Source organism: Pinus tabuliformis, chromosome 7 (assembly GCF_031772625.1).
Source record: "Pinus tabuliformis cultivar Carrire ecotype Pingquan chromosome 7, CPIR1, whole genome shotgun sequence".
NCBI classification, from domain to species: domain Eukaryota; kingdom Viridiplantae; phylum Streptophyta; class Pinopsida; order Pinales; family Pinaceae; genus Pinus; species Pinus tabuliformis.
The window spans coordinates 2,012,474,709-2,012,546,797 of record NC_142293.1 but is presented as its reverse complement, the minus strand read 5'-3'; the positions used below and the strand labels follow the sequence as shown (position 1 = coordinate 2,012,546,797).

The window sequence follows — 72,089 nt, the reverse complement described above, 5'->3', positions numbered from 1 at the left end:
GCAGCTACATGCATGAGCAGTCTGGTTGACCAATTCCACTTGGGACCAAGGAAAATTTACTTACTACACGCATGACTTATTCTTCCCGGAATAGCAAAAGGTATCCCATTATTCAAGTAACTATTTTTAGCAGTCGGGGGTTACATGAAAAGTTGTTTTAGAAGTTTCCCACCAAGTGTTGCTTTTTCCTAGATTTGTGGCATGCGCGTCATGAGCCCAAACTTATTTATTCGACACATCAGAGCTCATTCTTTGACATTGATCTTGGAGATCTGACATCCCACAACACATCTAGGACTCTTCGACACATTTGGCTCAGTTATTCACGGGTAAGTGGCCTCAACTTGTCTTTTTCAACATTTTTGTTGCTTTTTGTGTATTCGCTTGTACGAGTGTTGTTTGCTTGGTTTCTTTGAACGCTTGTTGTCCTTTACATATATACTAGCTTGTCCTGGCTCTATTTCAGTTTTCGTTGCTATCTCACTACTATCGCATGCATGAAAATTTTTTGCACGAATGTTCGCCCAATCGGCGAATCGCTTCACCCGCATGCATGTTGATCTATTTGTTGAATCTTTCATTCATTTTTTCATGCACTGTCAATCACTCCTGCTATCATTTAGTGTTGCCATGCATTCATTGTCTTATTTGCTTTCATTTGTGTCTGGCCAACATTGGCCCGGACTCTGCCTCATTGAGATTGCTTTACACAATCTGGGGAAGGATGGTTTTGCGTTCCTCTCCAAAAATGTGAGCGGTGTCCTTTTGGTGTTCTATCTGAGGAACTTACCTTGTAAATTCCTACATGGTGTCAGAGCTATTTGAGGGCCCTGTCCGTTGGTGATCCAAATCTGAAGCCGATAGAACTGCACCCGACTGTCGTTTTCTAGATCTGCTGTTTCTGACTGCTTTCGGGCCGAGAGGACTGCTCTGTTGTGTTGGGAGCATCTGTTCTAGTGAGGAACCCCTTTTGTTTCACGCGAAAAGGTTTCCGGTAGCCCTAGCTGCGTCATTTTTAAGATCTGGAGGTATACAGTGTTTATTTGCAGTTTACTGTTATTTTCTCTCTGCTTATTTCGGTTTCGGTTTATTTAGTTTTTTTTAACCGGATCTATACCTTTCATTTCCGCGTATGCTCTTTGCCCTGCGACTCTGTGCGATCTGGGCAAATCAGAAACAGAAAGGAAGGATTTTCTCATGCGTATGCTCTTTTCCCTGCACCTTAGTGTGATCTCGGAAAATCAGAAACATTGAGAAAAATATTTAGTTTTTCGGCTAAAGCTAACTTTGAGCCGCAAGGTTCATTTTTTAAAATATTTAGTTTTTGGGTAAAGCTAACTTCGAGCCATAAGGTTCGTTTTCTTTGCATGTCCGTGTTGGGTTTTGTGTTTTTTGTTTTGAAGGGAAAAAGAGCTTTCTCAAAACAAGCACGCAACCCAAAGCACCCCCCCCCCCCTCTCTCTCTCTCTCTCTCAAATTTTTTGTATAGATCAATTGGTTCAAAGCTATTTTAAGAGAGTAGAGGTCTTGGGTTCAAGTCTCCATTTTGTGGTGGCGGACTTTTTCATTTCCGCACATTCCCGCACTTCGTCGGCAACTTCAACAACTTTTTTTCAAAAAGCCATAACTTCTTCATCCGGAAGCCGTTTTCAGAGCCGTTTTTTTTAAACCAGCCTAATTTTTCGAGATATATCCATTGGAACACTTATTTTCAGCATATTTAGCTTTAGTTTCCATTGAAATGGAAAGTCAATACCAAGTTACCCTTGACAGCACCAACTGCTTCCAATGGTTGGCTTACATTGAGGATTTACTTAGAAGTAAAGGTCTCTATAGAATAGCCTTAGGCCAAGAAAAGAAACCGAAGGATGAAGATAAGGCTGCTAAATGGGAAAATAGGCAAGATCAAGCACGTGGATTGATAGGGATGTCTATTTCTCCAGATCTTAGATTCCATATTGCAGAAATTGATTCTCCTGATGAAGCAATGAAACAAATCAATAAAGTTTTTGGGATTAAAAATGAAATTAGAGCCCATCAACTTGAAAATGAGTTGCTTACATTGGACCCTAATAATTTTTCTTGCATTGAAGATTTCTTGTCCAAGTTCAAGACCCTTAGATATCTTTTGGAAGGTGTTAAAGTTAAGAAAGAAGATAGTAACCTTATCTATTCCATTCTTACAAAGTTGGGACTAGCCTACTTTGTGTTTGTTTCCACCTTCCATTCTACAAGAGAAGCCTTCATTTCTCAAGGAACAGACTACAAGTCCCCTTCCTTTGACTCTTTTTGTGATTCTTTAATAAGAGAACAAGAAAAACTCTTACACCTTGGTCTTCTTAATCTTGGAAACTCTTCCAAGAAAGCGTTAGCGCCCAGCAGAAACCAAATTCAAACAATCCTAAGAAGTCATATCCTAAAAGGAATGGTCCTAAACCAAACAAGGGTCCTAAGCAATTTCAGCCCCAAAATGAAAAATCATTTCAACAAAATGATAAGACAAATAAAAACAATGGGAAGAAGACTGATAGACATTGCAATTTTTGTAATCGAGATGGCCACTTAGAATCAAAATGCTTTAAGAAGATGGAAGCCTTGGAAGCAGCAATGAAGAAGCATAACATCCATTTGGGGCAATCTTCAACTTCAACTTCATCCTCAGGAATGGCACTTTCTGCATGTGGTTGTCAAGCATCTCGGTCTGGCTATGCATTAAATGTATCTTCTTCTTCTCATTCTCATGAGTGGCTCATTGATTCTGGAGCTTCTTATCACATGGCCAAAAACAAAGCCATGTTTTCTTCTTTAAATGATTGTAACACCAAAAATATATATGTTGGTGATGATAGATCTCTTAATGTTGTAGGGACTGGAACTGTTCATCTAGACAATGGTCAGTTTAATGATGTATTATGTGTTCCAACCTTATCCTGCAACCTTCTATCTGTATATCAGATAACTCATTCAGGTGAAGGTAAAATCGTTGAATTTTCACCTCATGATGTTGTAATCAAGGACTTAAAAGATCCTAAACAGCTTTTGGCTACTGGCATTGCTGATGATTCTACAAGGTTGTATACGTTTCGCAACTTTGGGTCATCAAATCTTCCCTCAGTATTTGTTGCTCATAACGATGAAGTGAGCAAACTTTGGCATGAGCGATTTGGTCACTTAAACTATCGCTACCTTCAGCATCTATGTAAATAAAATATGGTGACAAGTCTTCCTCTGGTATATTGCAGAGATGGTGTTTGTTCCGGATGTGTACTCGGAAAACATCATCGGGACAGTTTTGAAAAACGTGCCTCTTGGCACGCCTCAGCCCCTTTACATCTTGTGCATAGTGATTTATGTGGTCCACTTCCTGTTGCTTCATTCTCTGGCTGCAAGTATTTCTTAACTTTCATTGATGATTTCTCCAGACGCACTTGGGTATACTTCTTAAAACTCAAGAGTGAAGTATTTAACACTTTTTTGGCCTTCAAGGCCTTTGTTGAAAAACAATCTGGACATCAAATTCTTAAGTTAAGATCTGATAATGGCGGAGAATATGTTAAAAACACATTCATCAACTATTGCACTGAGAATGGAATTCAAATGCAACATACTGTTCCATATACTCCACAACAAATTGGTGTAGCTGAAAGGAAGAATCACACCTTAAAAAAATGGCTAATTGTATGCTACAATCTAAAGGACTTGGTCTTAGTTTTTGGGCAGAAGCAATTAACTGTGCAAATTACATAATAAATCGCACTCCTACTAAGGCTTTAAAGAATATCACTCCAGAAGAAGCATGGAGCTCAATCAAACCAGATGTAAGTCACTTTCGTGTTTTTGGAAGTGAAGCGTGGGCCCATATTCCAGATGAAAAGCATAAAGCTTTAGAACCTAAGAGTGAAAAATGTACTTTTGTTGGATATTCTGAAGATGTCAAAGGCTATAAACTTATTCCATTTAAGTCCAAAAATGTTATCATTAGAAGAGATGTAAAATTTGATGAAAATATATCGGCCTGCGAGCCTAGTCCGGCGGATGTGCCACCTCTCCCTATCTCTTTTACCTTTGAAAACATTTCTTCTTCAGATGATGAAAGTGAGGATGAAAATCCTCCCCCACCATCTCAGGATCCTCCTTCAGCTCCTGAGCTTCCAAAATGGGTTCGTGCTACTTGAGATGCAGCAGGTGATCTTGCCGGTGATCCTACAGATCAGCGACGCACACGTTCTAAGTTCGAAAGAGCCTCTACTTTACTGGCTCAAGCTCCAGTAAATTATGATCCTGACACCTTTGCAGAAGCTTCAGGCCATCCAGATTGGGAAGTAGCTATGAATGAAGAATATCATTCATTGTTGGCAAATGATACATGGGATCTTGTTCCTCTACCAAAGGGACGAAAACTTGTTAGATGCAAATGGGTTTACAGAACCAAGTATGGACCAGATCGGAAAGTTGATAAACATAAATCTCGTCTTGTTGCTAAAGGGTTTTCACAGGTTGAAGGCATTGACTACACTGAAACCTTCTCCCCTGTTGCCAAAATGAACTCTATCTGCCTTGTTCTTTCCCTTGCTGCCTCTTTCAAATGGGAAGTCCATCAGATGGATGTTAAATATGCCTTCTTGCATGGGGACTTGCATGAAGAAATCTATATGGAACAACCCATTGGCTTCATACAAACAGACTCCAGCCTTGTATGTCGACTTAAGAAATCCCTTTATGGTCTCAAGCAAGCTCCTCGGGCTTGGTATGCCAAAATGGATAGCTTTCTTTTAGAATCTGGCTTTTCTAGGTGTCATTCTGACAATATTGTCTACACCAAGAAAGTGGGCAACTCTCTTATCATCCTTGTTCTTTATGTTGATGATCTTATCCTTACTGGTAGTGATCCCAACCTTATAAACCATGTGAAGTCTAGCCTTAAAAGGAAATTTGAAATGACAGACTTAGGACACTTACACTATTTTCTCGGTCTTCAAGTCTTGCAATCCAAGGAGGGTATTTCTCTTTCCCAGTCCAAGTATGCCTGTGATATTCTACGCCATTTTCACATGGAAGACTGTAAGCCAGCCCCTTCTCCCTTTCAGTATGGAGTCAAACTTTCAGTCACTTGTACTTCTCCTGAAGTTGATGCTACCTTATACCGTCAACTTGTAGGAAAACTTTTGTATCTAACCCATACTCGTCCTGACCTTTCCTTTGCTGTTGGCCTTGTTGCTCAGTTCATGCAAAACCCCCGTGAAAGTCATTGGAAAGCAGCTAAAAGAATACTTCGTTATGTTCGAGGTACAGTTCAGTTTGGGATTCATTACAGTGCCAAAGCAACTCCTCTATTGGTTGGTTTCACTGATTCCGATTGGGCTGGTGACCCTGATGATCGGAAGTCTACTGTCGGTTATGTGTTCACTCTTGGTTCAAGACCTATTACATGGGCTTGTAAGAAACAAGCTGCCATTTCTCTTTCATCAGCAGAAGCAGAGTATCGTGGTGCCGTAGAAGCTAGTAAGGAAGCCTTGTGGCTTCGTCAGATCCTGTCAGAGTTTGGCTTTCAGCAACAGCATCCAACTACACTTTGGTGTGATAATCAAAGTGCCATTCAGCTATGCAAAGATCCAGTCCAACATCAGCGCAGCAAACACATTGAACTGCACATGCACTTCATCAGAAAGCTCATTCATGACCATGTTCTTGAAGTACAATATTGTTCAACAAATGATCAAGTTGCAGACATATTTACAAAGGCTCTCATAGAGGCGAAGTTCAGTAAACTTCGATTTATGGTTGGAGTTCAGGAAGTTCTCACTAAGGGGGGATAGGCTCTAGTGCCTCCTTCCTTCTCCTATTGTGTCATATTTGTAAATCCTTCAATCCTATCCCAAGTTGTTCTTAAGGGGGGATGTTAGGATATTCTGACACATAGGAAATAGTTAAGTACAACTTGGTCTAGTGTAGAGTTAGGTAAAGTGTGTTTCTTTATCGTTGTACATTTTGTAACTTACAATCCGACGGCCACGATATGTAGTGATCCGATCGTTCATTCTCTCCTCGGTATTACCGACACTTGATCTGTGGCTTGACACCCGATTGGTCCATGAATTCTATTTAAAGCGCATGGAGGGTCATTTGTAGGGTAATCCGTGCATGAGAGAAACATATGTAAATTTTCATTCTTTTATTAATAAATTTCCTGAAGTGGCCGCGTTGGCTCAGGCCGTGGACTGTTTCCCTCTTTGAGGGTTTTAACCACGTCAAAATACTGGTGTATTGATCTGCGATCTGGTTGTGAGCGGTGTCCTTTTGGTGTTATGTCTTAGGAACTTACCCTGTAAATTCCTACAACAATAGCCTCTAGGACTATTTTGCACATTTCTGGAGAATAGTGACTGCTAGCCTAGGAAATTGCACAATTCAGTCCCTGGGCCTGTAGTCCTTTCCAGCTGGAATTGCGCATTGTCCAATCCCAGCAGCCAGCCTGGATTGCGCATTGTGCAGATCCAACAGCCAGTCCAACCTCCCAGACAACCTAGACTTCCTTTTGTCTAGTTCGGGCAGCCAGTCACCCAGCCTCCTAGAAGAAATTGTGCAATCTTTCTAATCAGTTTCTTAGGTATGTGCTGTGTCACTCCCCAGATTTTTCTTTGTTTTCACTGATAGATTTCTTGCCATGCATGTTGCTTGTCTCCAGATATTTCAGGTGTTCATCTGTCTCGATGGCTTCCAAGAGAGCAGGATCTCATGACACTGATGGAAATGCAGTTGGAGCAGCAGTTGAGAAAGTTTCCTTTAGTCTGTCGATCTATGAAGATACAAAGTTGTATCTAGACAAGGACATCAAACCAAAGTGGCAAGAAGTCAATGAAACATTTGCAGTCACTTTTGGGGCACACCTCGAAGATCGTCAGTTGTACATGAACATTCACAAGTCTGACTTGTACCGGTTGAATGTCAATATCCAATGTTCCCATGCGCGGACACGATACATTGGATTATCTCTCACACTGATCCCGAGATGATGACCTTGAGCAGTGTTAGTGGGATGAAGCTCGCAATCTTCTAGGAATAGGATTATGATGAGATGTATCAGATGTCAAAGCCCATGACTGTCTTCATTCAACTTACCCAACAGTAGTGCTAACTCTACAGACATTCTGAAGGATTGGGTAAAGGAGCCTGCTCGTTTCAGGATGACACCCAACTAGTTTAGTCCCTGGGCCTGTAGTCCTTTCCAGCTGGAATTGCGCATTGCGTAATCCCAGTAGCCAGCCTGGATTGCACATTGTGTAGATCAAATAGCCAATCCTACCTCCTAGACAACCCAGACTTCCTTTTGTGCAGTTCTGGCAGGCAGTCACCTAGCCTCCTAGAAGAAATTGCGCAATCTTGCTCATCAGTTTCCTAGGTATGTGGTGTGTCATTCCCCATAATTTTCTTTGTTTTCACTGACAGATTTCTTGCCATGCATGTTGCTTATCTCCAGATATTTCAGGTGTTCATCTGTCTCAATGGATTATAAGAAAGCAGGATCTCATGACACTGATGGAAATGCAATTGGAGCAGCAATTGAGAAAGTGTCCTCTAGTCTGTCGATATACGAAGATACAAAGTTGTATCTAGACAAGGACATCAAATTGAAGTGGCAAGAAGTCAATGAAACATTTGCAGACACTTTTGGGGAACACCTTGAAGATCGTCAGGTCTACGTGAACATTCACAAGTCTGAATTGTACTGGATTGAATGTCGATATCCAATGTTCCCATGCGCGGACATGATACATTGGATTGTCTCTCACACTGATCCCGAGACGATGACCTTGAGCAGTGTTAGTGGGACGAAGCTTGCAACCTTCTGGGAACAGGATTATGATGAGATGTATCAGATGTCAAAGCCCATGACTGTCATGGAGACTCCATTCAGCTTACCCAACAGTAGTGCTAACTCTAGAGACATTCTGAAGGATTGGGTAAAGGAGCCAGCTCGTTTCAGGATGACACCCAACCAGGTCTACAAGACAAAGATATTGAGGAAGGCATACCAATACTTGATCATATTTGCTTGTCGATTGTATGGCCAAGCAAGCACGGAAACCTTCCCACAGAGTTGGGTAGTTACACTGGATTAAGTGGCAAGAGAAGGAAAACCATGTAACTGGTTCGGCATACTGGCTCATCAGCTGAAGGAGAAAGTCGCGAAGGCTCGACAGTCACCTGGAGGTATGCATGTAGAGATCTACGTGTCCGCCTACATCCTAGATGTAGTCTGTGCCCGACATGAGTTCCCGGGCTTGGAGTGGGCATGATCACTGATGGAGACTGATTTGAACACATATTTCAAGTTGTTGTCTGAATGTAGCTTCAAAAGAGTAATCACATGGTTGTCCGATCATTTTGTCATCCCTGTGTACAAGATGATATTCAAACAAGATGCATCCTACATGTCAAAGGAAGCAATCGAGGCATTGATAAGCATTGCAGATTGGTATGCCTCACCGTTTGGCACTTTCATCTGAATGTTCAGTGCAGAGAAGCCTCTGCATGTTCTGCCAAAGTGTGCCTTGGACATACCTGTCATGCAGGAAGTAGCCTATCACATCTCGGTAGGATTGATAGCTAGATTGCATCGAAAGAAGAAGGCACCTTGGCCCACTCTTCCGTTGCAGATTGGGTTATATGAGATCTATAGTATCAGGAAAGCGGATGTTGAAGTAGAACTGATGAAGAAGTACCCGTTCGACCTCCGAAGCTACAATCCATATGACCCGCATTGCATTGTGAAGGATCACTGCACGAGAGTTCAATTCAACTAGATATACGATGTGTTTCATTGGGCCGAGGAGGACCCATGGAGATATTGCTACAGTTTCTCTAGACCCAATGAACCGGTCGGATTCACTATCAAGTGGCTAGCGAAGCAACATCATGGAGAGCACCAATAGTAGTAGCAAGGGCAGCAGAGCCAAGCATACCAGTGCGCGACAAAGGGAAGAGGAAGATTGTCGATTGCATGGAGGACGAGCAAAGCTGCAAGTTTCGAGCATATCCACTTGTAGAGAAAGCATCTATGCCTATAGAGTCAAAGAGGCAGTAGCGTGACAAGCGAATGGCGCCAAGGCAAAAGGATAAGAAGAGAATGGAAGAAGTAGAGAAGCATTTGCATGAGCTGAGAGAGCAACTCCAAAACGAACAAGAGCTGTGAAAATAGGAGAGGGAAGCACAGCAGTAGCAGATACAGCAGGGGGCACATCATGTGCAAACAAACAAAGCAACGCCCGTACAAGTATTTGATTCATCTGAATAGCTGGCATCAGGAAAACATGGTGAACCATCGCAAGGGAAAGACTTTGTTCATGAGATAGAACATGCAGTTCAACAATTGGATGCAGACATGGAGCAACAGGAGTTGGAACAGGATACTGACCTCGTGCCTCACCCCAAAGAGGTCGAATCACCCACTCCAATGCATCTAGAAGAGGAGAAAGTCTCAGATGACCAGGGAGGCATTGAGATCCTTAGTGATCAACTGGAAGAAGAGATGCACAACATCTCATTTGATGAATCCCAACATAGAGTTGTGCAGTCTCGCAGAGTGTCAACTCTGGAGGATCAAACATCTCCTATGCAAGTTGAATAATGAGTGACCGTGACTAATGTGCGTAAACATCCAGTTGCCTTAGCCGATGCAACCAGAGTGTATGCCAAAGCCACTAGCTCAAGTGTTCGCTTCCTAATAGCCGAGAATGAGTGAATGGAAAAGGAACTACAAAAGGCCAAGAAAGGAGGAGACTTGGTGACAATCTCTGCCTAAGATGAACTGAAGAAGGCAATACTAGATGAAGTATTGTCCCTTGACATAGCTATGCGAGCATTGTACTCCAAGTTTGGTACCGTGCACAAGGCAGTCGTCCATCTCAACGAATGGTAGCAATGATGTGTTAGGAGAGCACACATCTTGACAAACATACATGTTGTTGTTGATGACATGCAAACATGCACGATGAAGTACAAGGGAGCCCCACTTCACTTGCCTAAGATGATGAGGGTTAATGTGGTCGAGCTGAAAGCATGTATTCGGAGTCACATCCGGAACTATGAGGATCTCCCATAACTCATCACGAGCATACATTCTTCCCATGCACGAGTATTCAAGAGAATGGATGTTGTGATGCACACACATGCAATCCCATCACTTAGGACTCTCACCCAGGCGAAGACCAAGAAGCAGGTCCAATTAGAGCTTGACTCGTACTTCGATGAGTCGATGCGCATTGCCACTAGCCCAGACTTGCCTATCAGTGTAGACATCATGCACAAGTATGTTGTTGGTATGGCCACATTGAAGACAATGATGTTTATGCTTTTAGACGAGTTGGATAGAGGAGCCTGAGCAATGTACCCGGATGCTATGGAGGCAATGGTAAGGTTTCAGACGGATGTCACTACGGAACACATGGACACTATCAGAGACTACAGAGTTTGGCATCAATATGTTACTGTTGATCAACATGAGGATGTTGAGCAGTTGGACTTCTATAGTTGTCTAAGTCAGAGTGATGTCTAGTTTGGCTTGCTCAAGCCATTGTGTTCACATGGGTACATGTGCATTGTAATGTTGAGTCATGTCAATTGTAAGTTTAATGTAAATAGTGAATGTAACAGTGATAAAGTAGGTGAAGAGTCATGAGGGTAGTTGAACAGTCACAAAGGGGAATGTCAAGGGCCACCCCACCCTTTGCTATAAATAGTCCCTCATAACTCATTGTATAGGCTTTTGGTCAGCCAAGCTTCTGATAAGGCTATCTTGAAGAAAGCTTGGACAGTATTGTAACACGCCTTGGCTTCTCCACTGCACGGAGCTAGTACATCTCTTTGGAGGAGCAGGCAGATGTGGTTGTAACGCTTCACTGTTGGGGCTAGCAGGTTTACATGGATGTATTGTATGATTGGGACTTACACTTCTTTATATAATAAGAGCCAACACATTTTCATGCATATGTTGTTATTGTAGTTGGACTGCTCTGGTTGCTTAGCAATATATGTTGTTTAACTTACGTATTTGTGTATGAACTGCTTCGTATGCAATTATATGAATCTTGTTGCAGATGTGTTGTTGGTTTAACCATCACTTTGGATTTTCGACTGATCTGCTTTCCAGCTTGTGATGCATCTTCGCTCGTGTGTTCCCTTCTCAACTGAGTACTGCTACAGGTTTCTAAGGGGCACACTCATCTCACGCCCACATGTTAGAACCTCTCATTCACCATCCTTGACTCACTCTAGCGGTCACACCCTTGCTACTGACATAGTTATCTTACTTGCCTCTATGCGACATTGTGGTCAAGGCATTACCTTACGACCCAATGCTGGGACTCCTACTCCAAACGGTCTAAGGTATAATTGGGACTTATTACAGGGGAGATCCTCTTGACATCTTGGAGGGTCCAGCACTGTCAACAGAGTGTTGGCTGAAATGCTTTAAGACGAAGCGAGGACTTGGAATACCAGCATCGAAAGACCTGCAACTCAAACATACATGTACATATCTGAAATCTAATAGTCATGCCTAACAAACACAAGAGGCATATAACAATACATGAATCCATGGTATAGGCACAACTATCCATCAAGAAAAGGATCATGTGCATGGATCCTCGGCATGGATGCGGCCATCCGACAGAAAGGATCATATGAAATAGATCCATGGCATGGGCGCAACCACCCGCGTAGAGAGGATCAAAATGAAAAAACCCATGGTATGGTCTCATCTATTCAACTTAGCAGGATCAAAATGATACCCACAGCATGGTCGCAACCATCCGTTTAAAGAATCATGTATTTAATCATGAATGACTCATCACTCCTCGCAACCTGGACTTTTGTGATCTAAGCCCAGGGTCTTGCGCTCCAACATGACTCGATCAAAGTACAAATTCTAACATGTGAATAAACATGCTGAAGTCGAACACGTTAGAAAATCACTTGATTACCGACCAATGATGTGAACCGTTAACAAGTGCGAGAGAAACCATCCATAATGTAAATGGCTCTCAAGGTACTGTCAATACAATTCATGAAGTGTGAATAAGGAACTAAAGTCGAACACCTGTGAAATCACTCAATCGAGGGCCAATGATGAGAACCTGTCGTCGAGTGTGAAGAACTTGCCATTGAGGCATGCAAGCTCTAAGGTACTGGAAAGGAGTTTCTAGATCAACTTCCTGAATAATGAGATGAAGTCGATAGGAAGTGATCTGTCAAAGGAAGGTCATAATGAATGCTTCATCATCGACACGAAACTAGAAACGCAATGAATGAGAGTAATCCAAGATGTTGACATATGATCAGACGATGTACAAGTAGGAAGACTTCTTTTGAACATGTGGATGACATGACCCCAGATTTTGGCATCATTTGACATCATAGGATTAGAGGTCATGGTGATGTGGCCGAGATCATATGAGAGGTTTAAAATGGATAACCCAAAACCCAGGGAGGTAAGTGACAGAGTGAGGATGTCCCAGAACTCGACACGAATAGCATACAAGTGTCAATGTTCAAGAGCGACATGTTGCCTCAAGTGAAGAATACAACTGATGAAATACTTCCAATTTTTACCCCACCATTTCTGGCGAGTACCCCAGTTATTTTTACACAAGCTTGACGGGGATAACATATGCTTGTAATATAAGTCCATCCTTCGATGGATCCATCCTAGTAAGTTTTACAAGCCCTAGGAAGGAGTAGCTCTGTCTCGTCGTAATGACAAGTCCTATGTCGTTTAATCTTTTAACGAGTCCGACAAAAGTGAAACTCGATATCTTTTTCACGTTTAGAGAATTCGAAAAAGACATAGAAAATAAAACTCCAAGGGGTCCCTTTTCGTAAAGTTGTCTCTCGAACCCAAAAAAGTAGAAAACAATATTCAAGAGAACCTCCTAGCCATGTTTGACTAAGGTATTCGTTTTTCCTAAATAGTTTATCCCAACCCGAAATAGTGGTAAACGTATACTGGGTAAACAACGTTTCACAGCCTTTAACGAGTTCAAAATGACAAGAGCTCGACAATATTTTCATACTTTGAGAGTTAGAAAAGAGCTTAAAGATGACTCCCTCCTTTTATTTGCTTTAACGAGTCTAATAGGGAAAAATACTCAACAATCTTTTCATTTTTTACGAGTCATAAAAGAGCTTAAAGGTGACTCGTCCTAGAGGAATGAGTGGTATAAAAAGTAGTAATTGTTCCGGTTATGGTGGAATTGCTCAAAACAAGTAATGGTCAAGAGGCTGGCTAACAAAATCACTCATTGCTGCGATTCCTCAAGAAAGGGTAAAACAACCAAGTGAAAGCATATGATCAACCAAAGAGATGATGGTGATGGAATGAAACAACCAAGGCCACTCTTTTAGCAAAAATTAGTTGATAAAAATGGCAATCACGATATGTAAATTGGGCATGGGTTCATTTTTACACAAGCTTGAACCATGGGGAACTTTGCTTGAATTCAGTTTCATGTTTACACAAGTTTGAAATGAAAAACTATGCTTGAGTTTGGTTTCATTTTTACACAAGCTTGAAAACAAAGAAAAACTATGCTTGAGTTAAGTTTGCATGCTCCCAGCATAATGACTCAATTTGAGGTACATGCCCCCATGCTTCATTTAATTCAGCTAGGCGGATGGAATGAAGGTTCACTTTCGAGATCCAAGAAAGACTTGACTGGGATTTTACGAGATCTTAATCAAAGACTCGATTTGGAAAAGGGAGTTGTTTCATTTTTTAACGAGGTTGACACAATAAAAGAACTATCCTCAGACATCTTTTTCATTTTTTAACGACGTAGATACATGAAGAAATTATCCTCAACATTTGCTCCATTTTTTAATGAGGTTGATACAGGAAGAAACTGTCCTTGGACTCCTTGATTCATTTTTTAACGAGCTTGACACAAGACAAGGAACTATGCTCACACCCCTTGTTTCATTTTTTAACGAGCTTGACACAAGATAAGGAACTATGCTTCGACCCCATGTTTCATTTTTTAATGAGATTGAGACAAGATAAGGAACTATGCTCCGATTCGGTTGATCATGGACCATACGAGAACATAGATCCTGAGAGGTCCTCAATAGATGGGAGAACCACACTCTGGGAGGAATACATTTCAACCGGTACCAATGACAGATCGGGTTCCAATGCCCCCAATACATAATGTACTATACCATCTGTGTGATCATCAACATATGTGGAGACAGAACGGGTAGCCACATAATTGACCTGTGGCGAGGAGGGTACTGCTTGCAAACAAGAACCAATAGGGGACGATGGTTGCATAAGAGGCACTTGGTGACCAATGAACGACAATTGATCAATGGTCACTATTCTCCCTTTGTGTGGAAAACAAACCACACGAAAAAGCAAAGAAATAAGATCTCCCAAGACATAAACATAGTCACGTCAAAGGAGAAGATTGAAATCTAAGGGATATTGGACTACCATCACATCTATATAGACTGTCTTTCCTCCCAAAGTAATAGGGAACTTCAGAAGGATCCCTAAGGGCTGACTATTCCCTCCGTTGAAAGCCAACATATTCTAGGTGACAGGCACAAGTTGTGGGGAACCCAAAGCTTGCCAAGTAGTATAAGACATGATACTAACAGATGCACCTTCACCTAATATAGTGCCATGTACTACCATATTATAGGCTTGTACTGTGATCTGGAAAGACACATAAGATGGAAGCCAAAAAGCAGTCAATTGACTCCAATCAAAAGCAACAACATAACTACTTGGTGGGGGTGTCATATGATTTCCCCCATGCTCTGCAGGAATAGGAGAAGGACTCTCCTAAACAACCAGGACAGGAGGGTCACTCTTTGACTCATGAGAATCTGAGGAGACGAGAAGAACATGAGCAGTATGATCACTACTCTATTCGGGAATAGAGTGAACAACGGAAGGCAGAGTCAAGTTGACACTCTTTTCAACCAATGGCTGGTCAGGAATAAACACAAGAGAGTCATGCTCAGTAAGAGCAGGATAGGCAAGAGATGAATCCAAGTTAATCTCTTTACCAACTAGGAGAGGGTTAGAAGAAAGCCTCTGATAACTAACAGGAAGTTAGGGTTGAGGAGCTGTAAGGTTTTCCAAAATTTTCGAAGCTTTATCCATAAGGGGAGAAAGGTGAAGAAGATGCTCTCCTTCACATAACCTACAGGGGAATTTATTTTTTTCCTTGTTCTTACCATCACTAGCCGAGGTGTAGCATCAACATGATCTACAGAGGTTGATGGGGATGGTTGATTCAGATTTTGAGACCATACCTTTAAGACTCTAGGAATACCAGGATAGTCTCGAAGGAGATGGTCACCCTTACATAACCTGCAAGGGAATTTTACCTTCTGCAAAGGATTAGAAGGTTTGTTGATGAGAAGTGCATTTGGAGCAATAGCTGCACAGTTGGCCTCTTGCTTATCTGAATTCATCTTCTTTGTCTTCTTCTTCTTATTATTATTAGCTTCCTGGTTACTGGATTTCAAACTTTCACCAGGCGAAGTAGAAGAGGAGGGTGAAGAAATAGGGGAAGAAGGTGAGAGGTCAACCTTAGAATCAACTTGATGTGGTTGAAATGAAGGAGATGGCTAGGCAGGAGTTGAGACACTCCGGACCACTCGGGACACCCGGGAGTCGAAAATAACCAGACAAGTAAACCAATGGTTAACCCAGGGAGGGACAACGTTGCCATATAAGGAGTACCAGTGTTTCCGAAAGAAGAAAAAGGACCAGCATTCCCATCCAAGGGGAATCCTTGACTCATAGACTCTGGAAATGTTGCCATTGAAATCGACCCTAAAGAATCACTAAGGGAGATAATTTTAACCAGAAATATTTCGTGGGTAATTAATTTTAAGACACTGAAACAAAACTTTTCCTTTTCATATTTTAAGAGTCGAGAAAAGGGCGAAAGGTGACTCGAGTTGCTTTCGGAGTTAATGAGCTCAAAAGGACAAGTGCTTGATGATCTATTAAATTTAAAGAGTCAAAAAGACCAAAATGACTACTTAGGATAATCTAGGCAAAAGGGATTACCAGGTAACCGTGAACTACAAAATACCTCTCAGCAAACCGAGAAGCACGGGTAGGAAATCTCCTCAAATGCTGTGTTTGATGTATCACGTTTACAAGGCGACAGTCTTGGCTTCCTACAGATAAACAATTGCAAACCTAGTGCGGTATCCCTTTATATACGTGATGGTACGTGGAGCACAAGTTCGTACTAGCGCTGTCTAATGCCGAAGCGAATGATAACTGCTAGGTTTAAAGACGTTGGAACACATCTCTAGCCTAGACCTCTAAATGTGAGCGTAGTTTCAATGCTTCCTTAGGTTAATTCAATAACTTTTAACAGTTGATCTTGAATTAGGTTTCAGTTCCAAGGCCCTACCGCTGTCATCTGAAAACTCCTATATGCAGCTATATAGGAAAATAAATATTTGTCTTCGATGAAAGTTAACACTAATTGAGGGATAGAGAGCACACAATCAATGCGACAATCAAAGAATGAAATCTTTCACTAATACATGTCCTAAATGCACTTAATCTTCCTTTAACAACAAAAGAAGTTTCATTTCATTTCCAATGCTTATGATGATATAATTCTAGCTTCTCAATGACGCTACTAATGCAATATTTTCACTTAAGTAAACTAGAATAACGTTCTTCTTTTCATAAAATGCAAAATGAATCTTTCACATAAAGAATTTTTAATGAAAATTTCACAATTCTGAACAAATAAACATCAATCAAATCCAAAGTATGATAAATGAAACTAAAGGAAACTTCTTCCCTAAATTGAACAAACCAAACACATAAATGCTTCAATTGACAAACCAAGCAATGTAATCTATGTTCGGAAATAGAAAAGAGACACTCGAAATAAGAGAAGAAACGAGAATCTTTCACTCATTCAATTGAAAATGAAGCAATGAAGATGTTGCGACTGAAAGATGGCTTAAATGAAGCAGTAAATCAAAAACTTGACACAATGAGAAAACAAACAAATGAACGTTAATTGACCTAGATGACCTAGGGTCATAGAAACCATCCAAAAACTCAAAAAATCAAACAATGAAACTTCAAGCCAATCAATCAATCAAACCCAGCAAATAAAGCAGCCCAGTCACTTCTGGGCGAAAGAAGAGAGTTTGAGGGTCAAGACACACTAGCACTGGAATGGGAGAAACTCTGATTTTTTCTTAACTCAGAAATTGCCACAACTTTTTGGCTGAAACTAGCGTTGATCGGCGTGACTGTCAGGCTAAAACTAGCGCTGATCAGCATGATCGGCGCGACTGTTTGGCAGAAACTAGCATTGATCAAGGGATTGAAAGAAAAAATAAAAAAGAACTTCACACAGGGCCAAACTTAACACATCAGAGGGTGGGCTAGTGTCTGTATGCCTTCAAACAGGTCAATATAGATCCAGAAGACAATAAATAAACAAATTAGGCACACAAGTAGAAAAAACAAAGTGATGAAAAGGAGATGTATTTCCCGAGTGGAGTCGCCAATTTGTGGAGTAGGAAGAATCTCCCTACGGACAGAGACAATCCCTCTAGCCCAGGGGAGAGGGTCTAGCCACAAACAAGACAATCTAATGTACATTTCGTTAGATTAGAATCGAATAAGAGGGCCTACCTCTTATAACGCTAATCCACTCGATAGTGATCTTGCTTCCTTGCTCCAGCTTCCTTTCGTTCAAGTACCTAAAACAAACATGCAAGAAATAACAACAAACGTGATAGCATAAAATTGAATCCAATCTACTTAAAAGGTCAAGGAGTTCTAAGCTATCAAATGTAATATTACACCTGATATAGGAAATAAACCATTAGTTGTATTAAAATAAACTTCAAAGAGAAATACAACCGAAGCCTTGATGTTGGAGATCTCCTTTGCGGTATCCAAGTCTTGCTACATGCCTTTTCAACACTCTTTTCCTCCTCTAGCTTGACATGAAATGGCTTCCAAGCTCTAACTCTCTCTCCTCATGCTTTAGCTACCAAAGACTAGTCTTTTGTCATCCAAGATTAATCTTCTTCTATCAAAAGCTAAAGATTTCAGAATTTTGCAACTGGTTCTATCTCTGCACCACGTTCACTATGTGTTGTATTATCTTGTGTCTATTGTAGCCAAAAAGGGTAAGATGAAGTGGTTTATATAGGGAGAGGAGGATAATAATGAGATCCACTCAAGGGGGAAGAAGGCCTTATGTCCTTGGGAGGGTCCAATTTTAAGAGGGAAAGAATCTTATATGGATTTCTTGGCCCTTATCCAACCAAACGAACATCTAGCATATTGCCACTAGAAGTTTCTAGGCGTGAAACTCCATTTCCTTTTATAAAAAATTTCCAGAAGTAGACCAGCGTGGGTATTGGGCTAAAAATAGCATTAATCGGCGGGTCGCAGTGTAAAACTCTGCCGTCAGTGCGGGTGAGACATTGGGAAAGAGCGTTGATCTTAAAAACTAGGTTTTAAAGAGGATTCTCTGGACATGTTCTGAAGGGAGTGGGGAATACTTTCTTTGAAATTCAAGGGATGCAAGAGCATAGGTTTCATGGTGACAGTATAACACAATAGTCACTACTAGGGTTCTCCGAGATCAGGAATGGGGAGTGACAGGAGAGTGACAAATTACTGTGTAACACCTATCCATGACATACATTTCATCAAACACATCATGAACTTGTAATCTAGAGGTCATAATTACATATCTGATCATAAGGGTCTCATACTTATATGAGAATCGTCAATAAGGTTTGATGCCCTCTCATAAAAGCTACATTTTCATCTATTAGGTTATCCATTCATTAAAATGTCATCTACTAAAAAAAACATGAATAGTGCCATAACTCAAGACTGTCATAAACCATGCTTGTAACCAACATATAGCTAGATAAACAATGATAATAGAACAACCATCATAGGCACATAATAACAAGTACATTTACACATAGAATACAAGAGAAAAATAGTTCTTATTAACATATGAAAATCCAACCAAATTAGGGACTTCCAAGTACCACTCGACCATAGATTGGGCTGAACCAAATCTTTCTTTCATCCAATCCCCCCTGTGCCATATTCCAAGCATGAATGTGGTATCTCATGGAATAGACTAAGAAAACCAAACCAAGGCTTCCAGAAGCAAAACCCTTTGGAAGGCCTATAATAGCTTGGGTTGAGTTACTAGTCCTCTAGCCCTGCATGCTACAATGGTGCTATTCGCGATAGTGAAGGTTTTATCAGCCTCATCTATGTTCGCTCACTCAGAACTCTTACTAACAATGAAGCTGAGCTTTGGGCATTGAAACATGGTCTTACTATTGCACTCAAATTCAACTATCAACAACTTTTTATAGAAGGCGACTCTCTCATTATCATCTCCATACTGAAAAAAGTTCAGAATGGGAATCTGTCAAAGGCCTCCTTGAGCTGGTGGCTAGAGTCCCAACTCCACAGGATAGTTAGCCTCATTCACAAAATAAAAGCACCAATCTTCTCTCATGTTCGCTACACATGTAATAAGCTAACAAACTCACTTGGCGAACCATGATTTGGATGCTCAATGCACATCATTGATATTGAATTGGTCTCAGTTAATTCCAGATAAATTAAGAACTTCTTGTGATAATATCACCACTCAATATCTTGTCCCCACCGCGAGTGCCTATGATTGGTAATCAAATTGATTTGACCACAACAGGTGGCTTTATTCTCCACCTGGCAGGCAAGGTGTCTTATTCTTAGCACATGTATGATCCACTAAAGCTGATGATGCTGGGAATTTTCATTAGAGGGAAAGTTGCTACTTCCTTGCTTAGTTTATGACGACATTCAATCATTCCTTAGTCATTCGTCTGCAGGGTCTTTTTATGGTTTTTAAATGGTTATGCATGTGATATCCAAGCCTTATCTAGTGCCTCTGTAAGAATTTGGTACTTTCTTGCTTGGATTATAATGGAGCATGATATAGATAGGGAACCTCGACATTAGGAAATCTAGAGGTGGCCAATTACTCGGGTGTGTGACGTGATTATTCCTACACTGGTTCACATGATGATTAGTATTAAGTCTTGGCCAGTGGGTAATGTCATGGTTCATATTCTCTGCAATGTCGGTAGTCATCATAATTATGTGGTAGCCAGGGTCCTCACCCATAATTGGACTTATGTTCTTCTCTTCCACATGGAGGATTAGCTTGAGTGCCCACTGGTCATGGGGAAATTCACCTCCCAAAGACTTTCTGTGGAGGTTAATTAGTGTCGATTTAGTCCTTAGATTTGTTTTCCACGTCCAGGGAGTCCGACAACTTAGAGGTGTGTTTACGTTTGGCAGCTTTCACAGAGTTTGACTTTCTATTTGGTGCCCAGCTAGAGTAATAGTTGGTTATGGCGCCTAATGTGCAAGATAAGTTGGGTCAAAATTTCTTATGGCTACTTAGGTAGGGTGATTCTTCACTCTGAAAGGTGGTGGACACTTTAGAGTCGACTGGTAAGATGGGCCCATTCTTGTTTGGTAAGTTGGAATCTGTTGTTCGAGGAGGAGAGTACTCCATGTCTTCGAAGTTGATGGCTCGTAGTTCATCTTGTCTGGGAAGAAATGGAGGTTGGAGGTAGATCTAGGCACTTAATACTGAAGCCCATCTAGAGGGTACTCTCTTGCCTCTGTTAGAGGTATACGGTAACTGTTGCTAGTGCGTGGGTACAAGCATCCTTAAACGGCCCGTGGTCGGTTGTGTGCTCATGGTTCTTGATGGTGGTTTGTGACTTGCCTTACGTTTGTGGTCCTTGCTGGTGGTTCTTGGCTTGCTGTGTGTATGTGGTCCTCACTGGTGACTTCCTCTGGTTACACAATGCTATAAGTGTTGGCTGGTGGTTCGTGGCCCATGGTAGCTTCACTATGGCTCTAAACTCTTCTCTACTGGCCATTATGCTAGTCTGCTTTTCTTGTGTGGATAATAGTCTAGTTCTCATCATAATTATGTTATGTTAGTCACTCACACAGTCAGTTTTGTAGCCATAGGCCTAAACCATGGCTATGTAGTATCTTTTTGCCATGCTCTGGTTCTTTTGCCTATAATTTTGTGAGACAATCTCGTCAACTTTGGTGTTTGTAACCTTAATATTTTGAATTGGTGTTATTGGGTTGGCTTCCTTGTCAAGCGGCCCTCAACATCAAGAAAACATGTATGTACTCTTCTTAGATAATGAAATGCGAAGCCTTTAACACAAAAAAGCAACTTAAGTGTATTTATTGAGATCTTTTCCTATCAATTTTTTATGCAAATACTTGCCTAAATTATGGTGGGTAGTAATTGATGGTAAATATGTTATTTACTTGAATATGAACTATTTTCAAGGATTTTAATTTTTGGTGGTTTCCTATAAAGCTTACAAATGAAAAATCTAAAAGTATCTAAAAATCATGCCATAAGTATTGCAACTACATCTGAAATTTAAATCATGTCATAAGTATTGTAACTACATCTAAAAATTATGGCAAAAAAATTTGAGGCAGTTATCCACATGGTATTGTGGTGTGCAAAGGTTACAATAACAATCATTACAGAATGAGACCCGAACCAATCATATTGTAGTTAAATAATTTTAAAAATTAATAAAATTCAATCCATAATGTTAAACTATGGAAAAACTGCAAAATTTCTTGATAAAAACAAAGTAATATTAGGTCAAAGGAAAATTTGAATGTGTAATACAATGTGTGTGACAAGTATAATAATACAAATTTGAAATAAGGAAATAAATTGTAAATAAATTTTAATCTTTTCTTTCAACATACGAAATTTAAATTTAAAGACAATTTATTTTCTATAATAATTTATTATATGTTGAGTGTTGAGTTTTCACATAATCACAAAGTCTTAAATCATTTCTTTTTGAATTGCTATTTTTATCTTGGAATGAGGTGTTATTTTTATATGAATTGTTTTTTTTAACCATGGTGAATTCGTAATCGTTGGAATGATCTGGGCTAGGCCAAGATCAAACCTTTTGGTTTCCACTACACTACCAAGAGTATGTTTGATATGCCTGTAAGACGAATATACTAGGAATATATGACTTAGCAAAAACTGAGATGTTCTGTATCGACTACAAATGTAGTAGCTCCCTGGGGCCACATATTCCTCTAGCCTCATCACAATAGGCTTAACATGTCATTTTGGGGAATTGAACTTTGGTGGAGAGGGAGTTAACACCCCATCTTAACCACTCGACCTACTCTTACTTGACATCTTTATATAAATTGTTAATATAAAAGGATATTTAGATCTATAGGTAACTACGTCAATGTACTATATGTTGTTGAAGAAAGGTATAACTAGGTTCGGTTTTCATAATGACTTATAATTATGATTTCATGTAAATAAGAAACAAATGTATTTATTGTATTCCTTGCATCACGGGTTTCATGAGAAAGAATTTCATAGGTCAAAGACTTCTTCTTGATGTCTTTAGGTTTTGTTGTCTTGTTATGAATATAATTAATAAGCCATGAAGTCATGTTACACATGTCAAAGTTACACTCCAAGACATTGTCACTATCTCTCTTACAGTCGGCTAAAAGAAGGACAATATTCTCCTTAAGGTAATGTCGACTTATCTCCAGGATCTCATGTCAGCCTAAATGACAACCATAAGTCACTATATATATAGAGTGACCTCACCTCATAATCGTTAAGAAATTCATACATCTTTGATATGAAAACAATACGAATCTTAGAGCGAAGAAAATAAGGATATTACAGTGAATAAGGAAGGTGACTACAAGTGCGTATATGTCTTAAGGGTTCTCGGGCTAAGTTTGTCATCTAAGTGAAGGATCGAAGTCTGTTCTAAGATAGTGGCGGCTACAGTTAAAGGCTATATCAAGCGTTGAATGGTGATAGAAGAAGACCGAAGAGAGAGAGGCTATCTTGGACTGAAAGAAGATATCAATGAAGGCTGAGGGTTGTGTCTAGGGTTGTAAATAAAAAAGGGGACTTAGACTCTCCTAGTGATAGTGTATTAATAGTGCGAAGAAGAACTAAAGTGATACAGTGCGAAGGAGGAAAATGGTGAAGGCCGAAGAGTGCAAGAGATAGTGACAAGTGCCTTGAAAAAGAATTGAGTCAAGTATTTTGTCAAGGGTCTTGGTATTCATGAATAGAAGAATCTATAAGAAGAGATTGAAGGGTTTTCCTCTCAAGAGGAGAGGTTTTGACTTGGCTTGGAGCCTACATCTTGTGTACTTTTATTTTGTTTATTTCCTTGTTTTGGTATTTGGATGATGATTGAAGAACACACTATAATAATTGAACAAGAAGATAATTCTAAAAAGTAAAAAGACATGCCAAGCAGTTATCATTGTCAGAAGAATCACTCATGTCATTTTGCCTTAGATTCTTCAACATGGTATCAGAGCTATGGTTCAATCAAGGGAATTTAAGTGACACTTATTCAGTTTAAAGGTTATTCTTAGTATTGGATTCATCTACATTATTGGTGAAGTATTACCTCAGACCTTAACACATGATCAGTTCAGGAATTCTAGAGTTGGTCTCATTATACAACCTTGACATACCTACAGTTCTCAAGACGAAAATCTCGGGTTCCATTCTATGGTACCTCTCATTGTCTCAATCTATGTCATATCACAAATGTTGAAGTAACATTATATTACAAAATCTCAGATCAATCATCCTCTGCATCAGGTGCAATTACAGTCCTGTAATCCTCGGATCTGTGATTTCGGGTCTATTACAGGATTGAAGTTCGGATCACCTCTGCAATCTCGGGTTTACAATTCTTAGATATACTCCATAGTCTCGGTGCCACTTTTCCATAGTCTCAGTGCTTACAGGAATGTATGGCTCATGATGCTACACAATATTGCTACATGATCTCAGTGCTCAGTGATAAGACATAATCTCAGTGATGCTTTATGTCTCAGGTTCACAGTGATGTTCCATACTACCACTTGATCTCAGTGATTCCATGGTGTTGCTACATGATTTAGGTGACGCCACTACTGCAAGATTGGTGATAGTCTCAGATCTCCTCAAGAATAATTCAAATCGATGGCATTATAGTCTCATTTCTTGGTATCAAGATCACATAACCTCCTCAATACAAATATCTCACAATATCTTGGTTGTGCAACATGATGTCCCAACGACATCATAGTATGCTAAGTGTTGCATTCTACTTCGGTAAAGTCACAATTTGGAGATAATGTTGTTAAGCATAACTAAGATAAATATTCTTAAGCCCTCCCTAAAGAAGTGTCTCAATGTTAGCTCCTCTATTCTGGGCAAGTAGTGCTAGGTCTCAGTGCCATAAAGAGATGATCAATATCTACACCGTTGCTAATTCTCCATAGTATCCTTATGTATTAGCAATACATTGTCATGTCAAATATATCAATAAGCACAAGGACTAGATAAGGAGTCAAAATACCTTAGGAGTTAAGATGATGAAGCAGTTTTGAATATCATAATAATATATGGTCCGGAGCAGTTTTCGTCGTGCTTGGTACTGGACAGTGCAAGAAGTCTTGGTAAAAGGTTTTCAATAATTCTCTAGCAAGAATCTCATTCAAAGAAGCATCAAGGTAAGGATCTCCTCTTCATGTGCCAAGTAAGTATCTTTCATGTTTATGATCTATCTTTGGTTTAAATGACTTCGTTTTAAAAGGAAATCAATATGTTGGTCCTTGCATAAGGAGGATAGTCTCAGTCCTCATAGATAGGTGAAGTCATTGAAATATGTCTCCTTTTAATTAATGAGAAGAAACTCTTAAAGTCCTCTCATGTAGACAACATTGGAGACATAAAAGAAGCTGGAAGAATAAAAGAAGGTCTTTAAAGGACAATATCAAATATAGGACAAGAATAAAATTCATGTTATTGGTTAGGATGAAAGGAGCTGAATGAACATGGTAAGAGGGAGTATAAATATTTTAGTTACTCTCTCTCTCAATATAAGTTTCTTTTTGGGCTCCTAGATCCTGCATAAAGTATGTCTACAAATATATATAAGACGCGATGTGACATCATGGAAGTATTAGAAACAAGAAGTCGTGACATCATCATGAGGGTAACTAATTTCATAGGATAAGTAAGATACCTCATTCAACAACTTAGGGTTTCCATGGAAGAAGGTAAGTTGAAGGCAATAACTTTGCAGAACTCAAACATTTAAAGAAGGCTCATCATGCAACAAAAGGGAAACATCTGTCGGATAAGGATCTTTAAGATCCTCAAGATTCTCTGATGGAATCTTCACTAGAAGATTCACTGATCCAGGGATGAAGCAAGTGTTTCAATAGAAACTCCAACTTGTGGAGTTCATGGATGATGATATGATGACGTAAGAGAAGTTCAAGGGGTTGAAGATCTTTCAATCAAGGAAGCTGTTGAAAGAAGCATGGATAACCTAAAGGTAAAATGAGGTATGTGTGCTTGTATTCAATTTTTATATTGACAAGTCATATGGTTGTAGGTAATATGGATCATTACTTCTATCTTAAGAACCATGATCAAGGTAAAATGATCTCCACCTCTGAAAGGATACAGGAAGGCATACGTCACATTAGATGAAATCAACATAATATGTCCTTATATGAAGTATGAAATGGTTGAATACAATCACAAAAATCTGATTAGAAACCCCTGGGAATGGAATGTGTGATGAAGAAAGAGATCGAGAGATATGCAATCATGATGGAGAATATCAACATCCAAAATACCTAAAAGAGTTGACCAGGAAATCACCCAGAAATATACGAAGATTCTAATGAAAGTCCAAAAAAGATGGAGACCTTTGACAATGGATATATTTGGGAAGATGTGTCAATATGTACGTAGGATGCTGATACCTATAGGAAGATGTCATGATGAAAAGCCATCTCGAAAGGTACGATTTGATTTAATGTTTTGATTTATTGAATAATATTTGGATGAGTTCAATAAAGAGACGATTAATGTGATGGGGGATTATTGAATGTTTTCATGGAGTGGGGACTGTCCGCGGTCAAGCTCAGAAGATGCAGTACGGTTCCATCTTCTCCCACCGTAACGGACCTGCTTCTGCCGCACAGCCCGTAACCCACCTCAGCTTCTTTCACGGGCACGATCACATGTGACATTTTCTTGCTGAAGGGTTTGTTTCTTAGCTAAGTTGTATTACGCCCGCCACTATCGTCGTTACAGTTATAGCTATGCGAGCCCCATCAACCCTGCAGGTAGCTGGCGCAAATCGATTGTGATAGTTATGGAAGAATTAATAGATTATTTGGCAGATCCGTTGGAGGATGTGCCTATCTGGATACAACCACATTCTTCTCCGGCTTGTTTTTTCCCTTCGACAACGAACTTTCCGAAGCCATCGAAGCTTTTCCATCCACCTCTGGCACCAAGGTCTCCTCTGTAACCCTCCCAGAAGATGCCCCGTCTCTGCCAGACCTCATCTCCTGGTCCTTATTATCTTCCTCGCTCAGTTTCTTGGACCTCCCACCAAACCCTAGCGACCAAACCCTCTCGGAGGTCCTGGTTTTGAATCTGCCATTGACTGATTCATGCAACCCTTTGGTGGACCACCTCTCAGCTTCCAAAACTCATGTGTTCGCCCCAATCGCTCCGCTAACCTCATCCACTCCTCCATTGGGTAACCTCACAAGGATTTCCCCCATTTCCGGCATTTTTGCCTCTGTGCCATTGACGACTCTGCTTGGATCTAGGGTTCCCCCACACTCGACAGTAGTGCAGCAACACATCGAAGCATAGCACACTGAAGCAGAGAGAACAAGGGCATCTAGGAAGAAGAAGTGCCTCAAGATAAAAGTCTACGAGGTCTTCCTCAAACTGACTGAGGACACGCAACTGCTCGACTCCATGGATATAGCTGAGAAGGTTTTAGTGGGTCGAGTCCGAGGCAGACATTACAGTGTAGAGAGGCTACAACAATGAGCATTTGAGGTTTGGGGCCATCACCTGAATGACCCTCCTTTCGTACAGACCTTTGTAAAAGGTTGGTTTGCTCTACGTTTTGACAGGTTGGAACACACCAATTGGGTGCTCTCCACGATATGGCATATTGATCAGGCGTCGGTTCTTCTGCGAAGATGGACTCCCCTGTTCGATCCAGAACAAGAACGAGTGGATGCTGGCCCCCTTTGGGTCCGCCTCCCTGGTTTACCATTACATTTCTAGACGGAGGATGTTTTTAGGTGCATTGGAAATGCCCTAGGTACCTTCTTAACATTTGATAAATCCTACCAGACCACTGGGCGTATGGCATACGCAAGGATATTGGTGCATATGGATACTACGGACGGTCTGCTGGAGCATATCAACATTCAGTGGAGGAATTGCACCAGGAGACAAACTCTTGACTATGAGGGAGTCCCTTTCAAGTGCAGGAGATGCCACAAAGTTAGGCATTTATTCAAGGACTGTCCTCTCAATGGGCAAGCAAACAGGAAGGCACCTGGAAAGGAACCACCGATTCAGGCATCGCCGAACCATGGGGAACAACCCCAACATGCTGATTCAGAAGTCCAAACGGAACCTTCAGCCAAGGAAGCGGACCCCTCATAGTCTATCCCCAAAAAGCGAGGAAGACCTTCGCATATACCACCTTCTCCTCCACACACTAGATCCAAGGCAGCTGCCGGGGATGCAGACACTTTGAGTAAGCGCATTTCCACATTTTTTTCCTCACATTTAAGCTCTTATGTTCTTGATTTTATTATTTTAGCCCCTGGCATTGGTTTGGGATCAACTGCCCTCCCCTCGTCCTCTATCCCTTTGTCCTGCCCTCTTGGTTCCCCCCTTTCCTCTTTCTTCCCCACCCCTCCCACCCTATTTGCATCACTTTTACTTCCTCCACCCACATCTGTCTCTGGTCTCCCCTCCACTAGGTATCTGACCCGATCTAAGACTAAGCGTCAGGCATCGGACCACGTCGGGCTCGACCTCGTCCCCTCCCCTCTTCTGCTTAAGATCTCGCGTGGTCGACCTTCCTCTCTTACGAAAGCACAAAGCCTGGCTGGAGATGAGATTGCATTCGATAGACAGGCTACCATCCTTGGGGTACTTAGAGCAAGAGATGCCCCCATAGTGCCTCGACGCCCCCCCCCAACATGAAGATTGTCTCATTTAACTGTAGAGGGCTAGCTAGGCCTGAAAAAAAATTAGCACTTCATCGGTTATTTACAACCGACCCTTTAGATATCATATTCTTATAGGAAACTCTTGGACCTGCTGATGCCATATCTCACACCCTTGGAACAATGCTACCTGGATGGGCATTTACTTGTCTTGATGCCCATGGCAGATCTGGGGGTATAGCAATGGGATACAATTCCCACTCCATAAAACTACTCAATTGTTGGGGAGGGTCTGGGCACATCGGAGCAGATATACACTCAGCAGATCTGGGTATGGATTTTCGAATCTTCAACATTTATGGACCGTGTCACCACAGGCCTGATTTCTGGGACAAATTACTGGGATCTGACATTTTACAAATGGACAATATCATTTTGGGTGGAGATCTTAACTTCTCAATTGGCCACTCTGAATCCTGGGGTCATCAAGCACAAAGAGATCCTCTTTCAGAATATTTTGAAACTACTTTGGAATCCCACCATCTAATAGACATCCCCTCTGCAAAGATCAAAGCAACCTAGAGGAACAATAGGACAGGGGATGATAGCCTGGCTCGCAGACTATATCGTTTTCTGGTCAAGGAGAATTTATTGGAATATGGCTATAATATTAGACAATGGGTGGGATCGAGAGGTATCTCCGATTGCCTACCAATATACATGGAAAGAGATGGGGGTCGGGCTAAACCCAAAGGCCCATATAAATTCTGCTTAGCTTGGCTGAAGGAAGCCTCTTACATTCGTATGGTCACAAAGTTTTGGATGTCCAACCCACCTGGGGCTAGGGGGAACATTATAAATGGTTTCGTGCACAATCTCTCAGAGCTGAAGAAGCTGTCCAAAATTTGGGCACACAATAAAAGAATATTGGGTGATCAATCCCTGAGGCAGATCAAAGCTGACATAACAGCATTTGAAAATAATCATGGGGGGATATACAGATCCAATGAACACAAGGATAGGATCTCCTCACTTTACACAGCAAGAGGAAAAATTAAGGACCGCGAAGAAATATGGAGACTAAGAAGTAGGGCGATTTGGATGCAGGAAGCAGATGATAATACTAAGTTCTATCACAAATATGCCAATGGGAGGAAGGCTATTAACACAATCTGGTAGCTAAAGGATGATCATGGCCATTCTGTCAACACCTTCCCGCATCTGGCATCACTGGCAACCTCATATTTCAAAAAAATCTACAGTGCGCCTCGGGAAGTAAACCTGGCTGAAATTATTCAAGTGGCACAACTCTTCCCACGATTTGTGGATCAAGAGGAGGAAAGGGAACTGACAAAGGAAGTCTCTCTGGGAGAGCTAGAAGCCACTCTCAAGTGGTTCAAAAAAGACAGAAGCCCTGGGCCAGATGGATGGACAATTGAGTTCTTCCTGGCTTTCTTTGAGACTCTTGGCGCAGACCTCCTAAAAGTCATAGAGGATACCAGGATAAATGGCAAGCTGGCTGCTTCTCTCACCTCTACTTTTATTGCGCTCATCCCCAAATTAGATAACCCGACCTCATATGATGAATATAGGCCTATTTCGCTGTGTAACTGCATATACAAGATCATAGCGAAGATTATTGCAAATCGGATGAGGCCCATACTTTCCAAGCATATTTCACCTGAACAATTTGCCTTCCTACAAGACTGTCAAATTCATGAGGCAGTGGGAACTGCACAGGAGGTATTACACACTCTGCATATCAAGAAATGCAAAGGTATGATCCTTAAAGTTGACCTCTCAAAGGCTTTCGATAGAGTAAACTGGTTATATATTAGAATGTTGTTAACTCATCTGGGATTCCCATTCATGTTTATTAAATGGATCATGAGCTGCATTACTAACATACCCTTCAGTGTCCTGGTTAATGGAAGCGCATCTCCCTTCTTTTATTCAGAAAGAGGTCTTCGACAGGGTTGCCCTCTATCACCATTACTCTTTCTCCTAGTCATGGAAGGACTCAGTAGACTTATCAAAGAAGAAAACAGAAGGGGCAGACTATAGGGAATTAAAATCACTGAAGACTGTATTCTCACACATCTACTTTTTGTGGATGATGCCTTGATTTTGTAAATGGAGGCATTGGGCATTTGTCAATCATGAAAGCTACTTTCTCATTATTTCAAGTGGCTACATGGATGATTATCAATGATTCAAAATCTACTCTGACAGAGGTAGGATGCACACAACATTAGACCCATTTTGCATTGCAAAGACTTCGTTTTATCCCCCTGAGATTGGATGAGGGTCTAAAATACCTGGGATACAAGTTAAAACCCTTGGGTTACAGAATTGATGACTGGACTTGGCTCATTGCTAAAATGGAGAAGAGACTTAACACCTGGTACTTCAAATATCTTTCTAGGGCTGGCAGACTTACGCTCATAAAAAGTGTTCTGGAGGCCACTCCGGTCTACTGGATGTCACTAGCTTGGATCCCTAGAGGCATCCTAGCTAGGATACAAGCTCTTTGCTACAGATTCCTTTGGAAGGGCAGTCAGTCGGGAAATATTTTCGCCTGGGTAAAATGGGATGCTCTAAATCTACCAAAAAAATGGGGGGGCTGGGGCATTAAGAAGCTAGAGGACTTCTCCTCCGCTCTGGTTGCAAAACTCGGATGGCAGCTCATTACTTCATCTAGTCTTTGGACTAAGGTGACTGTCTCTAAATACATTGCCCCATTACAGATTATGGACTGGATCAGAAGGCCCCAAAGACTCACTACAGGGATATCGATCATATGGAAGGCTGTGATTAAAGCATTGGATCCCATCAGAGCTGGTCTTACCTGGAAAATTCAATCAGGTTCGGTAGTAAGGGTGGGCATTGACCCTTGGATTGGCTGTGGGAATATGCATAGGCTACCAAATGATCTCATAAATCATCTTCATGCAGCAAACATATCCCATCTGAACCATATTGCGGATGCCGACCATACTACCTTCCTCCAACAGGCTTGGAAATCGGCCCACAGGCTGAACATTCCACATCAATGGATTCAGTATTGGAATGACTATATTCGGGCCCTTACTGAATCTCACATTTGAAAAACCGAGGGAGAAGATGAGATTATCTGTGCTTTCTCCAAATCTGGGAGATATACTCCTAAGGAAGCATATCTTGTTTTGACCGAAGACCGAAGACCGCATGCACCCGAAGCTTGGTGGAAAAGTCTCTGGAAGCTCAAAGCCCCACCAAGAAGTAGGTTGCTCATGTGGACCATTCTAAGAAACAAAATACCCACGGGAGACAACCTCCTCAAGCGATCAAAGCACAACCCATTCTAGTGTTGTCTCTGCAAATGCTACAATGAATCTGTCTCACATTTATTTTTGGAATGTTCTGCGGCAAAGAATCTCTGGAATACTATTTTACCTTCGGCTGCTCCTCACAATACTTGGGAGGGCACATCTATCCTTGAGGCATGGACGAACTGGTGCACCTCTGCCTCCCCTACCAGGCTACATAATATCCCTCTTCTTGTTTGTTGGGCCCTTTGGATTGCCCGGAACAGACTCACCTTCCAGAATGACTCCCCTCACTGGCCCTCCATTGCTGCCCGCATGCTGGCTGATTACTCCCTCATCCCCGAAGATGCACCACCCCCTCGACCACACAACATTATACCTGAGACGATTGATTATTAGAGGCCGTGGGCTTACTTTGACAGCACTGCACAGGAGAATGGGTGTGGCGGGGGCGCCATCCTTCATATTAATGCACATCACTCATACAGTATTATTATGGGATTCGGTAGAGGCACTAATAACTATGCCGAATTATCTGCAGCAAAATTCCTCATTCAATTTGCATTGGAGAAAAACTGTAGAGATCTACAAATATTTGGGGATTCAAAAGTTGTTTGTGATTGGCTAAATAAATCTTCTAGATGCAATGCTTATACTTTGAGTCATATTCTGGATGAGGCACTGAGATTGATTACATCATTTGACTCTTTTACATGCCATCATATTTACAGGGAGCGGAACACAACTACTGACAAGCTATCCAAAGAGGTTGCGAACAGGGATCTGGACAACTGGTTGATCCGGGAACAACGTGATGGTGCACATTACCAATTTTACCATCGGCCATTTATGGATATCGCTGTATAAATTTAATTTCTGCTGATCTCATAGGAAGAACAGACTTCATATATATGTCATCTGTAAATATTCATAGTTTCTTTTTTGACATTTTATCTACACTCACAAAGTGCCAGATTAATATATAGAACTCCTATTCAGTATATTTATAGCCATTGATACCTCCCTGCGTGGACACAAGGTATCAATGTTTTGATCACATATGTCCCTGAACATAATTTTGTTTAAGATAGGCAGTGCCTCTCTATTTGAATATGCTTAAATGCATTTACAAAATGTAATTTCATTTTAATAGAAATTACGATTTTTCCTATGGGAAAAAAATATTTGGATGAGTTCATGCAGGGCTATTGGAACAAGAATTGAAAGTACAAGTACAACTAGAATTCATGTGGTGGATGGAAACTCCTGAAAGAAACATGATGAGGAAGAAGTAACCATATGACGAAGGTTCCAGATATGAAGAAGGCAACTTTCCATGAAGAAAGGAATGACATGACGAACCAAGAAGGAAAGTGATCAATGGTTGATGTCCTACAAGGAAGAAGCTCAACTAAATTTCATGACATCAAGGAAAGAAGTTGATTAAGCAGCTGAAGGACCCACGACGAAGGAGCTGTTGATGAAAAGACAAGTCCCTGATTAAGAGGGAGCTTGGACTGGGTCACCCTTGATTAAAAGTGAGTGAGAGTTGTGTTTTTCTATTTCATGTGTCATGCACTAGACCAAGAATAACAACCGTAAGTCTTAGTGAAGGCCATGAAGAGAAATGTAGACATGTGATGGATGTATCCTCCCTAATTGAGAGGGAGAGATAGACACAAAATTCTTGCCTTCATTTGGAAGAAATAATGGAGGATTGGGTAATCATCTGGCATCCAATGCTCTTTGAGGATGTGTAGGGCATCCAAGATAAGAGTAGGTAAGAGGACTGATATTCTTTGAGGGTCTGGAACCCAAGATAAGAATAGTCCTAGAAGGTCACACTCAGTGAACACCCGGACGGGTATGTACCTTGAGAGACTATGATGAAGGTGTGTATAATCATTGGTCTCACCAACACTGTGTGCTATGATCTATTGAGAGATAGAGTTGTTAGTCAAGGCCTTGCTATGTGAAAATTTTGGTTATAATGATGTTATGCATATGGGTTACTAGTCTGACTCTTCTTATGAGATCTCTTCTGTATTGAGAATATCCGTGTACCATTTATGAATACCTCCCTAGTTAAGAGGGAGTGTTGAAGAAAGGTGTAACTGGGTTCGGTTTTCATAATGACTTATAATTATGATTTCATGTAAAAAAGAAACAAATGTATTTATTGTATTCCTTGCATCATGGGTTCATGAGAAATAATTGTTTTTCATAGGTCAAAGACTTCTTCTTGATGTCATTAGGTTTTTTTGTCTTGCTATGAATATAATTAAGAAGTCATGAAGTCATGTTACACATGTCAAAGTTACACTCCAAGACATTGTCACTATCTCTCTTACAGTCGGCTAAAAGAAGGACAATATTCTCCTTAAGGTAATCTCGTATTATCTCCAGGATCTCATGTCGATCTAAATGACAAGCATAAGTCACTATATATATAGAGTGACCTCACCTCATAATCGTCAAGCAATTCAGACATCTCTGATCTGAAAACAATACGAATCTCAGAGCGAAGAAGATAAGGGTATTATAGTGAAGAAGGAAGGTGACTACAGGTGCATAAATGTCTTAAGGGTTCTTGGGCTAAGTCTATCATCTAAGCGAAGGATCGAAGTATGTTCTAAGACAGTGGCAGCTACAATTAAGGGCTATATCAAGCGTTGAATGGTGATAGAAGAAGACTGAAGACAGAGAGGCTATCTTGGACCAAAAGAAGAGATCAGTGAAGGTCAAGGACTGTGTCTAGGGTTGCAAAGGAAAAATGAGACTGAGACTCTCCTAGTGACAGTGTAATAACAGTGCGAAGAAGAACTGAAGTGATACAATGCGAAGGAGGAAGACGATGAAGGCTGAAGAGTGCGAGAGATAGTGATAAGTGCCTTGAAGAAGAATTGAGTCAAGTATTTTGTCAAGGGTCTTGGTATTCGTCAATAAAAGAATATATAAGAAGAGATTGAAGGGTTTTCCTCTCAAGAGGAGAGGTTTTTCCCTGGCTTGGAGCGTACATCTTGTGTACTTTTATTTTGTTGATCTCCTTGTTTTGGTAGTTGATCGATGATTGAAGAACACACTATAATAATTGAAGACGAAGATAATTCTAAAAAGTAAAAAGACATCTCAAACAGTTATCATTGTCAGAAGAATCATTAATGTCGTTTTGCCTTAGATTCTTCAACATATGTTAATGTTATTGGGATGAATATATTGTTGATAATGGCTTAATATTTTTCCACCCGTCCTTATGTCTCATTGCTTGCTCTATTTTTAAACATGGTATCAAAGCTTATTGCTACGTAGTGGCCACATGCTTTTGGGATGGGAGGTTATGTTGTTGAGTACTTCCTTCCATGTATATCTAGCATAACTATTTTCCCACTTTTCATTCATGGTATGTTGGAAGAAGGTATTTTTCAAGGATTCAAATATTATACCTTAATATAATGTTCTAAGCGATTATTTCTAATTGAAAAAATCTTACATATAAATATGTAGGAAATATTCAATAGAAAACATAAATTTTACTTTTAAAACTTATAATTTGGTGAATATTATTAATATAAGCATATTTTATATAACAAATAGGTGAATTTTTAAGTTGAAAAAGGTTAACGAAGGATTTCTTTTTGAAATTTTATTGAAAAAAAAAAGCCTATTGATGAAAATTCATCCCTAAAAAAAAGTACCTAACTAGAAGTTTGCTCACTTAAGTTTTTATCTCTTATGATTATTCAGCCATGGAACTTTCATGGCATGTAAACCCTCATAATCATTTGTTATGTGATGACATGAAACAATTTTTTTTATCTCCTTTTCCATTTTTTCCAGTTAACATGTGCATATTATTTGTATTACATCGATTGATGTCAATATATCTAAATCATTTTATGTTCCATTTATTCGTTGGTTTGATAACATGTTGTTGAGGAAAATTAGTGGAGATCACAAATTTGAATCATTTGATTATTGGATAATTGATTACTATTCCATGAGACTACAAACCCCTTGCTAGGGTTTTGGAACTCACAATCATCACATTCTCAATTATTTCTACAAAGATTCAATTATTTTGTTGTCAATTTTGTGACCTAGTTTACTATAGATATGCAATAGATATATGGTAAGACAATAGATCTGCAACAAGTATTAAATAAAGCAAGTACAATAAGCAGTGTTTACAAATCAAGCAAATTTATCACTTGGATTTACGACAAATGGTTGACATACCACAAATCTATGAATTGGATATACCATATCTACAATAGATCAACCACATACTAAAGACTTTATGACTCTTTTGATATTGATCACTCTATGACAAAACCTTTGCAATAGATTTACAAAACATATATAGCAAATCCACATATTAAAAAAGCAAATCTTTAAAAGATATACATATTGAAAATGGGATAAAGTAATCAAACTTCAATACAAACTGAAGTCATGACATTTTACCATATATATATATATATATATATATATATAACAAAATGCTTAGAATTGATTTACCTCATAAATAATATTTTACGTCTTTTGAAGGTACTTTAGTCTTCTTCCCATGCAAACCTCTTTAACCATTCTTTGTAAGCATTCTTTTGGCAGTGAGGCCACTTATGGATTCTTTCCTAATCAATCTCATGGATTATTATCATGGACTTACATTCAACTCAACACTACTTAGAATGAAACTCTATGAATAACTACCACAAAAGTTGTGGGTATGTGTTATACTTTTTTCACAACTAGTTTCACATGTTGACCCCCCTGTCTGAGGGCTTTGTAAGGGGGTTTCTACCATCCTGCACAAGGAACGGTCCCGAAAATAAATAAATAAAATAAAATTGGGTAGTTTTTGCGCATAATATTTACTAAAAGTGATTTCGTGGCGCATGGTGGTTTTGTAGTTTCAGTTAAGGAACTATGCTTGTATTCTAATCTAAGGTAAATTGGCTGGTAGTTCATGGATGTTGCAAGATATATATTGTATTGTAACACTATATAGAAAATATATATAAAAAAAGTCTTGCTAGTTTTCTTGGTTTTAGTTTTCCAAGATAAAATCTATGTGTTAATGTGTGTGTTTTTCATTACATCTTTCTGTTTTAATTAAGAATTTATTTGTAGTAATTAAATTGTACAAGTTTAAAACCTACATTTGGTATCAAAGTAGTTTTGGCTTCAAGGGGACACCTTTGTGGTTAAGAATTTGGTTTGGGCCTGTGGTAGACCTTGTTACAGTGGGATATCCGTGAAAGTGATTCTTGAGGTGAAAAGTAAATGGCAAGCGGTTCAAAGATATAGATCAAGAAATTCAATGGGAAATTTTTTGAGTTGCGGAAACTCAAAATGGTATATTTTTTGGTGGATAGAGTTCAGTGGATCGTTGTGGATTTGAGTACTACACCAAAAGGGATGTCAACAAAAGACTAGACCAAGTTTGATCAAAAGTCAAAGAGCGCAATAAGATCGTGTCACTCAAATTTAGTGTTGTTGAATGTTTCAGGGGAAGCTACAACAAAGGATTTGTGGGACAAGTTAAGGGATTTGTATTAGTCTAAACCCCCAGTGAATAAATTGTTCCTGAAAAATAAGTTGTATAACCTGAGGATGAAGGGTGGAGACTCACTGACAGAGTATCTGAATGCTTTCAATACTATGGCAAGTCAACTATTATCAGTTGATATTAAGATTTCCGATGGAGAGAAGTGTGTCAGTTGTTATGTTCTCTACCAGACTTGTGGGGTAGTCTAGTTGTTGTTATAGGTAATAATGAAACTACTTTAATGTTCGATGGAATAATCTCATCCTTGCTATTGGAGGAGATGTGATGGAAAAACATGGGAATCCAAAATGGAGATGCCTTATCTGTAAGAGGATGCTACCAAAATAGAAATAAAAATAGGTCCTCGAGTGGGATATATGTGGGTGACAACAATTTTGATCTAAGTATCCCCCCATTCCTTGGCCTACACCTAGTATTCAATGTGAACCACCTTTGACCATACTTTCCACCATTGTTGGACACATCATACATTGCTGAGCAGCTGGCACCGACATAGCTCAACTCAAATTGCATTGAACATTTCACAACTAATCAAATCACATACGCATAGATTAAGAACACTTTCCAACAAAGGATCCAACTATATTGGGTTGTCAAAGTCGACCAAATCCTACACCAAGGCAAGTGGCTCACTAGGGACCAAGTTCAACAGAAGTTTCCCCACCTCATGGTGGCACTCAACGCAATGGGGGCCATTGCTTCCTAAGGGGGCATGACTAATCTAGGTGGATATGAATCGCCACCTTCCTATTCCACTTGGACCCCCAACACTACTTCCTTTCAATTTCCTATTTCGACAAATTTCTATTTTTGGCAATTTTTCAGGACATGAACTTCTAGATTTGTTTTGAGGCCCTAAACGACGTTTTTGGGCAAACATTAGTCTTTAACGATGTTTGCAATCAAAAGTTGTTTTCCTTGAATAAAAGTTTTTAATGGGCTATCACGCGTGCCAAACAGATATTGTATGCCAAAGTTACTACCACAGGAAGTTAATGTTCCAACTAACCCCATTGAGGCCCATACCTTTTGGTGCTTCATCTCTTAGGGTTAGATTTTTGGATGTTTGGGGTTTCTCACTATTACTTCATGATAAAAATGCTTATGAGCCTCATTGTAACCCAATTTAGAAGGCATGTAGCCATCACATCTCTTTTTAGAGATAAACTACCATCGCCTGAGCTAGTTTGTTTCCGTTCTGCATGTAAACAATTTTCAACAGTTGTTATTTATTAATTGAAGTTCTATTTCGTTGTATCTATGTGTTTTTGTTTAAATTTGTATTTTATTTTGTCCCTTCAAAAATTCAGATCATCAAGTTACTAATGGTTTTTGAGCTCCAAGTTTATGAGAACCCATGGTATTCATATGGAATATAGCTTATTTAAAAGGGGAAATTAAACCAACCTAGATCCATCTTAACTTCAAATCTACCAAGTGATGAAAGGGATGAATCTCTTGATATGGAAACCTCTTTTAGAGTGAAAAGATATTTGATTCCTCTCGACGCTTGGTAGATTCAAAGCTAAGATGGATCAAGGCTAGTTATTTTCAAATAATATTTACCATTTCATTAATAAAAATAATTAGTTTTTTATTTACATTTTTTTTTGGTAGGTAAGCACCCACGGGGGATTTGAACCAGTGACCTATCGCAAGGAGTACCTTAACAGTGCACCCATTCACCGTCAATCCAAAGCCCGCGGGCTTTATTTACATTATTTGTTACTTATTATGCTATTACCCATTTCATTAGTTAACTATATTATTTTAGCTTTCAAAATTTTGTAAATAGCCATTTAATTAGTTGAAAAATATATTATTTTAGCTTTCAAAAATTAGCGAAATAGCCATTTAATTAGTTTTTTTTTGGAAGTCAACATTATATTCATCAACAAAAAAAGATTTAAATCATTTACCAACATGCCTCATTTGCCTGCACAGTTTTCCCTATACTAGAAGAACAATAAACATCATTACATTTGCTCTCTTCCTGGATTAGGAATCAAGATTATTTTTCCTTTTTGCCTTTCCTTTCTGGATGTCTAACCAATCTGAGGGTTTCACAAGATCTTGTAGAGATTGTATAATGATTGCCTTTCCTTGAGATGTCCCCGATACCTCATGCTCCAACATATTTTTTTGGCTCTTTATCACTATCAGAATGATCAAATTCGTGGGTGCCTTTGTGTCCACTCATTTGTGGTCCCAAAATACTGGCTACATCACACAATCAATTGGCCAATGTGTGATCTTTCTCCTCCACTGGATGGGATGACACATCATGGGTTTGTGCTGAGTTTGGATGAGTGGTTCCTTCATTATGTGCATTCTAGTTATGGGTTTCTTTAGCCTGTAAGCTACAAAGGACTTGGAAGCTTTGGCTCCCTTATGATATTTCCATCCACGTTTCTTCTTTTTAATTTCTAGTTGCAAAGGGTGACTTTGCAAATGAGGATAGGCATCTTGAAGGTGCCCAGGTTGTTGACAATTTCTACAACAAAAATTTGTATTTTCATAATCCGTTGGATGTTCGTAAACCTTACCTCTCCATTTGAGGAGGATTTTTGTTGGTAAACCTTTGCTAAGGTCCACTTCCACACATATACGAACAAAATTCATGATTCCTTTTGCAATTCGCTCAACGTCGATTTTGATGAAATGTCCAAACAAATTGCCTATATCCTCCAAAACAACTAGGTAAGCCATATGGACGGAAAAAATTGGGAAGCCAAACCCATATTAGGGTTGCCATAGATGACATAGAAAGAGGGCTAAAGTCCTGGAACCAAGGTTCAAAGGAAATACCAGCTCGACCCCAAAACCAAGGACCCTCGCCATAAACCTTCTGCCTATTCTCCATCTTCTCAAAGACCATAAAAAAAAAAAACTTAAAAAAAAGAATCTCTACATCCTGAGACAATTTCTGATAAACCCACTCCTAAAGAGTTGATGATGAAGGAAAAAAGCCATTAAAGTGGCAAATAATCCCTTCTCACTCATAATCGTTGACAATGAAACTGCATGCAATATTATTAACCTCAAGAGAAGGTTTTTCAACCTTCTGATCAACCACAAATGTAGGACTAGCAAGATCTTTGGGGTTTGGTGAGGAAAACCCATGATTCAAAACGTCCTTAAAAGATATTGACGGGGCTGAGGAAGATGCACCCCCCCTCTAATTCTAGCAACAGTGTGAATCCAAGCATCCTTGGTAATGTTATAATCCCTAAGGGACATTTTCTCTTGAAGCTGACGACTTTCATGAATAATTTGAAAAAATTCGTGAGGGGTTTGTACCTTCTCTTGAATTCTCAATGCTAGAGAGGAAACTAGATCTGTGTTTAAGACCTGCAAACTAAATGAACCCTCAGAAATTAGATTTACCAAGACTGAGAAAATTACTGGATCTGGAGTAGAAAATGCATCATCGGGGCAAAGATTGCTTGGTCCATACACTAACATGGAGATTTGAGGGTTTCTACTTGAATCTGAGCGGAAAACTCGCAGATCTAGAATTGCATGGTGTAGATTTGTCCGTTGAGTGGAGATAGATTTGTCCTTTAGGCCCTTACTGAAGCGAGGAGCTCGTGCAACCACATTTCGATCGAAAACTATGGTTGCAGAGCTCACAACCATGGTTCTCTCGGTGCCATTTATTCAATTAAAATATATTCTTTTAGCTTTTAAAATTTTGTAAAATTATTTATATGTTATTTCCAATCCAACCAAAATTAGAGGACTCAAAGACCAAAAAACAAATTGATACATATATAGATAACATAGGATGTTTTTTGGTAATTTTGATTAGATTACAAGGGGAGGGATGCGGGCATTTAAGTGAAGGAAGGTGATTTTTCATACAAGAGTTTTATGTAATTATGTGTATAGTTATTATAATATGATTCAACAAGATAATAAGTAGGAAGGGAGAGAGATTTAGAGACTGCAAAAGGATATGTATGTCAAATTTGTTTTTGGGAGATATAAGATTAAAGGCAACTATAACATGTAATTTATTTTAATCACAAAACATTTTTAAAATTTGTGTAGGCTATATCTTTGAAAAAAAATTGTGTAGGTTATTTTTAGAATGATAATATTGTGGTTATTGAAATTTTATGTGAGTTTGATTATTTTGTTTTGTTTTGTTTGTTTATTAGGTAATGTGAGTCCTAAGATTTCTGACACTTCTAGTGTGTCATTTGAGTAGCTGTGACTTAGGGGTATCTAAGCCGTTAAAATCACTCTGGAATCGCACCCGGCTTGGGCCACAAAAACCCTTAGCATGATTGGACTTTTGCCCCTAATGCCTTTTTTGCCATGGAGCACCTTAACAGAACACACTGCCACCATTTAATCTACGCCTCGTGGGTAGGTGAGTTTGATTAATTTAATTTATATTATTTTATTATTATTAATTATGTCGATATGTATGTTTATTTGGAATCATGACTTTTAGAATTTTAATTTAACTATCAATAATTATTGGGTTTATAATAGGGATTTAACGTCCATAGAATATTCTAGAATATTTTAAGTAGTATACACAGATATAGTTATGTCGCTTTTTCCCTTTTACTTAAATTCGTTAATTAAAAAAATGCAACAAGTGTCATATGAAATGAGTTGTCTTTGGGGTATGAGGTCTTGATAAACCATGATATTGTCCCATAGTATTATAACAAAACCTATTTATAAATTAAGAATCTCCATGATTAAGAATATTGTTACATGTTTTTTTTAAATGTATATATGTTTAACTTATATATTAATTCTTTTTATCAATAATAATAATAATTAGTTAATCCTTATGATTTATTTTTTAATTTTAACAACTTGAGATGTATGTTGAAGTAAGTTTTTTGATGTTTATTATGATTGATGTCTATGGACATTTACTAACCATGTTAGTTTATATCTGTTTTATAATATTTATGTTAATAAGTATTTTTATTTTGGAATATGATTTCTAAAATTTTATTTTAGTTATCAATAATTAATTATTAGATGGAAGGTATAGATTTAAGAAATATTCTAAAATATTCTTAGTTGTAAGTCTATCAATAATTTTTAAATATAGAAAAAAATATATAAGAAAAATGTCAACTCAGAGAAAACTCTGAGTCACAAGAAATCAGGGAAGAAAGAAACAACTCTCAAAACAAGCAAGGAGAAAGCCCGCCCCAACAAATCAACAATTATGAGGATTCGAATACCGCAGAAAATAAATCTCCATTTAACAGCAAAGCAAATCTCCTAAACCAAACTTCTTCTCCGACTATTTTCAAAAGAACGAACACAATAGATCGCGAAGCTAAGACACCAATGTCCCAAGAACCAGAAGAGATGAAGGAGATGCAAGATAAAGGAAGTTGGAAGACCGTAGAGAAAAAAAAGAAAGCTACAACACCAATCTCGCCAAGAAAGACGAGGAGCCAGACAAATAAAAATTAAGAAAATTGTAGGTCTGATAGACCAATTTGGTCTCAGTGGACGTTAACCACCACCACCATCATCATCATCAATATTCAATTTAAAACATATATAAATGTAAAATATAATGTAATTTAACTAAAACATAAAATATTCGACTTCCTTTACAAAATTAAATTAAATGCAAAATATAATATAAAATATAAAATATTATATTTCCTTTACAAAATTAAATACAAAATGTAATATAAAATATAAAAAATCAATAATTACACATCCTACTTCTTTTATACAATTTTCTAACTTATATATATTATATAAATTCAAAAAAAACCAAAAACGAAAAACATCCTTACTTACCCTTATATTATACCTAATTTCTTTCAACCAAATTTCAGTACTTTTAAATTTGGGCTATGACTCTTTCCTATAACTTTATTATTGCAGTTATGAATGGAAAGGAGGCTCAATATTTCCTAGACAATTCCAAAAATAATTTCAGATACACTTACTAAAATATCGTTAAATCATTTTTCAAGAAAATACATATTTCTAAAATCAAACAAAATAGGTAGTTATCTATACTATTTTGATATTTTTGTTATAATTTTAAAAATAGTTAAATAATCTGAACTCAAATAATAACTTTGAAAATTAACGTATAACTTTTTTATTATTATTTTTTAATTATAATTTTTTTTTTCTTTAAAATTATATAGTACCAATTATATAGTACCCATGGATAAAATTAATCCTATATTACATGATAAGGAGATCATTCTAGCTAACAAATAAAAAAACAAAATTATGCTTATAATTTAGTCATAAAATAACTAATTATCTATATTTTAAAAAATATCCATTTTAATTCTAGATCTACCAAGTGCCAAGAGGGATCAAATTTTTTTTCGACTCTAAAGGAGGCTTGCATCTCAAGGGATTTGATCCCTCTCCGACACTTGGTAGATTTGGAGTTAAGATGGATCTATGTTGATAGTGGCCACAAATCAACTTTTGAGATATATCTCAAAAGTAGTTATGTCTTTTTCCCTTTCTAATTAAATTGATTAATTAAAAGAATGCCATATGAACATGAGGTGTGTGATTTTTTGGGCCTCTAGTATTAGTAACCCATGGTATTGGGACAAAGCCTATTTACATTAAGAATCTCCAAGGTAAAGTGAGGATGAATCTCCAAAGATAAAAATCTTTATTTTTTACATGACTTTTTAAATGTATGTATGTTTAACTCATATATTAATTCTTTTTATAATTTTTTTTAATAACAAAGAGAACGTGATCTTTATAAAAATCTATGTTGTGGACACAACAATTACCAAAAGAGGGGCTATTTCAGCGATCTAACTCACACACACGACTCCTCAGAATACCCAATGGATCAAAATCTCTGATTTCTTTGATATCTAAACCATTATGTCTATATGCGTAAATACGCCAAAAGGCTTGCAAAATTTGACAAAATTTACACACATACCAATTGATAAAAGGTGAGATTACATCTCCTAGCCCTTTACACAAACTAATACAAAACCAAAGAATGATCAAGAATTATAGAAAAACACTCTTAATAAATCGAAAAAGCTTGGAGATTTCTAGGAGTTGGAGTTTCTTTCTTTGCGATCTTTTCCTACCTCTTGTCAAAGGAAGGAAGGATGTGGTTTTTCTTTAATAGTTGTGAAAATGATGGAGAGGAGGAGGCATTATCACCTTCAACCTTTTTTGTAGGTGCAATATCACCTTCCTTCCTTTTCTCCTTTCTTGCAGGCGTGGTTTCATTTTCTGCACCCCTTGAATTGTTGTCTTGGGTTTGTTAGGGGTTGTCTAAATGGCCAATTCCAATGACCTTTGAGAACCTAGCTCTTTGTCGTTCTTTGAATTCTAACATCTCTATTTGTGTAATGACCTACTTTCTTATGTGGTTTTTCAAGGATAACCTTTTCACCATTTGATTTTTCATCTGCAAATCAATAAACCAAAGATCCCTGGTGGTTCCTAGTGTTTTTAGAGGAATGACTTACCTCTTCCTCTTCCAATGTAACATCTTTCTCCGTGACCATTTTTTCTTGAATCAAAACATCTTTGAGGGGAGGCATGTCATTTTGACCCTTAGAACTCGTGTGTTGGGATTTGACCAGTCGGATCTCTTGGCACAATGGATTGGGGATTCTTCCTTCTTCGTTTTTGTAATTGAGGGGATCAAATCTATTCCATGCCAAACCTTTGTTCTTGCTAGAGGAGAATTCTTCACATTTCGTAGCCTAGAATTTTGAAATACCATATGAACATGAGTTGTTATTTTTTGGACATGCGATATCTTGGTCATGATGATGAATTACATTAAAGGGTTTGAAACATCAACCAATAAACAATGATGATGTGATGTGATTAATACGAAAATTAGTTTCTAAGAATCAATATGTATCACAAAACCTATTCATAAATTAAAAATCTCCATAGTAAAAAAATAAATCTTCAAAATTAAAAATTTAATTAATTTTTTATTATATACATATAATTAAAATATGTATATTTTTAATAAAATAACAATAATAATTTGTTGAGAAGATTTTTAAATGTAGTCTTTCAAACCAAAGAGTATCGTTCATCGTCAAGACAAGTTGAAAAATCAGATCCTCGGTTAAATTGATAGCACATAACATCTAATGACTAAATAAAATTATAATTCAACCATAATAATAATAATAATCATTTAAAAATAAAATTATAATTTAATAATTTTTTATTAATAAAATACCTAGTGACCGCCATTTTCACTAATTTTTATTTAAACGTGGGACTAACCTGCTATCGTTCGTAGTTGTATAAATGTTGATGTAAATGCGCGTTTTTAAATAGCATCGCAACCTGTGGACGACACTGTTGTACCCGGACATCGCTACGAAACCTGCGGAGGGGTTTTGCTAAGGAATTGCAGAAAGGGAGAAGCGAAAATGATCGAAGTGGTGCTCAACGATCGGTTGGGTAAGAAGGTTCGGGTGAAGTGCAATGAGGATGATACGATCGGAGACCTCAAGAAGCTCGTCGCTGCACAGACGGGAACCCGCCCCGATAAGATCCGAATTCAGAAATGGTACAATATCTACAAGGATCATATAACCCTGAAAGACTACGAAATCCATGATGGCATGGGCCTTGAACTCTATTATAACTAGGTTTTCTGTAAAACGATGGACCCTTTGAACTTTGGTATTATATCTTTATAATTGTGTATTATAACTAGGTTTTCTGTAAAACGATGGACCCTTTAACTTCGGTATTATGTCATTATAATTGTGTATTATAACTGGGTTTTCTATAAAACGATGCAACCTTTGATATGTTTAAAAAATTTCTGCGGTTAAGCGTTTTTATCTAATCGCTTGCGGACCTTTGTTAATGGGTGCAAATAATGTGATATGTTCGTTATTTTTTGCGATTTCTGATAATTTTTTTTTTAATTAATTTTTGAAGTTAGGGTTTCTGGTTTTTTTTGAAATTTAGGATCTGGGTGTCAGAGTTTCTACTCCTAAATTTTTACCGAAATCTTAATTCTGAGATGGAACACAATTGATTGCTTATCCCGTTACATGGGTATATATTGTTGAAAGTCTTATGGATATATAAATAATCTGAAGCCATAAGAATGATGGAGATGCCAAAACATTAAGTTTACAAACCAATTCATTTTGTTGTAAGGCCCGCCCAGCAAATTTCCTCGTTGAAAGGCTGTCTTTGTTAAGTCGAGCTATTTCTGAATCCTGTGGTAGTCATGAATGCTGATATGTAACCTGATTGTAGATCCTGTAACTAACAGAGATTTGACAAATCGAATGTTAGCTGTCTTTATTACTGTGAAATTATGCATATTCAAACATCATCTAAGATGGGCGGCGAATTTTCTTATTGAGTACCACCATTGATTCAAGGAAGCCAGTCACTCAGTCATCCATCATCCATGTTTGTGCCGTCATAGAGTATTGAAGTGCCAAATTAATGCTTTTATTCAAGTAAGCAAGCCAGTTAATGCACTATTCTAAGATAGACGTACCCATTAGATATGTCGATTTCAGGTCTTACCCAGTCGGTTGAAAGCCTATTCTGCCAGTCAGGGATGTAATTATCAGCATACTAGTTATTTGTTAATACATCCTTGTTATCTGCTGATACATCCCTCTGCTTACTTCATCCCTGTTATATAGCTGTCGACTTAAAACATGCCTGTAATCTGCTGAAACATCCCTGTTATCTATTAAAAGCCCTATTCTGTATGTTTGTAATCCCTCGGTAAACCTGTAAAGGTGCTCATTTGGGATGGTTCTGTACGTCTAAATAGCAGTGGGTAAGGTGGTAGTATGAATTGATTATTTGGGTTGACTTGTCCTTACTATCTATTTTTGGACTAAGAATAAGCCAGTCGAGTGATCGAATGAGCCAGTTCCTTAAGGGTACCGCTCCTTAAGTACTCTGCGCTGGTGTCAAGGGATAACCTTGGGCAACAGGCTGCGCCATTGCACTATCTGCATTGAATCTCTTACTAAGAATAACATATATTACCTTTATACTCTCCTGTCATTATCTGTTGACTGCTACTGTGTACTCCTGTGTGTAAGGGTGTTTTGTAAACTGCTAATGCTGGGCCTCTTATAAACAAGATTTCTGAGAAATCTAAAGAGGGCAGGGCTTGGAGGGTGCCTTTTTGTAACTGCCTGTGCCCTTGTCTTTGCTACTTATATTTTGCTGTTAAAAAAGATTGAAAAGTTTGTACATCTACGTAATTTTATGCAAGATACTTTATATACGTAATTATGCATTGGTGGAGTTCTCCTAGCTTATTATTATTACCAGTAATTCAAATTCTCTCTCTAGCCTTGGTATGGCTTGCAAGGTCAGTTCATCTACATGTTATGTCAATATGGTCTATGAGGTTAGTCAGCAGGGTTGGTCAATCAAAATGAAAGGAAATCCTAATGAATATGATATGTCATTGTAACCTACCATTAGACTGATTGTCAATCTTCACCATAAGAGTCGATAGCCTTGCGCTCTTTCCCCTTCTTCTTTGAATGCCTGTTGAAAAGCAACAAAAGGGAGGAAATTAATGAGTTACTAATGGAGAGATTTTGTGGTCTTTCTTCCTCATATGTGATAGTGAATGCATGTATTGAATTATTGGTGTTGGAAAATCAGGAGGCTTATGTATTAGAGATGATTTTCTTTAACTTGATAATTACTTGTAATAATTTTCTTTAACTTGATAATTACTTGTAATAATTTTTTTTAACTTGATAATTACTTGTGATATATGTTGGCCTTTTATTACTTTTATTAGTTCTTGTTCATCAAGCAATTACACAAGATATAGGCTTCAAGATAGGGAAAAACCCCTCCAAGGGGAAAACTCAGAAAGAATGCTTCTCTTCTTATAGAATCTTCTTACAATGAGACTTCCAAGACCCAAAGACCAAAGCCCAAGATCCTCCCTGGCACCAAGTCAGCCCCCAACAAAGTCTTCTTCAAGGCAGCTTCCAAACTTTGACCTACTGCAACTTAGCCCTAGATTTTTGGCCCTGCAACTGCACTTCAGAATTTCAGCCCTGCAATTTCGGCATCTTGCAACTGGCAGCAACAAAGCCCTAACTTCACACGTATGGAGAGAGAGATGATCCCAAGAATCTTCGACTTGTTTTCCTCTCTTTGTCCTTCTAGCTCTTCTTCTTCGTATTGCAGATCAAACTTGACGATGAGTGAATGTGCCAAATGAGGTCAAAGAAAGCAAAGCACAAAAGTGAGGAATGCTGAAGGAACTGGAGAAGGACCTTTCTATTGACGAATTGTTTGCTCAACAAAAAGTCCAGATAGCAGAGATTGGAACTGGGCTACTTTTAGAGAAACATATTTTAACTGTGAAGGAAATTGGAATTAGTAGAGATGTGCAGTGATGAGGACAAAAACATTTTGAAACTTGCACTGCTTTCTTCTGTGGCTGTTTTCAAGGATATTATCCCAAGTCACCGAGTGATGCTTCCCACAGAACTTGATCTGGCCATGAAATTTTCTATAGAAATAAAAAAATTGTGTGATTATGAATCCACTCTTCTACAGTGTTAACAGACATTTCTACAGAAGTTGATGACTTTGGGAAAGGGTTATTCCTTGCACAATTTGCAGTTCGATGTATGTGTATTTCACTGGAATCCATTCCACACTTTAATTGTGGGAACAGCTTGCTAGCTGCAGTTATCCCGCACAAGAGCTCCATTGAGAATTTAAACCGGAGAATGAGTTGTGCTGCCATGAGATCACTATTTTTGACTGAGAGAAATGGCCCATGAAGGTTTATTTTCACAAAAACTAGTTGAGAATTGTCAACCAATCTAGGCAATCTGTACCAGAGAACTATCTTCCATGGAAGGAAATGTTAGTTTATATATCCAAGTATCAGCCACAGGTTCTAGAAGTTTTCGAGATTTAAATGACCATCTAGATCCTCTTTGTGACTGATGACAATCATTACATGTTCTGATTTGGACAACCTTTTGTGCATGGCTGGTTAGAGTCGCTGAAGTAGAGATCGTTGTACACGAGAGAGTCCCATTTCTCATCTTCAAGACAACGACTCATGTGTCAAGATCATGTTGGGGATGTTTTTACTTCATACATGCCCTCTAAGTAGATTGTTGGAGCTGTCTCAAACAACCCATAATTCATAGTTTTCTCGAGTGCCTTTCCAACATTTTGTGTTAATGCATTGTTTAGAAGTCCATTTGGGTCGAATAGCGAGATTTTAATCGAGTATATTTAGTTTTGGTGACGATTCTCAGATAATCACAAGAAGATCAAAGGCAAGCCTAGTAGGAGGAAAAAACAACGAAAGATGTGCATAGATCTCAGATTTGTTTCTAAGAAAATGTTTTCAAATTCATTTTACAATGACTTCAAATTCAACCAGCCTCGATTAGGTGATTTATATAGCTAAATATATATATGAGAAGGCTGTTTTGTACGTTTCATTGATGGAATGAAGAGAGACGTTATTTTATGGTGATGTCCATTTTATTTCTTTATTGAAAAATAGGTGAAAGAAGAGTGGCTTTTGGACTACAAGATTACATTATCCTAGAGTTGCTTAAGCATTTTGTTTGTTGATAGTCTTGTGAGTTGGGTTTGTATCAAAAGATGTAACAAACACACCATGAAGAAACAAACAAATTTGATTTAGTGAATTCAGGATATGATGATAAAATAGATGAAGGGATTTGAGTATATTTGTATTAGACACTATAGAAATCACATTGTGATTCCTTTCTGCCCTGAAAGGATATTGTATGTAGTAGTAATATCTCACATTTTCTGGGAGGAGGAAGAGTTTTTAAAGATGCATCTATCTTTGCCTATGGCACGTCCTTACAATTAATTAGAATATCGATTAATGAATATTATTTCCAAATATTGTGATATTGAGAAAACTATTAGTGATTGTCTTTCATCATCAAAAGGTACATCACAAATAGGTACCTCCCAGACCTTTCTTAAATTGCAGTATCCATTAATAATAACATTATATGTGAACACATTAGGTGCTATGCTCTTTCTAAAACGTGTTTTCAAATGTGCTTCTAGACTATCCCATAGACCAATGTTGCTACGAAGACTACATCAACACCACTATGAGTAATACTTGGAGGCTTGCTTTATTGTCAACAACAAAATGTTGGAAAATACATGTTTGCAAACCTATCACACTCAATTTTCTGATATGTGGATCTTACAGGAAATTGTTGCAAATATTTTAAGATTTAATGAAACAATTAGTAGGAGTTTCTCATGTTTAACGAATATTGGACAATAGAGAGGATAATGATTATTGAATGTGGTTGCATATAAGGTTGGTTGTTACTCATGTTTTTGTTTGCCATTCTAATTGGACATTGGAAAGCAAATGATATACAAAGAACATCTAATTGGACATTGGAAAGCAAATGCTATACAAAGAACATCTATGATTTCGACAAGTGCTAAAGAACGAGAAATTCCTTTTGACATTAATTAGACACATTGATTGAGAAATTTCCTTTGACATTAATCACACACATTGATTAGGGGGTCGTGTGATGAAGGTAAATTGGTAGAGGTTTCCAATTATCGAAGAAAATGGTGGTTGAGGGCTTCACTCTATAAGTTGACGCTCACATTGCACAAATTTATGCTCAACGAAAAGGATTTGTTGCATAGGCCTTTGAATTTCATGATTATGAATAAAAGGATTTGTGACATAGGCCTTTGAATTTCACGATTATGAATAATGTTGGTGTCTCTCAAACTATAGCAAGAATTGTTTTAGATATTATGCAAATTTTATCATGTAGGGCTTTTTTAACGCTGGCTTGTGGAGATGGTTGCTGGACTACCAATGGAATTAATGGACAAGCTATTATTGTATAATAATGCTACTTACAAGCCCACAATGATACTTGCAATCTTTAATTCGTTGGATCAAAGTTGAAGAGTGAATGATAATATGTCTAATGGTATGTCTATGATACAATGAGATGATGGATCTATCTAGTAAAGATAGATGATGATTGTGGTAAGATATAAACATGAGGACAATGCTCCTTATTTGACATTAAAGCCTTGTGGCATGCCTTGGTTGCTTTATGGTATGGTTATTAGAGGTTGCTAATGGGACACCCTAGTAGTAAGGCTTTATATGTTGCTTACTTCTTGTGCATTAAATCCTTTTCCAAATGGATATCCCCAGGGACCATTTACCAAAGAGGAGAATGTTTGAGTTTGAAAGGATGGGTTGGAGAAACAACGAAATGAATCTTATGAATGATTTATGGTATGTGCTAGATGGGATCAAGATGGAAATATATGTTTTGGTGAGTTGGTGAAAAAGGTGTGCTGAACTATATTGCCATGCCAAGCTCTCAAAGTAGATACATATTAATATAAATAAATATTGGGTTGATTTTCATATACACGTTTCTTTTGATGATGGTTATAGGCATACATTGTGATGTTGGACACATATTTCATTAAGATTTTGTGTTAATTGTAGATTTTGTAAATAATGGAAATTGAAGAGTTATAGGTGGATAGGAAGAGTCACTTAACCTTGGAATATGAACCAATGGTCACGTTAATTGTTTATATACCTATTGCTCATTAATGTAGAGTCATCCAATTTAGGGGTTATCTTTGACATGGTGTCATAATTGGTTCTAACTCCATTCTTGAACAAATTTGGCATCACTAAATGCATACCTTTTTCTACTCCAATGGATCAAAATTTGAAACTCACATCAAAAGAGGGGAATGAATTTGAGGACGCAACCATGTACAAATAGGTTGTGGGAAGCCTCATCTACCTTACCACCACTAGACCAAATATCTCATTTGTTCTTGGCACCTTTTCCAAATTCATGCAAAAGGCGTGTGAAGGACTTACGTACTCTAAGGTCAACACAAACAATTAGTTCCAACAAATTCCATAATAAAGGAAAAATGTGGTGGTTGTAGACACAACAAAAGAAATAGTGGGGCTCAAGGAAATACTTGAAGATGTGCAGGAGAAATAAGTGAATTCAACTCCTTTTCTAGTTGTCAATACTTATGCAATCAAGTTGGCTAAGAATCCTAGGTTCCATGATTGAACTAACCACATCCACAAAAAGTATCATTTGATTCGATATCATGTAGAGGCCAAGACAATTCATTTGAAACATTGTTCCCTAATTGAGCAAATTGCCAACATCTTCACCAAAGCACTCAAAATAGAAAAGTTTGAAATTTTAGAATGATGCTTGAACACACATACACACACCCCTTCAACTTGAGTGGGGTGGGGTGTTGGGTAGATAATCCTTTGAGATTGTGTATTAACTGTAAATATTGTAAAATAATGGAGATTGAAGGGTCATAGGTGGATAAGATGAGTCACTCAACCTTGGAATATGAAACCAAAGTTTGCATCACTTGTTTTATATACCCTTTTCTCATTAATGTAGAATCATCTAATTTTGGAGTTACCTTTAATAATCTAGAAATGTGCTTTTGATAATTATGCTTTTGAAAATTAAATAGTGGTCTAAGAGTGATTGATGGAGAAAGAGAAACTAATGGGCTGAGTCCATTAGAAGGGAAGAGGAAAATGGAGCCAAGGGGATGATTTCACAATCTTACCTTATCCTATTTACGATGTGCACCAAAAAGAATCACATCTCTTTTAATACTAATGATGGTTTCTTAGAAGGCTAGTTTCATTTGAGGGAAACAAGAGAGTGGGATGGGGATGAGGAGAGGAAAGACTTGTAATTCCTCTTATTTAACCCTATTTATAAATGTATATGAACAAATGTGATATAGGCTAGCGTTGGTTGGAGTATGTATTTTTTTTGCCCTGAGAGCCTAGCAATGTACAATGTATATACACAATTTCCTTGGTTGCTTTTGTAGCTGTCACATATTCTGCCTTTGTTGTGTAATCTGTTGAAATTGATTGTTTACGCGATTTTTAGGGACAACTTTTGATCCAAGACTCATAATATATCCTATAATACATCCCCTTTCTTTTAAATTTTTGTTGTTGATAATGGGTTATATTTTCTACCAATATTTGTGAATGTTCTTTATATGTACTCTTTGGTTTGGACACAGTAAGATGATGGCCAGTGCGGATTTCTATCCCTCATCAAGTTACAAAAACTTGGTTCTCGTAGACCCCCATTGGTGCCTTGTGTGAGACCTCCCTTGTTCCATAGGCGTTGCTTAAAGGGTGGGTACCAAGTGGGGATTTTGTTAAGCACAATGCATGCAATAACCTTGGCCATAAACAAAATGATGCTAGTTGATGGAATTGATATAGATCCAAACACACCACTGTGTATCAACTGTAGTATTCCTTTTGATCTTGTAGCACAAGAGGATAATCTTACATGATTCTCTTTCCCATATAAACAATGTTCACAAAAATCAAAATCCAGAGAGCAATTAAACATACCTTCTATCATACCATTACTGTGTAGTATTGGAAGGCCCTTCTCTCCATTTATGTCCTGGTCTTTGATGCCACAACATAGTCTCTTTTTAACTATAGGAGTTTTTTCCTTTTGTTCCACTCTCAGGAACAACAAAACTATTGCAGCCATTAGTAATAGTGTTTCTTAGCACTTTATACACTCCTAATCTGATCTCTCCTAAGCAATACCATTGTCCGTCAAACCATCTTGCAAATATCCTTTTCAAACACTATTTTTACACCTGCATCACTCATCTTGCTTACAAAAATCAAATTTATGGACAATTTTGTTTAGTGTAGAACACTAGGGAGTTTTTTAATCCCTCCACTCATGATCTTCAACTTGAATTTTCCTCATCCTAGGATTTTGGTTATCAGGTCATCTACTAAGAAAACATCACCATCATCATATTTTTCATATTCATAGAACACCCTCCTTTTGAGGAGTCATAAAGGGATGCCTTTGAATCAACCAACCATGCCTCATGATCTACATGTGTATATCCCCTCCTTTATTTGAGGAAGTTTTTGTTTTTGAAGAATGAGTATCATCATATTCCTTCCATTTCTCAACACTTTTGGATTTATAGTATTCTTGTAATGTCCTTTTTCGCATCTAGAACATCCTTTTACAAGTTTTTTCTAGATATTTAGATCTTCCTTTAGATTTAGATCTTCAACTTGACTTATTTTTATTTATGTTTTGGGAGTGTCCTCTTATAGATAAAGCGTTTGTGCTTTGAATTTCCATATTTTCTTGTGTCATCTCCTCTGATAATAAGGATGGGATTATATTGTCGAAACTCAAAGTAGTTGAATTACTATCTATCGCAACAACCAAACTATTACATGAGTTTGTAGAGAACACAATAAATTGATAAAATTATCATCTGAAATCTTAATATCAAAAGAAAATAATTGACTTGACCACAACATTGAAGGCAATTAGATGCCCCGTCACTAAGCCTCCATGTTTCATCCCCATGGTATACAACTTTTTCTATAGGAATAATTTGTTCACCAGTGACTTAGATTGATACAAAGTCTCCAAATTGTTTCACAACGCCTTTATTCAACATCTTTGTTGGTGTATTACTCAAATCCATATCAATAAACTGATCTTTGTCCACTAATAGATCTTCCATTTTGAGCTTCCATTTTGCATTTATTGATCTCTATCTTTGAATTCCTTGCCGTTTCCATTCACCACAAAATTAATTCTGCAGATCTCCCACTATAATAAGGTTTATGATAGACTTGAACAAAATCCCTTAGCAACAAAAGTGTCTCCTTGAAGCCAAAAGTGCTTTGATACCAAATGTAGGTCTTGACCCTATACAATTTATTGTTGCAAATAGATTTTATTTAAACAAAAACTATGCAATGGCAATCACACACATTAAGATAAAGATTTTATCTTGGAAACCTAAAACCGAGAAAATGAAAAAGTATACTTATATATATCTCACAGAGTTGATAAACCGCCAATCCATTTACCATGGATTAGAATACAGTCATAGTTCGTTAATCGAAACTACAAAATCATTTTGCCACAACATTGTTAAGGGCAAAAATCATGTGGAAGACAAAGTTCAAGACAAGTCGAGATTGATAGACTTAAAGATGGAAGTATTGCTTTCAACCAATGATCTGTCAAGGCATCGAAAATCATGCCAGGGTTGCGTTTTGCAATGTTTCCGTGTGTTAAATGGTTTATGGAAAAAGTGTGACCCGTGTTCGTTTAGTCCACTGGGCCTTCAGATGCCATATGATAAGCGCTTTAGGCTGTAGGGCCATTTAAATAAGTGTTGTGGACATATGACAAAGGCATGGGACCATTCTACAATCTTGATTACCTATAAAGTCCTCGATGTAGAAAGCTTTGGGCACATAGTGATTAAGAGCCAAGTCTTAACTGATCAATACTGTTTATTCTACGATACAAGAGTTGAGGCTTCATGAATATGACTAGTGCTTCGAGCATATGATAAGGGCATAAGAGGGCCAATAGTCGTCAGTATACAATCTTGATTTTGGCATAATCTACTATAGCTTTTACACTGCTAAAGCTAGTAGAGAACTTGGTCTATAGACTTGATTTCGACAACCTTTTGGCACTGTATGCCAAATTTGGAGGTTGATGCAATATCTAGTAGTTAACCAAAGTTGGAACTGCATTTAGAGCTTTGCTAAAACATGTTATAAACTAGAATTGATTTTAAACAACAAAAGACTCGAAAAGTGATTCCAGAACAACATGCAGGGAAGACAATTGGATTGTTCACATGTAGAACACAATCGATCTATAAATTAAAGAACAAGTGAACAACAAGATAAGATTTAATTGAAAAATAGAGCCAAAGTTAAATTAATGTTAAAAACTAAATTTAGCAACTCTAAAGTCTTTATAAAGCAGCAAAGAATGAGCATAATGGGTATGGAATTGGAATCAAAGGTGTATTGAGATAGGTTATTTTGGTGAACATGACAAAGAATTATCTTTGAAGAAGGAAATCCTTCATGGTATGAGTATGAAAATTGTATGAAAGAATGATTAAAAGGGCTGTGCAAGTTGGTGCTTGCATAATAGTGAGTTGGAACTTCCTTTCGGTGGGTGCTGACAAATTAGGGAGTTGGAGCTTCCTTTAGGTTGGAGCTTGAGAAACCAACAAGTTGGTGCTTGTAGCAAGAAAGAGGGTTGAAACTTTCTAGTGGGTTGTAACCTACAAGTTGATGTACTTAAAATTGTAGCATTGATTGCACCATAATATAAAAGAATTAACAATTTTCCTAGTTGGGTTTTTGCGGTATATCTTGTGTCATGATTTGTGAGTTTGATGTGCTAATTGATTGTTTTTATCTGGGTTAAGTATTCCTCTGTGCAAGAAAGTTTTTAAATTATCATAACACTGATCCACCCCCCCTCTCAATATTATCCTGGTTGGCAACTGTGTTTCGACTTCCATATTTTCTTGTCTCATTTTCTCTGATAACAAGGAAGAGACTATATCATCCAAACTTAAAATAGTTGATTTACTATCCCATGAGTCTGGTAGAGAACACAATAAAATGACAAACTTATTTTTGTTGGAAATCTTAATATCAAAAGATACTCACTGACTTACCGCAATATTGAAAACATTTAGATGCTCTGTCACTGAGTCTCCATCCTTCATCCTCAGGTTATACAACATTTTTTATAGGAACAATTTGTTCACCATTGACTTAGATTGATACAAAGTCTTTAAATTTTTTCACAACTCTTTACTCGACATCCTTGTTGGTGCATTACTCGAATCCACACCAATACATTGATCATTGTCCAATAATAGATCTTCCATTTTGAGCTTCCACAAATAAAAAATCTACCCATTGCGTTTATTGATCTCTTTCTTTGTACTGCTTGCCATTTCCTCTCACCGCAAGAATCAATTCTACATCTCTCACACTATAATAGGGTCTATGACAGATCCGAACAAAATCCATTAGCCACAGAAGTGCCCACTTGAAGCAAAAAGTGCTTTGATACCAAATGTAGGTTTTAAGCATATACAATGACATCGTACACATTAACATAAATATCACAAATAGATTCTTAATTAAACAAAAATTATGCAATGACATCGTACACATTAACATAAATATTTTATTCTAGAAACCTGAAACAAAGAAAACAAGAAAGTATTATATATATCCGATGGAATTGATAAACCGCTAATCCATTTAGCATGGATTAGAATACAATCATAGTGCCTTAATTGAAACTACAAAATCATGGGAAAAATCACTATACACCACAACACCACTAAAGGCAAAAATTGTGTGTCGAAACCCACAAAAATCGAATGCAAAAACCATGTGGAAGACACAATTCAGGATAGGCCGAGTTTGATAGACTGAGGGACAACAATATCGCTGTCAACCAGCGATCATTCAAGGCATCAAGAATCGTGCTAGGGTCACATTTTGCAATGTTTTCGTGTTAAATGGTTCATGGAAAACGTGTATATCTTGTGATTGTTTTGTGCTTTAGGCCTTTAGACGCCTTATGTTAAGCGCTTTGGGCCATAGGGTCATTTAAATAATCGTTGTGGACATATGACAAAGGAACATGACCATTCTACAATCTTAATTACCGTTCGAGCCCTCGGTGCAGAATGCTTTGGGCACATAGTGTTTGAGAGCTGAGACTTAACTGATTAATAATGTTTAGCCCATGATACAAGATTCAAAGCTTTTGGCATAATTTGCTATAGTTGGCAGACTACTAAAGCTAGTAGAGAACTTGGTCTACAATCTTGATTTGGACAATATTTTGTTACTGTATGCCAAATTTGGAGGTTTATGCCATATTTGACAGTTAACCAAATATGGAACTGCAATTAGAGCTTTGCTAAAACTTGTTATAAACTAGATTGGATTTAAAACAACCAAAGACTTAGAAAGTTATTCTACAACATGTAGGGAAGACAATTGGATTGTTCACATGCATAACACAAATAGATCTATAAATTAAACAATAAATGAACAAAAAAAAGATTTTACTTAATTCTAGAGCTAAAGTTAAACTAATTTTAAAAACTAAAATTAGCAACTCTAAATTCTTTATAAAGTACCAAAGAATGAGCATAATGTGTATGGAATTGGAATCAAAGGTGTATTGAAATAGGTTATTTCGGGGAACAAGACAAGGAGTTATTTTTAAAGAAGGAAAGCCTTCATGGTTTGAGTATGAAAATTGTATGAAAAAAGGATCAATAGGTCTGTGCAAGTTGGTGCTTGCATAACAGGGAGTTGGAGGTTCATTTTAGTGGGTGCTGATAAATAAATCAGTGTTGAAATTTGGTACCGGAGGACAGGTGGTTCCCTTAGGCTTTGATCTTTGGCCTAGGGAAAAGTGTCCAAAAGAATTTAATTTTTCTCCTAAAGTAACTTTATAATTTTTATAAAGTTAAATCTAATTTAAAAGTGACTTTAAGTGATAAAGTTATTGAGTCTAATTTTAAAGTGACTTTTATAAAGTCAATGAAAAATTAGAAAGGAAAAGTGACTTTGGAAATAAATGACTAAGTGGGTCTTTATTAAAGTGGGGTGAATTAAAAAAGAAAAAGTGAGATTTAAATGAGCATTTAATCTCAGCCTTAGATTTCAATTTATTTCAGCCATTGGATTTAGGGATCACCCAAAAGTCACTTGGGGTTAGATTAAAGGAGGAAAAGGAGGAAAAGGTCATTCATTCTTTCATGAGCAGATTGAGAGAAGGAGAGCAAGAGAGCAAGAGAGATTTCTGAACAGGGAGGAGAAGGAGACAACAGCTTGGCACACATTCCAAGGCAGTAGTTGAGCAGATTTGTACAGCTGATTCAGCACACAATGAAAGGCAGATTTTGGCACGATTTTCAAGGAGTGGTTTGCACAAAAATCGAGGAGCAGTTTCTTGATTTTTTTTTCACGCAAAACGAGGGCCGTACAACGCATTTATTGTAGTATGTATAGCGCATTTAATGCTGGCCGTACAGGGGAACACTATGCAGTTGGAATTGACAAAAGATGGGACACTATGCAGTTGTGTGTCCGAAGAAGAAGAAGAAGAAGGGGAAGAACCAGGACGTGGCAGCTTCAACAGAGATTGAGGACTTTGCAGGTCGTTTTGACCGGGAGTTTGCGTTCACTACGTGTGAGTCCTCTAGTGCAGGATCACCTGCCACACAGGTTCAGAGGGAGCATGCTTTTCCCTCGATTAGCGGAGCATCTTCAGGTATCTGGTATGTGGACAGTGGGGCTTCACGTCATATGACAGGAGTCTGTGAGTACTTCTCAGGGATTTCAGAGAGTGGCACTGATATTGAGGTAGTACTCAGTGATGACAGAGTTGTTAGAGCAGTCGGGGTGGGGACACTGACATTTCAGAGGGAGTCCAAACCTCCCTTGAAAGTGTCAGATGTTCTTTATGTGCCAGGGATGAGGAAGAACCTCATATTCGTCTCAGTTTTGGAGGACAGAGGATATGCGGTACTGTTCAGGGGAGGACAGGTGTTGATGTATCCCAGGGGCACTCCAGCTGATTCAGCTAGAGTGATAGGTGTACGCCATGCAAAGGTGTACAAGTTTGCATTCCAGCCCCTTTTGGCATTGAGCAGTAGTACCGACAGCAGAGCTAGCAGTTCTGAGCTGTGTGATATTGGCACCGCAGGATGGGACATATGTATCATGGAGCCTTGAGGACATTGCGGGAGATCACTACAGGTGTGCCGGATTTTAGTACTGATCACTTTGATACTTGCAGAGGTTGTGCGATGGGCAAGTTTTCCAAATCCCCTTTTCCTAGCAGTGAAAACAGAGCGACTGGGATACTTGATTTGATTCATTCTGATGTGAGCGGTCGGATGTCTCATGTTTCTTTGAGTGGATATGAGTACTATGTTTTATTCATTGATAATCACTCCAGGAGGACCTGGATTTATTTCTTGAAGACCAAGAGTGAGGTCTTCAAGCGGTTTCAGGAGTTCAGAGCTCTTGTGGAGACACAGACAGGTCGAAAGATCAAGTCCCTGAGGTCGGACAATGGAGGAGAGTACACCCTTGGAGAGTTTGTTGATTATTGCGCGGAGGAAGGCATTAGGAGGGAGTTCACTGTTCCTTACAACCCCCAGCAGAACGAGGTTGTGGAGAGGAAGAACAGATCCATCATAGGGGCTGCCAAAGCCATGTTACATGATCAGGGGTTTCCATTGTTCTTGTGGGCAGAGGCCTGAAACACAGTTGTTTACTTGCAGAACAGGAGTCCGCATCGTGCCTTGGGGCACATGACTCCGGAGGAGGCTTTCTCTGGGAAGAAGCCTGATATTGGTCATCTTCATATCTTTGGATGCATTACATACTCCTATATACCCAAGGAGAAGAGGACCAAACTAGAGCCCACCGCAGAGAAGGGTATCTTTGTGGGCTACAGTGAGACCTCAAAGGCCTTTCGGAATTACATTCCTGCACATAGGAGAGTTGTTGTCAGACGGGATGTGAAGTTCGAGGAGGACAGGGCCTTTAGGAGGTCACGGGAGTTAGAGTATCTGGATCAGCCAGACCCTCAGCAGCAATTGAGTCAGTCGCAGGGATCCAGTGGGCAGGGATCAGGAGGATCAGGAGGTACATCTATTAGGATGTTAGGTCCGTCAGTGAGCATTGGCTCACCGAGCCAGAGGGGTGGTGCTCCGGGCAGCATGCAAAGCAGTTCACTAGGGAGTCCATTGATGGACAGTTCAAACATTACCTCAGCTTCTACAGGTTCAGGTGCAGGCAGGAGGACAACAGACAGACAATCAGGAGTTCAGGCTCTTGATGATGATGAGGAGGAGGAGTTTCATTCTCCGGTGGGAGAAGTACGCTCAGGGAAGAGGAAGCCCAAGTGGCTTCAGGACACCTTGAGAGATGCCACATCTGTTGCTGAGCCGAAGAGGCCGATCAGAGAGAGTAGACCACCTGAGAGGTTTTGTAGCTATATGGCGATGGTTACCAACATCCTTGACTTTGAGACTTCTAGCTATGAGGAGGCAGCTAGCCAGTAGGTCTGGAGAGAGGCCATGCAGGAGGAGTATTCTTCTATCATGAAGAATGATGTTTGGGAGGTGGTGCTGAGGCCTAAGGGCAAATCCGTGGTTACTTCCAGATGGCTTTACAAGGTAAAGCATGCTGCAGATGGCAACATTGAGAAATTCAAAGCAAGGTTTGTGGCTAGAGGGTTCTCCCAAGTAGAGGGAGTTGATTATGAGGAGACCTTCACTCCCGTGGCTCGATATACTTCGATCCGCTCCATTATATTGATAGCACAGAGATGGGTTGGAAGATCCACCAGATGGATGTGAAGACCGCATTTCTCAATGGCTTCATACAGGAGGAGGTGTACATTGAGAAACCACAGGGCTTTGAGGTGCATGGGAAGGAGTCCCATGTGTGCAGACTGAAGAAGGCCCTTTATGGCCTGAAGCAAGCTCCCAGAGCTTGGTACTCCAGGATAGATACATACTTGCAGGGGATGGGTTTCAAAAAGAGTGAGGCAGATTCGAACCTTTACTTTATTGTGATAGGTGAGGAGCCTCTCATTCTGGTGTTGTATGTGGATGACTTGGTCATTACAGGTGCAGAGAGACTCATAGAGCATTGCAAGAGAGATCTTGCGACAGAGTTTGAGATGAAGGACATCGGCTTGATGCATTACTTTTTGGGCTTGGAGGTGTGGCAGGAGGAGGGGAATTTCTTCCTGGGGCAGGGGAAGTATATTGTGGACATCCTTAGCAGATTCCACATGGAGGATTGTAGACCCGTGTCGACACCGATGATCACCAATTGGAAGAAGCTTCATGCTTTGGATTCCGAGTTGGTGGATCCCATATTGTACAGGCAACTGATTGGTTCCTTGATGTATTTGGTCAACACTAGACCAGGTATCTATTTTGCAGTCAACACGATGAGTCAGTTTATGTGTGAGCCTAGGAAGGTTCACTGGGTGGCTGCAAAACACATTTTGCGGTACTTGCAGGGGACAGTGGATTATGGTCTGGACTACAGGTAGGGAGATGGAGTGAGATTGACAGGTTGTGCTTCTGATAGGAAGAGCACTTCAGGTGGTGTTTTGGGTTGGGTTCAGCAGTAGTGTCATGGTTCAGCCGGAAGCAGCAGTCAGTAGCACTGAGTTCAGTGGAAGCAGAGTATATGGCAGCCAGTCTAGCTAGTTGTGAGGCTATCTGGCTTCGCAAGATGTTGTTTGGCTTATTTGGTCAGCCGTTGAGACCTTCAGTGATTTACTGTGATAATCAGAGTTGCATTAAACTCACGGAGAATCTAGTATTTCATGACATGTCAAAGCATATTGAGATCATATATCATTTCATCAGAGACTATGTTCAGAAGGGAGCTGTGAAGCTTGAGTATATTTCCACTGATGAGCAGGTTGCAGATATTCTTACCAAAGCCTTACCACGGGGCAAGCATGTCTACTTCAGAGACAAGATGGGTGTGGTGAGGAACACTTTCCTCGGTAAGAGGGAGTGTTGAAATTTGGTACCGGAGGACAGGTGGTTCCCTTAGGCTTTGATCTTTGGCCTAGGGAAAAGTGTCCAAAAGAATTTAATTTTTCTCCTAAAGTAACTTTATAATTTTTATAAAGTTAAATCTAATTTAAAAGTGACTTTAAGTGATAAAGTGACTAAGTCTAATTTTAAAGTGATTTTTATAAAGTCAATGTAAAATTAGAAAGGAAAAGTGACTTTGGAAATAAATGACTAAGTGGGTTTTTATTAAAGTGGGGTGAATTAAAAAATAAAAAGTGAGATTTAAATGAGCGTTTAATATCAACCTTAGATCTCAATCTATTTCAACTATTGGATTTAGGGATCACCCAAAAGTCACTTGAGGTTAGATTAAAGGAGGAAAATGAGGAAAATGAGGAAAATATCATTCATTCTTTCATGAACATATTGAGAGAAGAAGAGCAAGAGAGATTTCTGAGCAGGGAGGAGAAGGAGACAGCAGCTTGGCACACATTCCAAGGCAGCAGTTGAGTAGATTTGTACAGCTGATTCAACACACAGTGAAAGACAGATTTTGGCACGATTTTTGAGGAGTGGTTTGCACAAAAATCGAGGAGCAGTTTGATGATTTTTCTGCATGCAAAACAAGGGCCGTACAACGCATTTATTGCAGTCTGTACAATTCATTTAATGCTGGCCGTACAACATCATTTAATGCTGAAAGTGGGCACGAAAATCGAGGAGGCTGTACAACATTTATTGCTGTCCTGTTTGCTGTAATTTCCAGTTTGCTGTGAGGCATGGGAAAAGAGATAAGTTGTAAATTTGCTTGCTGATTTTTTGCTGAATATTTCTCACTGTGAAAAAGACATTTTCAGAAATAAAGAAGAGCTCTCAAACTGGTTTTTCCCAAGAGTTGTAGGGGGTTTTTCCAGGGTCACATTGACCAAAAATCTCAGTGTTTAAATGTGTTTTAATGGCTATTTATTACTGGTGATTTTTATTTCTGCAATTTCCAGCATTCTGTAAAATTTCCAGAATTTGTGTTTTCAACAATATTTATTTTTTCAGCTTGTTAAATGTATGGTTATGGGAAAGGGAATTTAACTACATGGGAGAAATAAGGTGAAACTGAAAACCGGGGTGGGAAAACAGAAATTTCTACAATCAGGGTGCTGGAGCTTCCTTTATGTTGGAGCCTGAGAAATCAACAAGTTGGTGCTTGCAACAAGAAAGAGGGTTGAAACCTTCTAGTGGTCTATAACCTACAAGTTGATGTACTTAAAGTTGTAGCTTTGATTACATCATAATACAAAAGAATTGGTGGTTTTTCGAGTTGGGTTTTCGCGTATATCTTGTGTCATGATTTATGAGTTTGATGTGCTCATTGATTGTTGTTGGTGTGTTATCGGGAAATATATTGTCCACTCGGAGCTGCCAGTCCCACTAAGACTGGTAGCTATCTTAGAAACAAACAAACTAAAACTACTTTCGTTTTCCTTTATGAGAAGTAGATAAGAGTGGAATGAAGGACACCAACCTCAGTCATGCGCTTGGTTCCTTGCTCAATTCCTCTCCCTTCTGATAGATCCTTGTCGCTTCTCCTTCGTCTAACCAGCTTCAAAGAGCACCTGTGGAATCAAAGCAACATAATACTATCGAAGAATAGAGATCTACAATCATAAACAATATAGGACCAGATATATAATGACCACGCAAATGCATATATCATCAAACATACAAGAATGTGGAGGAAAAATTGAATAGCTTTATTAATATCAAGAATAGCAAAGAGGATTACAACCAATTGTTCTGACCCAGCGTCATCCTCCAACATGAAAGCCCTTTTTTCACCTCATGAAAAGCTTAGATCACCCAACACTATGATGTTCTACCAAGAAACCAACATCACTTTCTTACAAGATACAAAATTCCAGCCTCTGGATCTCTGGGATGAGGGATCCATATATAGATGATTGCAGGGGGGTGAGTCAGCATCTCAGATTTTGATTAGTGTCCTCTCTCTGATAGTTCTTGATTCCACTTGGAGATTGATGATCTCTTATTCATCCATGGGCGAATTCAGAGAGGCAAGTGTCATAGGAGAAGTTTCTGGAAGATTCTGTGATCATCCACCTCGCAAACTGTCTCTGCCATTTGTCCACTCTCGCCCATCGCACCCTACAAAAGGGCTTTTCAGTATGCATCGCACCCTTTACATTGGGCAAGTGGGATGCATCGCACCCTTAGCACTGAGCAACCTATACGGTTCAGTTTTGACCAGTTCTGAGCAGTTTCCTGTGAGAACTTTTGGGAGATGATGTAATCAGCTGACCTTGTTCCTTTAGGGTATGAAACAACACTTTTAGGGACTTATAAGCCCTTGGTTTATGGACATATTTGATTGGGGTTGCAGTGCCCAAAAATGTCTATAACAGTTGCCCCCTAAAGCATGAGGTCGTTAATCTTTTGATGTCGGGTGAAATGCTTTATCATGAGGATCTGAAGTTTTTTCGCGCTGGAAGGCGACCTGTAATAAGATACAACACAATACATTATCTTCATAGTATTTTTCATGATCTAGTTGAGGCGGCCATTCCCATGCTCAACTTTATAAATTCATTTTCATGTACATAAGACAGACAACCGTCTGTGCAGGAGACTGATGATTCTTTAGAGTCATCATCCTTTGATTCAGATGATTATCTGTGCAGCAACAATTTACATTTGATGTCTTTATTTTCTTGAATATATCGCAGTCCGGATGGATGAAACTAGATCCGGGGTCTTCAAACTCATTCAATCTTCACTTGGAGTACAAGTCGATCCATGTGAAAGATGTTTTGGAGTCGAACATGGAAAGATATCACCTGATTACCAGCCAATGATGTAAGTTGTTAACAGGCGCGAGAGGAATCACCGATAATGATGATGACCCTCAAGGTACTACAGTACAATTCGCGTGGTGTGAATAAGGGACTTGGCGTTGAACACCACGCAAAATCTTTCGGTCGAAGGCCATTGATGTAAACCTGTCGCCGGAAGTGAGAAACTTGCCATTGAGGCATGCAAGTTTCAAAGTACTGAAAGGGTTGTTCCTAAGTCGACTTCTTGGATAATGAGCTGATGTCGACAAGAAGCGACCCGCCGTAGGAGGGCCTTAATGAATCCCACATCTACGACACGGAACGGAGTAAATGATTTTGGAGGTGAAAATGATCTGATGATACAGGGTTTAGGGTGGCGGTCATGAAAGAATGGAGCGTGAATGTATTGCAGTGGATGAGACATAGGTGAATTCTCTGAGTGACTTCTCTTGAACATACCGGCGACACTGACATGGATTGGTAGCGTTAACCCCAAATATGGATTGTGTGATGGACCAATGGTGATATGACCAGTGAACGGAACAACCCAACCCGACTTGGATGCGGAGTGAAAGTGCCATGTTCAAGAGAGACTTGCTACCAATAAAGTTTCTTCAAGTTTTCTTCCCAATTTTCCCCAGTCATTGCTGACCAGTACCTCTTTATTTTTGTCAAGCTTGAGGAGGATAACATATGCTTGTTCTATAATTTTCCCTTTGGGCAAACCCGTCGCTATATTTTAACGAGCCTAGCGACAGTGAAACTCGTTCTTGTCTGTATGGACAAGTTTGTCGCTATTCGATTTTAATGAGTTTAACGACAAAGATAACTCGGTACTTTTCAATTTTACAGAGTCTAAAAGGGACGTAAAGGAAACTCCAATAATCCTTTTTCGTCATATAATCCCTTAAGTCCGAAAACGTATAAAATAATATGAAAGGGATGAATTTTCGGTAATTTTAACGAGCCGAACAAGACAAGCGCTCGATTTTTTTGTGTAATAATCCCTCAGATCCAAAAAGATTAAAATCTAGAGGGATAGCACTTCCGGTCGCTTTAACGAGCTGGAGAGGTCAATCGCTCGGCAATCTTTTCATATTTTACGAGTCAGGTGAAAATAGCTTAAAGGAGACTCGCTTTTGAGGAATGAGTGATAATGTCGGGTAGCGGCTGATTCCAAGTAAGGTTTGGAATTTTCCAGTCAGGGCAGTGTCACAAGGATGGCTAACAGGATCACTTTTCGCAGTTGTTCCTCAAAAGGGGTAAACAATCAAATGGAGGTGAATGATCGGCTAAAACAGAGTGGAGGTGATGATGAGAACACGACCAGGGCTCAAAAGCTGATGATAATGCATTCGCAATGGTTATTTACCGGAAATTGGTTCATTTTTTAATGAGTTTAAACTTTGGGGGAACGTTTGCTCATTGCTTATGTTTAATTTTTAACGAGCTTGAATTTCACATAAAAACTGCTCGTGCCAGTTGTATAATAAGGATATCTCATCTATAGGTTCAATTTTTAGGGAGCTTGCACCATTTGAAACTATGCTCTGGCGCCTCTCGCGTGCAAGCTAGGAACGACCAACTATGCCCCTCTACTTAACTACCAAGATCACTACCAAGGTTAGGTAGGAAACCTTTTCCTTTGCCGGTGCCATGGTGGCCCTTGCAAAGATGAATGGTCGATTTGACCACTCACCCGACCTAGGCGGTTGAAGTCAGCGGAATCATAGATTTAACGTTAGTTAGTCATTTCTCGTTTGCTCACAAAAGGTTTGCATGCCCCCAGGTATAGCGAAGTAGAGTTTCTAGGTTACCCCTCAATTTGCAGACAAAACGTTTGTTCTGTCGGGAAAGGACTACCTTTAACGGAGGTATCTTATCCGGTCTAATCCCATCTTCCTATACGGACAGGGATCGGACCAGTCATATATCCTTCACGGAAACTTTCCCTATACCCAGAGTTTCCTTGCCGAAGCAGACCAGGGTGCATGCCCCCTGGGTTTCAGTCATGTCTTCCCGAATCACTGGTGCTCTTCAGGTGGGCGGACTGGAGATTGATGAGACATTCCTTGCGTGAAAATACCATTTAGGGATGGAATTTGACTATTAGCTATGTGTGAACCGGGGAATGAAAGCTGGTCTACGAGCTTGACCACTCGGCCTTCGTGCGGAAAACACATTACTCTAAAGAGTGAGGAGACAATGGCTCCCATGCTATAAATATAGTCGCGTCCAAGGAGTAGATTATAATCTAGAGGTCCTTGGACTACTATTACGTTCATATTAATGATTTTCCTTCTCAACGTTATGGGCACATTGGGAAGGATCCCTAACGGTCGACTGGTTCCTTTGTTGACACTTGTCAAATTTCTCATCTCACGCAGGAGCGATGGCGAACCAAGCGCTTCCCAAGAAGTTGAGGAAAGGATACTCACAGAAGCCCCTTCAAGAAAGAGGCTCCAGTTCACAACGCACACCCTTCACATGGAGAACAAGACCAAGACCCTCCTCCAATTCGGGATTCAAATTATTCAGAGGAGGGAGAGATGGTCACGAAAGTTCAGAAGGAGTTGTTTTCCAGCAAGTGGAGAAAAAGCGTCCAGCAATCAGCTTTTCTTGAAAAAGCCAATGTTGAAGAGCTGGATAATGGTTGTGGCTGCCATAACCAAAAAGACATCGGCCAACATACTATATGTAAAGAAGAGGTTGTTGCAAACATTCCTTGTCTATTCCATGGCCCTATGGCTGAGTACATGAGCCTATTCTTAAGTCAGCACCAGAGGTCATTTCAAGAGCATGTATCGGGTTCCTTGTTTTCATGGTGCATGCTCATTTTAATTTTTGCTTTTTTAGAAATGTGAAGGCATAAGGCTCAGTACTCTAATGCTAGCCTGGCTCCATTGGAGGGTTGAACTCACTTAGGTGAATTGAGCCCTGTGCATAAGTAGGAGTGTATATAAATAAGTTCACTAGTTGAGCAATTACTTTCCAATAGTTAGATTTTTTATTCTACATTTTAGATTAAGGAGGAAAGTCCCTGGGAGATTTTGCTGATTACAAAGTTCATATATTATTGAATCCATCCCCAATGGTGAAGGATACTAGTCTGCAGGTTCTCAGCACCTTGCAAGCAAGGCACTATCCCCAGTAGGAGCCAATTTTGTCACTCACTGCTTCACAAGTCATAAGTTGCTTCAAAATCCAAATAGTATTGATGTTTTATGCCAAATTATAAGCCACATAAGCTACCAGAGCTCAATCTGATCCTCTCCATTGCCTAGTTCTCGGAAGGAGCTTTCCAATGGTATATGGAAGTCCAAAAATGGACTCCTGGAGCAGAAGTTAAAGCATTTTTAAGATTACCTTGGAAAACTCAAAAAATAAAAAAATGACTATGTATGAGGGAAAAATCACAATCGAGACTCGGGTGGCTCATCACATATCGCATATCCGTCTTTTTGGTGGGCAAGGAATGTTGGCGAGTGCAAAAACAGTGATCCACCAATCACCGATATCGCATATCGACAGTCGGTGTGTTCGAGCACAACTTTTATCGCATATCGAACATCGGAAAGATTCCTGGGGAAGACAACTAAGGTTATTGACATGTCGTAGTCCCTAACGTTGATATCGCATCTAGCATCCCGCATCCCTCAAGTCCCTCGCATCCTGCAAATCCAGCAGTCCCGTAGTCACAACATACTCCAAAGCATGCAGGGGCCAGTTTGCGATATATTGTTGCACTACCGGGAAGGGTCAAAAAGAGTTAACAAAGGAAAGCATGGAAAAGCAGGGCTCAATGGGCCTCTTTCTCTCTCCTCCAGAGGGGCCATGTGGTGGCCTCTGATTGGTCCACTGAGCTGACATGGCAGTTGATGTCACAATGACGTGGCAGTATAGATGCTGACGTGTGGACATGTGTCACTTAGTTTCAAAATTTTCAAGGGTCAAATGGGGCCATTTCTGGGTGACACGTGTCACCACTCACAGGGTGACATGTGGCAGTGATGATGTCACCCATCAAAATCGGCGATCGCGCAACATAAATCTTTCTCTTCTACCGAAATTCCTTCACGACTGCGATTGGGATAAGGAAAGGGGACCCCAGATGCGATAACGTATTGGATCCATTTGATAAGGTTTTCGCGTCCAGACCAATCGGCCTGTGCTATGGAAAAGGGGTAAAGTGCTGCCCTCCCTGTGTTACGATTGCCATATCTTTTGGCCTACCCGACCCCGCAAATCGACGATCACAAGGATAAAGGGAAGTGCCACATGCAAAACACAATAACACACTGAAGTGTGGGATTTCATAATAAAAAAGGAAAGAAGCCCTCGAACAGGAGCCTGAAGGCCTTAGCACCCGAGGGCTAAGCCCCTGGTCATAGCCCCTAGTCGTATTATAAGAAAAGAACAAAGGGGCTGAAATATAGGGAGCTAAAGGGGGAATTAAAAACAACCGCTTGTTTTGTCTATTTTTAATGTTTAAAGACCCACAGTGGTGGTGCTCCATTGGTGTCCTGCAGCGATTTAAATGGGCGGATGGGCCAATAGCTGTAATATTTAATGGAGCATGATGCAACTATAGAAAAATATACGGGGACTCAGGAGGACTTAATGGCATGGAATGGTGCCCCATCCCTCTACACATAAAATGACTCAGCCTGTAACACGCCTCCATAAGTCAGTGCCGAAAGCAGTCAAAGGAGAGTTGACAGAAGTCGACCGATGCAGCAATAAATTGCCTCAACAGCAGAGAGAAGCATGACAATAGCAGGAACGTGGCTCCACCCAAGGCCTCCATTGAAGCAGCAAGGGGACATCTCCTCCTTCCTCTCTCGACTTTCTTTCTCTGAGTATTTTATTTCTGTATTTTTCCAAGAAAGGGATTCGATCCTTTTTATAATCTTAGGTAGGTGGTAGCAGAGCCTCATAGAGCCAAGTCAGCTAGTCTAGTATGACAACTGGGGATCAGGGTCAAATATTTTGATTGTAATTCAAAGCTCTCCCTCTCTTCTTATAAATAGGGAAATGAAACATAATACAAAGGTTCCGGTTCCAGATTCTTAGACTGATCCGAATGGAAAATGGCATAAACCCATGGTACTCATCCACCCATATTATTCATCGACCCATGGAATTTACCCATGGTATTGTAAATGGCATCCGCCCGTGGTATTGTAAAATCCACCCATGGTACTCATCCACCCATATTATTCATCGAACCATGGAATTTACCCATGGTATTGTAAATGGCATCCGCCCGTGGTATTGTAAAATCCACCCATGGTATTCATTCACCCATGGAATTGACCCGTGGTGAATGAATACCATGGGTGGATTTTACAATACCACGGGCGGATGCCATTTACAATACCATGGGTAAATTCCATGGGTCGATGAATAATATGGGTGGATGAGTACCATGGGTGGATTTTACAATACCACAGGCGGATGCCATTTACAATACCATGGGTAAATTCCATGGGTCGATGAATAATATGGGTGGATGAGTACCATGGGTTGATGCCATTTTCCATTCGGATCATAGACCCGTGAGGGATGAACTTTGTGTTGCCATTTTGGTTCAATATGTTTTTATGGGACTTCACTGATATCATGGCTGAGTGTATGGATTGGTTATTGGGCCCTTTGGGATAAATGGTGTTTCCCTGTTGATTCCAAGCATGATTAATGTGCAATAAGTTCCTCTTGGTAATCTCATTTCACCTGTTTTTTTCTTTCTTTGAAATAATGTAATGAACGCAGTTGGTTCCTCTTCAATTTATGGATTTATCCTAGCTGCTTTGGCAGAAAATGATACATATGTTATGTTTGATCTGAAACCTTCTTTTCTCCTCTATTTCTCTCATCTCATTGGAAAACCATGGTTTAGGATTTTGTCTTGCTTACAACCCTATCCATTGAATTCCCCTTTCTGCTGGAACATTGCTGCCTAGGATTCTGTTTGTTACAACCCTATGCATCTATTTCTCTCCCTCCTTTCCTCTTCTCCACCATCAATACAACTTCAGTTTTAGCTGTCTCATTTTCGTGTGTTGGCCACCAGAAGGAGAAGTCATTTCTCTTTGAGATTTCCCAAATACCCCCCAACATTTGGATCCATGAGTTGGCCTGAATCTTCCTCTTTGAAAGCTTATTGAACCAAGCCCCTCCTTTTATTTTCTTTTATTTACGTGACAATTGGAGTGTTGCAACCCCTCACATATAACCTTACAAGCACTCCTCTATTTAATATGTCCTAGGCACTGGTCTACAATCAACCCATACTTTTTTCTAGGGAGCTTTCCTTGCCTCCTACTGCACTTGTGTTGCATGGTACAAGATTTAGCGACAACAAACAGGTAGTCAGAAATCTAGTTCCTTTCCCTGTTTGGTTGAAGGGCATAATAAGAAGAGGTGGTCTATGTCTTCAGCATGTTCCTTGCAGAGACTACATCGAGAGGGGCCATGTATAGATCGGTTATTGAGATTATCATCAGTAGGTACTTTATTTGATAATAGGCACCACATGAACAATCAATATTTAGGAGGCACCTTTAGTTTCCAGAGGGGTCGCCACCACCATTCGGAAACAACAGGTTCATGTTCCTTCATAAGGAATGTATAGCCATATTTGGGAGTGTAGCGTCCTCGGGGAGAGGCAACCC

General features: G+C 39.0%; 1 protein-coding gene across 1 annotated transcript; it reads left to right on the top strand.

Annotated features, from left to right (window-relative positions):
• The first annotated feature begins 45,309 nt into the window (after window positions 1-45,309).
• Window positions 45,310-45,878, top strand: LOC149256559 (ubiquitin-like protein 5). Its single transcript, XM_089460778.1, has one exon. It carries the CDS (start codon window positions 45,454-45,456, stop codon window positions 45,673-45,675), a length of 222 nt encoding a protein of 73 aa, XP_089316904.1. The 5' UTR covers window positions 45,310-45,453; the 3' UTR covers window positions 45,676-45,878.
• The last annotated feature ends 26,211 nt before the right edge of the window (window positions 45,879-72,089 follow it).

Coding starts and splice junctions, on each gene's coding strand:
- LOC149256559 (XM_089460778.1), top strand. CDS start 45,454: ATGATCGAAGTGGTGCTCAACGATCGGTTGGGTAAGAAGGTTCGGGTG.